This window comes from Suricata suricatta, chromosome 4 (assembly GCF_006229205.1).
Source record: "Suricata suricatta isolate VVHF042 chromosome 4, meerkat_22Aug2017_6uvM2_HiC, whole genome shotgun sequence".
In the NCBI taxonomy this organism is placed as follows: Eukaryota; Metazoa; Chordata; class Mammalia; order Carnivora; family Herpestidae; genus Suricata; species Suricata suricatta.
In genome coordinates, this window is record NC_043703.1 from 149,632,259 (window position 1) to 149,704,347 (window position 72,089).

At 44.8% G+C, this 72,089-nt stretch overlaps 1 protein-coding gene across 1 annotated transcript; it reads left to right on the forward strand.

Moving 5' to 3' along the window:
- The first annotated feature begins 1,554 nt into the window (after positions 1 to 1,554).
- Positions 1,555 to 38,018, forward strand: APOB (apolipoprotein B). Its single transcript, XM_029938566.1, has 27 exons — positions 1,555 to 1,586; positions 2,616 to 2,831; positions 4,863 to 5,016; positions 5,812 to 5,967; positions 7,460 to 7,584; positions 8,273 to 8,358; positions 9,344 to 9,563; positions 10,358 to 10,585; positions 10,800 to 10,917; positions 11,025 to 11,171; positions 11,860 to 12,071; positions 12,338 to 12,575; positions 13,148 to 13,324; positions 14,679 to 14,870; positions 15,776 to 15,943; positions 16,609 to 16,820; positions 19,316 to 19,498; positions 20,347 to 20,468; positions 22,222 to 22,432; positions 22,992 to 23,167; positions 23,265 to 23,456; positions 23,915 to 24,056; positions 26,022 to 26,395; positions 26,898 to 34,088; positions 34,473 to 34,587; positions 34,693 to 34,876; positions 36,093 to 38,018. The coding sequence occupies exons 1-27, from the start codon at positions 1,555 to 1,557 to the stop codon at positions 37,719 to 37,721; spliced, it is 13,200 nt and encodes a 4,399-aa protein (XP_029794426.1). The 3' UTR covers positions 37,722 to 38,018.
- The last annotated feature ends 34,071 nt before the right edge of the window (positions 38,019 to 72,089 follow it).

Consider the following 72,089-nt stretch of genomic DNA (forward strand, 5'->3'; position numbering starts at 1 on the left):
GCTGGAAAATGTCAGCCCCGGCTGCCCAAGTAAGGCGCTTGTTTCCCCCCCTGGGCAGGGCGCCCCCAGCCCCCAGCGCCCCCTGCTGCTCGTCAGCTCGCTAAAATGCTGGGAGGCTGGGATGGGTGTGCACTGCTCTGAGTCCCAGGGAGCCAGGTCTTTGCGCCTCTGCCCACCTCCAAGGGGCTCAACTTTCTTCTACTTGCTCTTCTATTTTGTCCTAAGAGCGTGGCCTGGGGGCGGGAGGAGGGGGGTTAAGGGACTGTCACGCCGTGGGCCTGTGCACACTTTAAAGAGACAACACGATCTGTTTATCGATGGCTAATCATTAATTAGAAGCACAGGAGGGTGAGGAAATGCTGACTTTAACCTTTGTGCAGAAATCCAGACCCCCGTTCCTTCATATTTACCTGACCCCTCGGGATCAAAGGAGCTGACCTTGAGGTGGTACCCAACGTTCTCCTGAGAGCCGAGGCTGGCCTCCGGTGGGGCAGCACTGCCATCTTGTGGCCATCTGGCATCACTGCATCCGTGCTCATGCCCCAAATGTCCTTTTTCTCAAATTGTTCAGCAAACTCTTCTCCAGCACAATGGAAACCTCCAGAAGTTCCTCCTTGAGGTTTTCTTAAGACAGATACCCCTAAAATGTAATGAACTCTGCTTCACGTATTTATTAGAACTAACCGCAGAATGGTGGTATTTTCAAGCTGAAAAGGCATTAGAGGTATTTGCTGGTCTCTCCCGTAGACTTTCTGCGCCCCATTGTTTAACACTCCCCTCCTTCCACCTCAGATGATACATCCAAAAAATACCAGCAGATTTAAACATTATCCTAAATGAAACACAGTGAGGAAGTTAAATCCGTAAAGGGAAATTAAGTATAATGCAGTCAATTAAAAATAATTTGAGTCTTGGGGCACCTGGGTGGCTCAGTTGGTTGAGCACCTGACTCTTGATTCAGCTCCGGTCATGATCTCACAGTTCCTGAGTTCCTCCTTGGGATTTTGTCTCTCCCTCTCTCTCTCCCTCTCCCCCGCTGGCTTGCGTGCTCTCTCGCTCTCTCTCAAAATGAATAAAATAATTTTAGTTTAATTACCATTTTCCATGATCTGGGCCACTGCCCCTCTCTTCCCAGAGCTGACTATCCTTGGGGGAGTTATCTGCTATGTAGTTGACCTATTTCTCCCCATTTTAGAAGGAGCCACTCGATTCAAGCACCTCCGGAAGTACGTGTACAACTATGAGGCGGAGAGTTCCAGCGGCGTTCCTGGGACCGCTGATTTAAGAAGCACCACCAGGATCAGCTGTAAGGTACGCAGGGAAGGAGGAGCAGTGGGGAGCATGGAGCCCCGGGCTGAGCACACCCAGCTCGTGCTAGGACGGCTGTGACCTCAGAGTGCAGGGACTGGCCCTCCGTTTGAAAGTCAGCCACTTTGCTGAATTGTCTACCACAGAAAATTTTGCCAACCAGATTTATTTTTCCAGTAGTTTCCAAGATGTTGTTGGAATACATGATCTAGAATACCAGCATTACAGCACGGCAGATTTAACGGGATGAGAGAAGCCCAGTGGGTGAGCCAAGGGAGGTGGGCATCTCAGGAAAGAATTCTGAAGTGCACTTTTTATGCACTAAGCCAAACAGAGCCTTTGCTAAAAAGAAAAAGAAAAAAGAAAAATTTAAACATGCAATTTGTTCTCACATAAAATTTTGCCTGTGGTTCAGCTGTCTTCATGCCCGTGTTGACTTGGAATGGATCTAAGGGCCCCTAGTGGGATTTGTGTTGGGGAAGAAAAGTCGAAAGACACTGACCTCTTTCTAGGGCCCCATAGTCTGTGCTGTCAGCTAAGGTAGCCATTAGTCACATGCGGCTGCTGTTTTTTTTTTTTTTTTAATATTTATTTTCTGAGAGAGAAAAAGAACGTGAGCAGGGGAGGGAGAGAGAGAGAGAGAGAAACACAGAATCCGAAGCAGCCCCAGGCTCTGAGCTGTCAGCACAGAGCCTGACGTGGGGCTCAAAGTCCTGCAAGATCATGACCTGAGCCGAAGTCAGACTCTCAACCGACTGAGCCACCCAGGTGCCCCCGCATGTCACTGTTTAAATTGAGTAAAACCTAAAATTCAGCTTTTCAGTTCCTTAATCACCGTGGCCACATTTCAGATAGCTCATATCAGACAGCACAGAACATTTTCATCATTGCGGGAAATTCTTAAACAGGGCTAGATAACAACTAGGGATCTCCATAAACGCCAGCTCGGTGTGAAGCTCTGACGAGGCCCTAATAGATACGGAACAGTTGGGTTTGGGGGAGGGGGGGTTGATGACATCAAGGAAACATTTGGTGCTGAAACCAATGATAGCCTGCTTCCTGCTTCCTGTCGTTCTTCCTCTTGCTCCTGGGCGTCATTCCCTCTAACCAGTCCTGCCTCTTTAGAACCCATATAAAAATGTCCTTTACATGCACAGGGGCAGACGTAAGAAACTTGGTACCTCAGAATGCAGGAAAGGCCAAAAACAGGACCAAGTCTGTTGATGCGTGGGGGACCCGGAAGGCACGTTAAGGACACATGTGGGGTGGGGAGCTACGTCACAGTCCCCCATTGGCACTGATTAAAGAGGAGGGCCGGGCGGGGGAGGGCCTCACATTCTCAAAGGAGAGTCTTCAGGTGCCGCTGCCTCTCCTCAGGTGGAGCTGGAGGTGCCCCAGCTCTGCAGCTTCATCCTCAGGACGAGCCAGTGCGCGCTGAAGGAGGGGCACGGCTTCAACGCTCGCGGGAGGCCGCAGCTGCACAAGGCCAAGGGCTCTGAGGAGTTCGGCGCTGCCATGGCCAAGTAAGGCGGTGCGCTTGCGCAAACTGCTGACTCTGGAAGTCGCTGCACGGGGGGAGGGAGGGAGGGAGGGGGGGGGAGAGAGAGAGAGAGAGAGAGAGAGAGAGAGAGAGAGAGAGAGAGAGAGAGAGAGAGAGAGAGAGAGAGAGAGAGAGAGAGAGAGATGAATGTGTTTATGAGGCATGTGGCTGAGACTAAGTATTTTATTCCATATTCATCATGGATCAGGGAATTGCTAAACTGTCACAAAAATCAAAAAGAGGGAAGCATTGTTTACCCTTCCCTAGCAAAGTTCCCCTAATTATCATTTAAATGTGTTTCTTTAAAAAATCTCATGCTTTCAAACTCCTTCAGACAATAAGGCTGAGATGGTTGATTTAAGTAAGTGAATTCCTGTTTGAACAATTAAACCAGACAGGAACCCAGTGCTCGGTTGGGGGTGGAGGGTAAGAGTCCAGCAGGACTTGCGGCTGTGGCTCCGCATGGTGGTGAGCGGCCTGTTCAGGGCGGCGACCAAGCCCAGCCTCCAGTCTAGAGTGTTGTGCTTGTGCACGCCGGCCAGCTCACTCTTGGAGTTTACAGCTGGTGTGTCCTCTGACTGATCGAGGTCTGTGTGGCGCCGGTTGTTAAATATTTTGAGCGTCAGCCCTGCCTCCAGTCCAAATCACAGTTGATGGCGTCCTGAGTGTGTGCAAATAAGCACAGGCAGGGACATGGGCTCATCACTCCGGTAGCATCAATCTCTGCCCATCTTCGAGGTGTTGCACACTAGACAAAAGCCAGTCCTTCCTCTTCAGAGTAAGACTTGATGCTTCTGTCTCTCACCAGTACTTTTTCCAAGACCTAAATGGAGAGGGATGCAGTGGCAGGAGGGACGAGTAGTTCCATTTTGGTCCTTACCTTTCTCAGAACAAAAGGGACTCCTGCTCTTGATCGCCACGAGGCTTCGTCCGAAACTTTCAGTGAGGGTGTGGAGCGGTAGGAGACATGCCTGGTCCCCTTCTCTTCCTGCTGACTTAACAAGAAAAGATGCATCCCTGAATCCCCAAAAGGGAGTCCCCAAAGGGAAGTCCCTAAGATCATAGTGACATGGGCTTCAGACATGATCTGAGACCACATAAGAGTGATTATCCAACAAACGTATGAGAAGAAGCTCAAATCCGCTAGTCGTCAGGAAGTGTAACTAAGGTGACAAGGTATTTTTCACCATCCGCCCATCAGACTACAGAAACGTAAAGCAGCCACAGCACCTGTTGCTGGCAGGCCCCCCAGGAAAAGTGTGCTCATGTATTGCTGATAGAAATGAGAGCCAATGGTCAATATCTATTATAATTAAAAATACCACCTTTGACACAGCAATTTCAAGTCTAGGATTCTAGCCCATGAAAAGAAAAGCAGTAATGTGTGAAAAAGCAGTAATATATACATAAGGATGTTTATTTCGGTGTTGTTCGTGTGGGAAAGGGAGATCCAGAAAGAAAGTGAATTCCATTAAATAGGAGAATGTCTGAATAAATTATATATAACCATAAAATGGGAATGCTGTGAGAGCTTTACCCAATGAGTCAAAGGATTTCTATGGAGTAGAATTAAGTGAGAAAAACAAGAAAGAGAAAACTGTGGAAAACACAATGTCGTTTGTATGAAACAAACAATGAAAACATGTTTATGTGCAAATGTTTCCACGGCCACACCTCTGTGTGGGGCCGCCGGCATGGAGATGGAGGTGAAATGCCCAGTGGGCTGCTCCGTGAGGAATACGTCAGCAGAGACTGAGGTGGTGGCAGAGACAGGATGCGTGAATCAAGCAAAACAGGTAAAGAAGCAAAAGAATGCCAGAAATATATACATAGTTGTGTACTTTTTGGACAAATGTGTGTATAGGTGTAGGTACATTTGTAAAGAAAAGATGCAAAATGAAAAAAATATATAAAAATAAGGAAAAAGAAAAGGAGGCTGCAAAGCAACCCAGCTTCCGTCCAACAGGCTGAGTGGATAAAGGACACTTTTGTGACCACGCTCTGTCTGGGACAGGTACGAACTCAGGCTGGCCATCCCTGAAGGGAAGCAAGTTTTACTTTACCCGGAGAAGGAAGAGCTGAAGCATATCCTGAACATCAAGAGAGGCATCATCTCTGCCCTCCTGGTTCCTCCAGAGACGGAAGAGGATGAACAAGTGCTGTTTCTGGTGAGAGTTCGGAGATTTGGTAACAGCAGCCCCTTGAACTCATCTTCGCATAGTTGAGCCGGGCCCCACTTTGTACATAGAGTGGATTGTTCACGTAGCTCCACAGCTAGCTACACAGTACCCCAGGCTCTCCTCTCCTGGGCAGGCTGAGCAAGATGGCTCCTCCATCTGTGCTTGAGGAGTCCTGACCCCCTGACTCTTCTGTTTGATTTTTTTCTATCCCCACCAGGTGTCACACGTCTAAAGCCTGTGTGTGTTTAAAACACGGAAAATAACTGAATCTGTTGCCAGCCTCTCTTAAGAATTTCAAATTTCAGTCTGAGTGAGAATTCAATTTCCTTGAGTCCCGGGAACTTTTCGGAGCCCCTGTGTTCTAAGTTCTATCCTATACTACACTTGGAGAATACAGAGACGCATCCTGCAGAGGCCTTTCCTCAGAGGGTTCTCGTGGGCTGGGGAGAGAACCAGGACACATTAAATACAAGGCAGATTGGAATACATGCCATGAATGAGCAATAGAGAGGATGCTCTGAGAGCACAGAATATAAAGTCAGAGTTAGCTGGGTCCTGGGAGGTGAGGCTGGAGTCGGAACCACCCTTAACTGGCTTTCTTCCTCCACCTCTGGCCGGCGGGTAACAGCAATGCCCACGCTCTGCCTAAGAGGAAGGAAGTCCTCTCCCCATCCATGTGGCTCCTGCCTTTTCTCCAAGGTGCCTTTCCCACCCCCTCAGAAGCACCCCAGGCTGTTTTCCCACATCCATCTGATAAACCTGTTGTATCTTCTGCTCCCATAGGATACTGTGTACGGAAACTGTTCCAGTGACTTAACTGTTAAAACAAAGAAGGCAAATGTGGCAACGGGAATCTCCATTGAAAGGAACCTGGAGAAGTGTGATCGCTTCCAGCCTGTTAGCACAGGAGTTAGCCCACTTGCTCTCATCAAAGGCATCGTAAGTTTCACATCCACATCCCTCCTTGCACTGAGCACAGTTCTCTTGGTTATTAAAGTTCTGGAATATTAGAACAAGTATGGATCTCAGAGAAGATCCAACCCAGCCTCATCTTCATAGAGACTTCAGCAGAAATCTGAGGGCCGAACCAGGGAAGGGTGGCCAGAGGCCACATGGACTGTTACTGAGTCAAGACGAGAATCAGATTCCTGACTCTCCGTCCAGAGCTCTGTCGTTCTTGCCATCATTCTGTCACTGGCACCAATCCTTCTGCCATCGATGGAGAGTAATGACTGTGCATCCCTGAGAAGGTTCTGGGACTTGATGTGGGGCAGCCAAGCCACCTGCCACTCCTTCCCGTAAGAGGACTGGATGTCCTCACCTCTAGGCATCTGACCTCTGAGGAAACCCCAAGATGTGTGTTCTGCTCTTCTCTCCCTCACTCCCATGGAGTGACATTACCAAGACCATTCCAGTGTCCTTCCCTTTCATCCCATATACAAACCTGATCAATACCTGACCCCTCTGCCTCCTGTCTAGGCCACCCCCTTAGTACTAACCTTCTCTGCTGTCACCTCAACAGGTTCATGTAGCACCATATCACTAGAGCTCGCCCAGTGCCTTGAAATATCTTGGGATGTGAATCACAGCTTATCTCAGTAAATTGGAAGGTCTTGAGCAATCACTGCCATGCTTGGCAATGCATTGTCCTGGGACCAAACATAGAGCATTTGATAACCACAAGGGCCACAATCAAAAGAGGCCAAGGCACTGGCTTATTCTGAGCATGTGCTATGTGCTCAGACCTACTCTAGGCAGCACTGAGGGTCAGAGACAGCAGCAGATGACCATGGATCTTCCCCTCAGGGTACTTACATCTAATCCAGGAACAAAGTTCCTACACATGTCAATAAAGGACAATAAATGGCGTACTTGATAAAGTTATACACTGAGCGGTACAGACAAGCAATCCTACCCCGACTAGGAAGGAGAAAGCACTACTCAAACAGCACATTGGGCAAAGCTGCTGGTAGATCCACTTAGAAGGAATGGAGGGTGAGCATCAATCATCTAGACTCTGAGATTTGTGGAGGATGTAGAGCATGAACCTGAAAGATACAAAGGATGTAAAAGTGCAAGAGAGCCTTAAGGACAGGCTTCAAGGCAAAGACAACTGAAGAAGCAGTAGGTTGTCAAGTGTTAATGTGTGGTGGGCGGGCATGCATACAACACCGGGTTACATACACTTTGTACAGGATGAGAGGTCCCTGGGAGGGGAATAAGGAGTCTAGAGCTTGATCAGCTTGGTGTGTGCTGAGTTGCTGCATCCTTTTCTCTAAATGTCAAGTACCAGTTCCCTTCTTTAACTGAGTGTATCTAGTGTTGCCGAACTCCCATCTCCTATCTTCCTTGAAGGGAAATGTCCCTTGCAGAAGAATCAGGTTCAAGCCCCAGGAACTGACCAAAGTGCTTTTCCCAATTTCGTTCACAGACCCGCCCCTTGTCAACTTTGATTAGCAGCAACCAGTCCTGCCAGTACACTCTGGACCCCAAGAAGAAGCACGTGTCAGAAGCCATCTGTAAGGAGCAACACGTGTTCCGGCCTTTTTCCTACAAGTAGGTCACCCTCTGCACCCTGATTCATCACTTATGGAGGTGGTGTGAGATGACAGCTTCTCGGGTGCCCTGTTGTAGGTGAGGGTGTGCCTGGAGGAGGCTCTGTGGAGCTACAGAGCACAGCCCACCCCTGGCGCCATTTTCAAGCAAATAGACAATTCAGCAGGAACATCTTAAGCATGCAAAACAGTTTGAGACCAACAAAAGGTATCTGAGGCCAGACATTAGGGGTTATGGATCAAGAAAAGCCAAGGATCGTTGCCAGATACCCTGGTTCAAACAGTTTTATGGAGGATTGGGGATGGGGACCAGAGACTTGTAACCCCAATCCATTTTGAAACCTGATCCATAAACTAGTATTTACTGAGTAATTGCTTTATTCTTGTCATTGTGCTAAGGCAAATACACTGGAATTTCAAGGCACAGTATTAGTCCCTACACCCTGGGCACTCCAGACTGGTGAGAGGTGTCAGGTACAGATGTCCTACTGATGGAAAGACAGCTAGCGTGTCCAGGTGGAGATGGGTGGTGTTCATTGCCAGGGGAAGAGATCAAAGAGACTAGATTTAATGGTTTGAAAAATAGGCAGGATTTGGGTAGAAGTGGAGATGAGAGAAACATTTAACATGAGAATAGTGCACTCTGAGGAGCTGACCATCGTGACATGATGTACTTCCTTTGTTACCAGGAATAAGTACGGGATGATGGCACAGGTTACACAGACTTTGAAACTTGAAGACACACCTAAGATCAACAGCCGCTTCTTTCATGAAGGTAAGATTTTATGTGCACACAGATGCCAGGGCTGGAAAGTCTGCCCAAGACACACCGTGTATCACGACTTAGCTTCTTGCTGGGTCCTAGGTAATGTCTATTGACTAAAGAGTCCAGTGGGCTGTGATGTTCTGGCTCTGGGCCGCTCTAGTGAGCAAGCACATTCCTTCCAGAATGGCTTTTTGGGACAAAAGAAAAAAGTGTCCTAACGTTACCCAGATTTTCATAAATACAAAATTGGCCTCCTAAATCTACCTTTGTAGATCTGACAACTTTATTTACCCTGTAATAAGGCCTAGAACCTGAATGAGGTGGGGGAAGTGGGAGAGGACCTTTGGGGTTAGGAATCTATCTTTAGAGCAGGAAGGAACCTTCGCAATCTGTAGTCCAACCCCAGCCCTGCATTTGTCTTGTATTTAAACGTCTTATGCATTCGCTCATTGTTCTCAGCAGCCTACAGTGTAGCTATATGGGTCTTAGTTTTCTTATCTTTAAATTGAAGAATAATAACAACCCATACAGATAGTATGATGAGTAAACACATTAAAGTAAAAGACATTGGGGGCACCTGGGTGGCTCAGTTGGTTAAGCATCCAACTTCAGCTCAGGTCGTGATCTCACGGTCCATGCATTCTAGCCCCACATCCAGCTCAGAGCCTGGAGCCTGCTTCAGATTCTGTGTCTCCCTCTCTCTCTCTGTTCCTCCCCCATTCATGCTTTGTCTGTCTCTGTCTCTCAAAAATAAATAAAAGTTAAAAATTTTTTTTAAATAAATACATAAATAAAGTAAAGACTTTTAAGTCAAACACATAGCACAGAGCCAGATACATAATAGGCATTGAATACAGGATAGTTTTCTTTTCTTCTTTGCTGATACCTCCCTACCTTCCAGTTTCTAGTAGACCCAGAGGTGGTTGAAATATAGAGATAAGTGGTTGAAATATAGAGATAAGCAGGAATCCCTTTGACACATTCCTCCTTCCAGGTGCCAAGGAGGTGGGACTTGCCTTTGAGAACACCAAATCCACATCAACTCCAAAGCAGGCCGAGGCCATTGTGAAGACTCTCCAGGAACTGCAAACATTACATGTCTCTGACCAGAATGCCCAGAGAGCTCACCTCTTCAATAAACTGGTTACTGAGCTGAGAGGCCTCAACAATGAGGCAATCACATCCATCTTGCCAATGCTGATCCAGCTGTCCAGGTATTTTTTTGGTGGTTGCCACCATATCTTTTGTATGACCTATGGCATCTGGCTGAACTTTCAAACCTTGGCCAAGCAGAAAACATCAGGGGCCATTGAAATATCAATCCAGTTAGTCAACTAATCAATTAGTTAATGTTTGCTGGATAGAGAAAGATCAGCTAGCATGCTTAGAGTTCCATGGGGCACACACCTGTGTGTATGCGTGTGTATACACAAACACACATACACTCTACATTCAAGGCAGATATACATTTGTGTGTTAATATGGGAGGGAAATACTTCATACATTTTCATAGGTATCTTCTAATCCCTCATTCTATTGTTAGCACCTTGGAAAGTTTGAGAGAAAAAGAGGTCTGTGCCATCTGGCAGCCTAGGCTAGTGGAGAGAGAACTTAGGCAAACAAAGTAATACCATGATTTCTCTATACTTCAGGGCACTGGCTCTAAGTGCTGGGAATGTCAGAGGAGGGACTGCAGACCAAAGTGAAGCCATGCCAGGGTCTTCCTGGCATGTGCTATGTTCTGAACAAAGGATGGTGATAACAGTCCTCTTTTGGTGATAAATCTGGGGTCCTTCTTCAGGCTTTCCTCCATGGTGCTTCACCAGGGGATAGTGGATGTAGGGAAGGCTTCCTGGTTCCTGGGATACAAGTTGGATTTTGGAAGATGGTCAGATTTGGAGAGTGAATACAGGAAATCAGGGCACTCCTGACAGAGGAGCATCATGAACCAAGGATACTGGAGCTGCCTGAAGGTGATCTGTAAACTTCTCTGCTCTTTTCTTCCCAGCCCCATCACCTTGCAAGCCTTGATTCAGTGTGGACAGCCCCAGTGTTACACTCGCATCCTCCAGTGGCTGAGAAGAGAGAAAGCCAACCCCCTTCTGATAGATGTTGTGACCTACCTGCTGGCCCTGATGCCAGAGCCCTCGGCTGACAGGCTGCAGGAGATCTTCAGAACAGCCAAGGAGCAGGAGAGTCGGGCCACTTTATATGCTCTGGGTCACGTGGTCAACAAGTGAGTTTCACACCGGTCCTCCTTGCAGGAGTTGACGAAGACCCCACATCCCTGTACGAGGGTTATACGCCACCTCCACTTTCGGACTCTTGTGCACAGTTTTTCCACTGGCCATTTTGAGAGTAAAGTCCCGAAATAAGAGACCTGCACACACAAGTCTGTATTTTAAGATAAACCCAGGTATGCTTACCAAGTCCTAACTCTTATTCTGCAGCTATCATCAGACAAACCCTGTGGTGACCCAGGACCTGCTGGACGTTGCTGATTACCTGTTGGAACAGATTCACAATGATTGCACTGGGAACAAAGATCACACCTACCTAATTCTGAGGGTATTTTTGGTCTTTTGTATAATATACATCATTTCAGAAGCATTTTCCTGGACACCCCCCACTTCTCTTTCTGCAACCTGATTCCCCCTCATTTCTTTTCAATGCAGGTCATTGGAAATACTGGCAGAACTATGGAGACAGTAACCCCAAGAGTCACATCTTCAATCCTGAAATGTATCAAGAGTTCAGAGCCATCGCTGCTGATTCAGAAGGCTGCCATCCAGGCCCTGCGGAAAATGGAACTTAAAGATGAGGTAAAGTCCACAGAAGACATCTGAACTTTAAAAGTTTACTCAGATTAACAAGGACTTGGAATGAGATTCTAAATATCATCATTCTGCTTACTTTATTGTACTGCTTTCTAATTGCCAATTTCAGCAAGCGTATTGACCTGACTGTGGACAGAAGAGAAATATTGGACCATGCTGCTACTCTAGCACTCAGAATACAATATTTTATCTACATACCTACCCCTATAGGATCAACCATCACTCATCTTAGGAAAACATGCTTGATTTCCTGTCTTCCCAATTTAGGATTGTCAACCTGGCCCTGCCTTGGGTGGAAATGACTCCAGAGTTTGGGAAAATGCCTTATTTATTCACCTCCCACTCTCACTATCCCTTCTGACTTTTATTCCCATGTTGAGCTAATTTGTGTTAAAACAACTTATTTTCACCTAGTAGCAGTTCTTCAAGTCACAACTTGAGTATGTTAATGCAGTTGAATGCAACATGCATTTGACAGGAATCTTCTGAGACCCTTCCTTGAGCTGGTGTTCTGAGGGGCACTGGTGAGAAGATTCCATACGAGCATTTGAAAAGTTATCAGAAAGAAAGTCAACCTGCATGTAGTAAACCACTTGCAGACCACACCAGTGTTTGCCAGGCATGATCCGTGTTCTGACCAAAGGTCAGTAATACTCTCCTTTTTTGACTACAGGTCCGGGAAGTCCTCCTCCAGGTTTTCCTCAGCGATGCCTCTCCAGGGGATAAACGACTGGCTGCCTATCTCATGCTGATGAGGGGTCCTTCCCAGTCAGATATTAACCAAATTGCCCAGCTTCTCCCACGGGAACAGAATGAACAAGTGAAGAACTTTGTGGCTTCCCACATCACCAACATCTTAAACTCAGAAGAACTGTATATCAAAGAGTAAGTAAGAGTAATGTTCCCCCATCTGAAACAAAGAGCTAGAATTCTAAATCTCATTCCTGAAAGCCACTGCCTGCCCTCTATGGACTGTTCTTTCTTCTGGACAACATTCATGCAAAAGTGCACCAGTCCTGAGCCAAGCTCTTGGGCAAATGAAATCCAAATCTTTTAGTAGCAATTGGCAATCCCTAGTTCTTTGGGGTAGGAGAGACAATGGATCAGTAGCATGACCTGTAAGCTAAAAATAACACTTTCTTTCCATCTAGCTTGAAAAGCTTAGTGAAAGATGCTTTGAAAGGATCTCAACTCCCAACCATCATGGACTTCACAAAATTTTCCCGGAACTATCACCTTTCCAAATCTGTTTCCCTTCCATCGCTTGACCCAGTCTCAGCCAAAATCGAAGGAAATCTTATATTTGACCCGAACAATTACCTTCCTAAAGAAAGCATGCTGAAAACAACCCTCACTGTCTTTGGATTTGCCCCAGTGGACCTCTTTGAGGTATGTGTGATACTAAGAAGAGGCTTACGCCCTCTCTCCAGTTGTGTCCAACACCACAGATATAAAGTCAAGGGAGCCATGAGCCAGCCTGGGGAGGTACTATAGTCAGGCAGTTCATTCATACCAACTGTTAGAGGGCTTCTTCTTTCCCTCCTCCCATGCCTTTCTGCCTTCCAGCTAGAGGTCACCAGAAGCATGACTCTATAGAATTAATGGAAATGCAGATATCTCAGAGAAGCCCTTAGAACCAAAATCCAAGAAAATGCATGGGCTGTGCAATCAGTCTGACCTGGCTCAAACCCCATATTCATTCCCAGTCCGAATCTTTTGTTTAATTATTTATTCTCTCTGAACTTTAGCTGCCACTTCTGGAAAAGAGCAAGTAATAAGTTCTCCCTTTCAAGATTCTAGTAAGATTTAAATAACAACTCCCATGGAGTGCTAAGTTCAGCTCCTACCCTGTAGTATTCATTAAAGACTTGATTAATTAAATGGACATAAAGAGAGGAATTAGAGGCTGACATACAACAAGGAACCCTGATGGCATTTTCTTGCCTGATTTTATTTCTCAGATTGGTTTGGAAGGAAAAGGCTTTGAGCCAACTTTGGAAGCTCTTTTTGGAAAGCAAGGATTTTTCCCAGACAGTGTCAACAAGGCTTTGTACTGGGTCAATGGCCAAGTTCCTGATCATGTCTCCAAGGTCTTGGTGGACCATTTTGGCTATACCAAAGATGATAAACGTGAGCAGGTATGTTTTTGTTAAGTACTCCCTCCAGGAAAGCATTGGGTCTCAATGTGAAAACATTTTATCCAAGCCTAGAAGTCATCAAGGAGATATCTAACTGAAGTGACAGTTATGACTATTATTAGCCAGTCCTGTGGAGATAAGGACTAGTGTCCTCTGTAATTATAAGCCTCCTGGAGATTCAATGTGCACAGAAGCCAGACTTACTAGAGGTACTTTCACATAAGATTAAGAGTGTAAATTCTGGGGCATGGGTTTGAATTCTGACCGCACTGTCTTCAAACTACCTAGAAAAGCTGCTTGATATCATGTCTGTCTGTTTCTACATCCCCAGAGTGCTAATAATCCAGGCCTCATCAGGGTATTTAAAGACTGAATGAAATAAAGCATGTAAAATGCTAAACAGAGTGCCTGACTGGTACTGACTGGTCAATAAGCAGATACTATCATAATTTTTGGATTTATATTTTCATGATTAAGTGCTTTCTTTGGCTTTTACTCACATCAGTTTACTAGCTAGTGGGAGCAAGCCACTTTGAAGCCAGCGTAAGCCCCCACTTCAGGAGTAGAAAACAGATTGCATAATCTGGAGTTTCTTGTACTTTAACTTTTTGCTTTCCCCAAAGTGTGGTTCAGGTATTGGCATCACATTAGAGCTTGTTAGGAATGCAGGTTCTGAGGCCCCACCAGGATCTACTGAATCTGAACCTGCATCTTAAGGACATTCCCTAGATGACATGTATACACATTTCAGTTTAAGAAGCAGGACAATAATTTATTCCTAGATGTTCACAGATGGCCCCACCTCCACCTTCTAATCTACTTACCTCCACCTGAGGCTGAGGCTCTTCGCTGTGTTTTGGGTCTATCAATCACTCTCTTCTTTCTCAATGACTAAGCATCAGTCTATGGAATTCTCCTTATCTCTTAAAGAACTTGTCTAGGATGGGGTGTTTTTCAAGCATTTGGCCAACTTATACAGCAGCTACATTTCATCCCTCATCAAAAGAGAAAGGGGTAAGCTGGGGAGGGGTGACAGACAGAGAATCTTCTACTCCTGGTTAGCCCTAGGAACCCTGCCGTTTCCCTATGCCCACATTATTCAAATTAAAAACAATGTGGAAGCATTGCTATTCCTGAAAAGACCTCAGGGTTGTTGTTGTTTTTCATCTCAATTTGCAGGAGCTGTCTATCTTTCAGTAAAAGGTGAGAGTCTGATGTCAGTGGCTTCCCTATATCCCCACCTTGAATACTTGTGTTTAGCCCATCAGGGGTGCAGCGGATGGACCCCACATCAGGATTCTAAATGTTTGACAACGTTGACATCTCATTAGACATTTTGTCATTAAAATCCCAGGACATGGTCAATGGAATTATGCTCAATGTTGAGAAGCTGATCAAAGATTTGAAATCCAGAGAATTCCCAGAAGCCAGAGCCTACCTCCGCATCCTGGGAGAGGAGCTTGGCTTTGTCAGGCTCCGTGATCTCCAGCTCCTGGGAAAGCTGCTGCTGAACGGTGCTCGCACTCTGCAGGGGATCCCCCAGATGGTAAGTGGGGTGGCCCCATGATGCGGCAATGTGATCAGCCCATGCTCCTTTTAGGTCTCCCAGACTCCTTAAGATCCTATCCCGCAAGCCAGAGAAGGTGCTGGTTCTTCCTTAAAAGAAGCAGGTTTGCCTTCAATTTCAGAGAGGAAGATTCTTAGATTGCAAAGAATTGGTAACGTTTAGAAATTAAGCCATTCATAACATTAGGTATATCTTTTAGAGCATTCATTTGTTCATCTGGAAAACAATATTAAGTGTTATCTTCCTATATCTGTTTCAAGTTCCTTTTAGTATTGAAATGATGATTATGAAGGAGTGTATTTGCCAAACTGTAGTCCACTATCTAAATATGAGCTATAGTGTCCACTATTATTAATTTATTAATATGGGAGAAAATATCCAAATATATTCCCTCGTGTTTGATAAATAATAATATTGACTTTAAGAAAACAGACCTCCAGTTATTTTCTAGAAATGTTATTTTAAAAAATGTATACTATTATGTCTATCATCTCAATAGCTCATTGGTTTTCAAAAAGAAATGGTTTTATCATAATATATACTTAAGTAAAACCTCATTTATGTTGAGACTCCAAATAACTGAAATAAGCCACGCCATTCAAGGCTACTTAAAGTGCACAAAGCTCTGAGGCACAGCAATATTCTCAAGGGTCTCCAAATCACTAGTTCAAAATGACATGGTATCTTTCCAGGGCAATTTCTTGTATCCAACCTGTCAAAACCAATAATCCTTAATTTTATCAAATACCCAGATAATCAAAATATGCTAGTCTATTCCTTCCCAGATAAAGAACAATTATTGTGGGACATGTGGGAGGTCACATTTTACAAACCCCATTTTGATGAGGCTTACTTGTAGTTACTATCCCCTGTTGGATCCACAGATTAGAGAGGCCATCAAAAAAGGTTCAGAGAGTGACTTGTTTCTTCACTACATCTTCATGGACAATGCCTTCGAACTCCCCACCGGACTTGGGTTACCATTGCAAATCTCCTTCTCTGGAGTCATCACTCCTGGAATCAGGGCTGGAATGAAGCTGGATATAGCCAATGTAAGATCCTGTTCATTGTTTTGATTCCTTGGGTCATTCTTTTCCTCCAGGGTGGGTTTCTTGGACAATTTAAAAATGTGTGTCTAGTTCAAGATGAAGTACCTCATCATCATAATTGCCTTATTCATCTTTATGAAAAACTTTAGGATTCCACTAGGAGGTGCCACCTTCCTAGCTCCTGGCAGTAAGGAGAATGCTATCCTCTCGATAAATGAGGATTCCTGTCATCTTGTCATCCTGTTATGCTTAAAGTTAACTGGGGCACTTCCTAGTCCTGGGTGTCAGTGTCTGGCTCTGGGGAACTGAAAATGTGACTTTTCTTCCTCCAAAGAAATCACAGTAGAGGTGCCTGGATGGCTCAGTTGGTTAAGAGACTGACTCTTGATTTCGGCTCTCACAGTTTGTGGGCTAGAGCCCCGCATCAGCCTCTGTACTGACAGAATGGGGCCTGCTTGGTATTCTCTCTCTCTCTGCCCCTCAGGCACGCACTCACAGGCTTTCTAAACAAACAAACAAACTTAAAAGAAAAAAAGAAATCACAATAATATTCCCTGAGGTGTGAGCTACCCAGAAATGTCTGCTCATGGGTGGGGAAGAGCAGTTGATCTGACTGCCAGGGGCTGAGGTATTTAATGAACCTGAAGAGGTCTTTTTCTTACTTATAGATGAAGACAGAGCTGCTGGCAAAGCCCTCTGTGTCCATGGAGTTTGTGACAAATATGGGCATCATCCTCCCAGACTTTTCAAGGACAGGGATCCAAATGAACACCAACTTCTTCCATGAGACAGGCCTGGATGTACAAATTATCGTGAAAGCTGGCCAGCTGAAGTTCATCGTTCCGTCTCCTACAAGGCCAATCAGGCTGTTCAGTGTCAGGTAGTTTCCTCTCCAGCTCTGACCAGCCAGTGGGAGAGAGAGAGAGCTGAGACTAGATCCATGGGGTTTGACTGCCCACGATAATGTGGGTCCCTGTGGCTCTGGGGGTGTGGGGGGCAAAAGCATAGTGAATTACCCACTGTTAACCTAGCCCAGACTCACTACACAATTACTGTTTCCTCAACTGTCCACATTTTACCAAATTGAGATTTAGGACTTACTAATCAATCACTTGTTATTAGTAATTTTTGTTATTGTTTGTTTTGAGAATGAAGAGACTCGAACCCTAGAGAAATCATCCTTGGGTAATGAGCATTTTTTCACAGGAAAAATACCAGAGGACATACTGATCTGTAGTAGCTAACTCAGTGGTCAGAACAGAAAAGTCTTAATCTTACAATTATGGGATGCAGTATATATGGAGAGCTCCATTTCCGATGATATCCTCAAATACTGATTTACCTTGGTTTCTATATCTTGGATACATTAATCCATTGATTCAAAAATAGTAAAAATGGTATTTAAGTGACAAATACATACGAAGCATGTTCAATGAGATGCACAAGGTCCCTGACCTTCTAGCGCTTACAGTGAAGCAAACCCTAGGTACAAAGAGGCCTGAGAGGAAGTCCAGGAGGACATGAAGTTCTGTATGAGATAGCCTAGGGCCCTCAGGGAAAGCTTTCTGAAGAAATCGATGTCTGAGCTGAGACCCAAAGACTGTGTCAGAGAAAAGAGAAAGGAGTAAGTGTTCCCAGGCCAAGAGAAGGGAACAGCCTGAAGGGAAAAGACTATGGTTCAGGAGCTACAAGAAACTCAAAACTCAGTGTGGTGAAGTGCACAGGGGACAGGGGGGAGGTGACGGAGGCCGGCAAGGGCCAGCCTTCTCAGCCATCAGAAGGGTGCTGGACTCTTCTGAAGGCAAGGGAGTTTAAAGTGGGAGCATAAATAAAGCAAGTTTTGTGTTTTAAGAGACATCCTCTGACTCCAGAGTGGGGCAGGTGAGAAAAGGAAGTGTGGCTGGAGACAGGGACACTGGCGGGAGTCCGTCACACGTGTGGGTGAGAGCGGGTCGCAGCCTGCACCAGAGGGCCAGGGAGGGTGTGGGGAGGAGTGAGCCCACTCCAGAAAACCTCAGGGGGTGGAAACAGGAGCACTTGGTGACTGACCAGATGTGGGGGTAAGAAAAAGAAAGAGGAAAGAGCAGCGGGGGTGTCTCTCGCTGAAATAGGGAAAGCGGCCGGTTTGAAGGAAGCTGACGAATTCAGTGCGGGCTATGCTGCATCCAGAGTCCTGTGAGACAACCACTCAGCATCTCCAGCCGCAGTGGGGCTGATGGGGCTGAGCTGGGTAAACAGGCTGGAGCTGCAGATACCAGCCTAGTATCTGCACTTAGAGGTTGTTGAGCTTAAACAGCGATTGGTGCAGGGTAGGATGTGAAGGACTAGCACAGAAATGGGGGGAATGTTAACATATGGAGGGAGAGAGGAGCAGCAAAGAGTGAGAAGGAGTGGCCAGAGAGACGGAATAAGAGCCAAAGTCGCAAAGGGTCACAGAAGCCCAGGGTGGATCTCCCTGTTGGCAGCCAAAAGCACTCAGGGCTCTGGCCCCACAGCAAAGCTAGGTTTTAAGCCACCCCTAAAATAAGGACACAATACTGGGGAAAGAACATGATATTTCAAAGAAAGCATCCTTGGATGAAATCGGGACATTGTTGAACTTTGTTGCACTTACTAACTTGTTTAAGTACGTACTTGGGAGAATAGACTCTAAAGTCTTAATCTGGCCATAAATGAAAAGCTCTAGTAAATGCTTTGGGAGATCAAGGAAGACAAGGCCTAAAAACGTCCACTGGAGTTAGAAGCAAGACAGGGATAGGAGATGCTGATGGAAGAAATTCTAGATGCAGGATAACAGTTCAGTGAGAAGCAATTTCAAAGAATGGAGACCACAGAGATGGACATATTTCTTGACTGGGAGGGAGACAAGAAGGGCTAGCAGGAAAAGAAAGGGGTGTGAGTGAGTGCGTGTGCACAGGTGTGTGTTCATGTGATGGGGGAGGTGACTTGGACATTAATGTGGGAAAGAAACGGAAAGAAGCCAGTATAGTTAGAGTTCCTCCTAGCCTCCTTTTCGAGGGAGGGAAGGGGCAGACCCGAGTTTAGGTCCCAGCAATCATTATTATTTAACTCCTCTGAGTCTCTGTTTTCTCTGTAAGAGAAGGCACCTCCTGATGCCCACTGCTGTGGGGATTACAGCTAACAAAAGCAAACAACTTAGTGCAATGTCTGATACGTAAGAGTCACTGTGTTGGTTAGCCTTGCTGATGCTCATATTGTTAGTTGTTTCTGAGTAAATTAAATAATTCACGGTGAGTGTGGATAGAGGGGAGAGAGAAAGCAGGTTAAGGGGGCAAATATTAGCCCTGGGAGAATCAGTGATGTTCACTTCAACTCATGACTTGAAAGTAACTCGGTTTTTGCTTTCTTCACCAGCAACACGTTGCATTTGGTCTCTACCACCAAAACACAAGCGGTCCTACCTCTCACTGAGAACAGGCAGTCCTGGGCAACTTGCAAGCCTCTCTTTACTGGCCTGGACTACTGCATCTCGGGCACTGACTCCAGCGCTGGTTCCTCAGAATCCGACTCCTCCTATCTGCTGACCGGGGACGCCAGGTCAGAATGCTTGATGTCTCACCCAGCTTCTGCTCACCTCCTCCACTGTGGCCACCTGGCAGGGAGAGGAAAACCTGCTGTGTGTTCTAAGAGGCCCGTGCCACCAACCTTAGGGATTTGCACCACCTTTTGATTTGTTACAATAGTGGTCCTCTGTCCCAACACACCTGAAGGGTTCTTCTATTCCTACCTAAATTTTGAATGTAGGGCGGAGTTTCTTTATAATTGAGGAGGGGTGGTGCAGGAAAGGTAAGGTAAGCAGTCATGACTCCTAAGGAGGTCTTAACTCAAAAAATAAACCACCAAAGTGATTCCATCCCACTCCTTCAAGGGAGCTATAACATTGCCGATGAGAAATATTCCTTCAAAAGCCTCTCTTGGTAGATGGTGTCCCCTTTTTCTCCCTTATGCATCAGATGATGGGATCACAGCACAGATTCCAATTTGCTCCTAATTCAGTGTCTGAGCCTGAAGACATGTTAGTCTGGCTTTTCCTGGAGCCCACTGATGTGCTCAAAGCCCTGGCCCTGCTTAAGGGCTCCTTGCCTTCAACTCTTGCCACTTCTACTACTTGTTGTCCACGTTGCTAACACAACCAGCCTGCTCCTGCTCTGTTTGTCCAAACCCCTGGGGGTGGAGGGGTGTCTCCCCTCACTCTGGGCTCTTGGAGAGACTGAAAGGGATCAAAAGGGTCTCAAAAGGGTCATCATTAGTTAGAGACATGAGCCAATGTTAAAATAAGGACATTTTTTGTTGTGGTTGCAATAGAGGCTGCGTTGTTTGGGGGTCTTTAACCTCATCGCTCAAAGCTCTGACATTATGTACCATATACACTGTGACATCTTTAGATTTGATCTGGAACTGAAGCCCACTGGAGAAGTAGAACAGTATTCCGCCAGCGCAGCCTACGAACTGCAGAAAGACGGCGGAGCCTTGGTGGACACCCTGAAGTTTGTAACTCAGACCCAAGGCAAGTATCTAGAAAGGGCTCCTGCATCTCTGCCTCAGCCTCAGGTCCAGGACTCACAAGGGGAACGTATTCAATTTTAATGTAGTTAACAAATATTTATTGATGCCTGAAAAGTGTCAGGCCTGTTCTGCGAGCTGAGGCTAGAACAATAAACAGTGGTGATAAAGTCTCTGTCCTCATGCCGTTTACAGCAAGAAGTCAAACAAGTAAATGTCCAGAATGCCATATTGGTGTGGGAGAGAAAAATAGAGCATAAAGGGGTCTAGGGAGTATTGAGGAGTGGCAGGGAGGAGGAAGGATGGGTGAAGACAGTGCCATTTGAAGTGACAAGGGAAAGTAGCACTGGTAAAAGAGAATAAAAAAGAGACTTGAAGGAAGGAAGGGGATAAGCCATATGAAAAGAGTGTTACAGGCTGGGGGTTAGCAAGTGCAAAGGCCCTGAGGCAGGTGTGTGGCTGGCATGTTTGAGGAAAAGGAAGGAAGCTGGTATGAGTGAAGCAGAGAGATCAGGGAGGAAAATGATAGAAGACAAGGTCACAGAGCAAAGGGGAGGTAGGGCAAGGAGGGTCTCGTAGGCCATAGGAAGGACATAGGCTTTTTACTCTGAGTGAAATAGGAAGAACTAGAGAGTTTTCATGAATTTATTTATGTTTATATTGAGGAAAGACTTTAGGGGAACAAGGACAGAGAAACTAGTATTTAGGTTCATGCAATAATCGAGGCCAGAAATGCTGGTGTTTTAGATTAGAGCAGTCACAGAAGAGATCTGAGAAGTAGTTGGGTTCTGGGCATATTTTGAAGATCAGGCTTCTCAGGATTTGCTGATGTGGTGGGTGTTGAGTGTAAGAGAAGAAATGGAGTGGGGAGGACTCATAGGTGTTTTGGCCTAAGAATTGAAGAATGGAGTTGTCGTTTACTGAGATAGAAAAGGCTGGTGGAGGGGCAGGTTTTAGGGGATGGGGTAAACTTAAATGTTCACTTTGGAAGATTTTGTGATGGAGGAATAGTATGCCACAAAATCAAATGAGAAAAACGAAACCCACAGGAAGGGGGTGCATGCTGAAAAAAAATGTCTCGTAACAATGTTACAGAGGTATAAAACGGGCACACATGTGAATTAAAGAAAACCTAGGGATCTCGTGACAAAGGAAGCAGTCTGGGAGAGTGGCAAGGAGCTAGAAGAAATAGGTGAAGAGTCACCCAGAGACGTCACAGCTGCTGACTCAGAAGGACCTCGAGCCTTTGTTGTTCTCTGACCACACGAAGTGTCTCCCATGTCGGGGCCTTTGCATCCCAGTGCCTGGAATGCTGTCCCCCCACAAAACATGGCAAAACTCAGCCCTTCTCTTCATTCGGGTCTCTGCCCACATACCACCTTCTCACAGAGAACTCTGACCACCACACGTGAACTAGCACCTCTCGATCCCTCTCTCTATTGTCTTATTCAGTTTTACTTTTCTCCATGAAATGTACTACCATATAACATATATAATGTGCTTATTGACCGTCTAGACACCACCCCCCCACCAGAATGTAAGCTCCGTGAGGACAAGGTCTCCCCAGTGCCAAGCACATGACAGGCAAACAATCAATATTTGCAAACTGAACAAATGCACGAACACCCGTAAAATCCTGAGCTGTGTCCTCACAGCACAGCACTGAATACTTAGGGTTTCTCTGCCTTTTCCTCTCCTTCCTTCCTAAACATAACTTCTGAATGCACGTGTCTTGATTCTTTTGTACACCCTTTCAGGTGTGAAGCAGTCCGAGGCCACTATGACGTTCAAATATAACCGGCAGAGTATGACTTTGTTTAGTGAAATGCAAATTCCAGACTTTGACATTGACCTTGGGACCGTCCTCAGAGTTAGTGATGAATCTGCTATGGAAAAAAAGTCTTACAAGCTCACTTTGGACATTCAGAACAAGAAAATCACTGAGGTCACTCTTACTGGCCACGTAAGGTATGAAGGCTCAGGGTGGCCTGACCTGAAGCGAAGGCTCTTGTGATTCTTTCCTTTCTTCCTTTTCAGCTTGAAAACTGACCAAACCTGGGGCATCCCCAGTCTGTGGTCCAAGGGGCAGATAGAGGCTTCAGCATGCTGACCCTCTGTACAATGTCCAGTTGGATCTTCCTACCATTCATTGGGCATTTACTATTCATCAGGCACTGTGCTAAAGGAATTATCTCAGTTCTCATAAAAAAACTGCAACATAGGTCTGAGTTTCCCTGTTTGATAGATAAGAAAATGGTGCTTAGAGGGGTTAAACAATATGGCCAAAGCCTTAGAGCTAGTAAATGGTAGAATGGGATTCAAACAGGTTTCAAAAATCTATTCTTTGGCCCATACCTCCCTTGAAAGTCCTGAATTTGTGCTGAAGTCGACTTCAGAAATTAATGAGCTCATTTTGGGGGGCATTCACGTACCTCCTTTTTATCTCCACAAATGGTACTTGTGTTTGATCCCACATGTCTCCTTAGAATGGGTAGTTGTTGACGTCAAATTATTTTTTTTTCAATAGCTACGACAGAAGTGAAGAAGGCAAAATCAAAGGTGTTGTTTCCATACCCCGTCTGCAAGCAGAAGCCAGAAGTGAAATCCTCACCCAGTGGTCTCCCACAAAACTACTTCTCCAAATGGACTCATCTGCTACAGCCTATGGCTCAACAATTTCTGAGAAGCTGGCATGGCGCTATGGTATGCCCCTCCTCTCCCTGTGGGTACTTCCAGAGAGCACCTGGACATGGGTTAGGGGCTGGTACCACTGACAGCTGTTTCATATGTGCATTTTCAGATGAAGAGAAGATTGAATTTGAGTGGAACACAGGCACCACCGTGGATACCAACAAAGCAGCTTCTAATTTCCCTGTGGATCTCTCTGATTATCCTAAAAGCTTGCATATGTATGCCAACAGTCTCTTGGATCACAGAGTTCCTCAAACAGACATGACTTTCCGGCACATGGGTTCCAAATTAATAGTTGTAAGTACAAATCAGTCAGTCGATAAATACATGGTTATAAAAACTAATTACATACTCAACCCTGAGTTAGGTGAAAGAGGGTATCCAAAGATGGATAAGGTTTGCTTCCTACCCCAGGGAATTCCTGAGGAGCAAAGCATGGTTAGTTACCCAGTTACAGCAGGCTGTCTGTGATAAATACCTAATGAGTAGTACTAGGCGGAAGAGTTTACTATGCCTATAATATCAAAGGGAGCTTTAGGACCCTGGCTAGGAGTTTGACTATGTTGTATATTCTTTTTGTAAAATACAGGAAGACAAAATTCACAGCTTTCTGTGATTTATTTTTAGACTTCACTGCATCATCCATTTTAACGATTTAATCTGTCAAATATGGATTATCACCTAATGTTAATTGTACTTGGAGGCCCATCCATCCATTTATATCCATTGCTCTAATGACTTCTATTATTTTATAGGAAGCAAATACATGGCTTCAAAAGGCTTCTGGGAGTCTTCCTTATGCCCAGAAGTTGCAAGATCACCTCAGTGGCCTCAGAGAATTATACCTCCCGAAAATGGGATTGCCAAACTTCCACATTCCAGAAAACCTCTTCTTGAAAAGGTAAGGTAAAAAAAAGAACCAAAAACTTTCTTGAACCATGAAAAGTAAACACAAGATTTTACTTAGTATCATGTAGACTATTCTTAAATTTACATTTTTATGGTAAATAACTTAAGCATCTTAAGGAGATTCATAACTATAGCATAAGCACTGTGGCATTTTTGCATTATTGAACATGGGATCTGAACATGAACACCAATCCAACCAGAAAGAACCAAGGAAGTAATTGGGGGATTCTGGTACATTCCCCCAAACAGGTTTTATTCACTGCAATATGAATTTGAAAGCCATCTAACTTTCCTCCATTAGAAGTGAACTCCCTTTGTTCCGGATCAGGATATGCTCATAATAGGTTGTGAGGATTTGCGAGTGGCTAGAAAAATTGTTGACTTCAAGTAGGCTGTGGAACTCTTGAGGGCATGAAGGCAGCATCCTGAGGGGATATTCACTTTCTCAATATAGCCCCATCCTTGTGGGGAAGTCATATTCCAAACTGCTCAGTCCACTTCTCTATTTCCAAAAACACATGGGATGCTTTGCTTTATTTCATGACAGTAAAAAAATGAGAGCATGAGCTGAAAAAACTATAGTCTTTTCTAGATTGACTATTCTCTGTATGATCTTAAGGGTTAAGAAAATAAGTAATCCAGTGGCGCCTGAGTGGCTCAGTTGGTTAAGTGTCCAACTCTTGGTTTTAATTCAGGTCATAATCTTATGATTCATGATTTCAAGCCCTGCTTCGAGCTCCATGCTGTCAGTATGGAACCTGCTTGAGAGTCTCTCTCTCTCTCCCTCTCTCTCTAGCCCTTGTTCTCTCTCTCTCTCTTTCCTCCCCTCCCCTCTCTCTCTGTCTCTATCTCTCAAAATAAATAAACTTTAAAAATGAAAAAGAAAGGAAAACAAGTGATCTGTATGTTACATGGGCCTTTCCATAGTCTATGGCTGAGCAGCAAAATCTAATAGATGAAGTAAGTGTAAAACAGCTGAAGTCCACCAAAGTCTACTGAAGATGAGGGGGAAAATGTCAGCTTCAGATGACCCAGGACCCTCTTCCTTCACTGCTAGTATTTCTGAACAACAGTCTTCTTTGTGCTGTATGGGAGATAGGCCCTTGTGACCTTAGAAATGGATAAGGCTTATTAAGCATCCACCCATAGAGGACTGAGGTCCTGTATAGGCAGTAGCTAGTCCCTGTTGGAGTCATGCAATCAACAGTTCATTGCTTACACCATTTAAATTCTGCTGTTGTCCTTTAGGATAACTTATCATAATAGTTCAGGAGTATATTCATATGCATATGTAGAAGCATAGTATTGAGAAGATTACAAAGTGCTTTTAGGTATCTCGTGCCAGCTCTGTGAGGTCAGCAGAAAGGGTACCATTATTCCCAGGACACAGATAACATCCCTGAGACTCAGAGAGGTAAATACACAGATGTGTCATCACCACTTAGTGGAAGCTAAAACTGCAACCCCCATCACTGCCTTTCACACCTGCACTTTCCACACATCCAGTTGCCTCATTTCAGTTTGGCATATATGGAGTATCAAGTGCCACATGTGTGTAAGATACTAGAAGTGCGATGAGAAGATAAAAACCAGTTAAGGTATCATCCTTCCTCCCAGAAGACACCATGTGGACACCGACAAATGAACAAATACGTGCTAATTATGTAAGCAGAATTGTGGCATGTTCTTTGAGATAGATGTAAAGGACTGACTCTTGGAAAGGTTTTGAATGGATATGAATGTTTGATGAACAGAGGTCAAAGGCATGATTCTGGGTATAGGGAGTAGAAGGAAGAAAAGTGAGGTATGGGATTGGTATATGTGCTGCCAAAGCGAGCACCGAGGTATGGGATTGGGAACTGGGGACATGAACCATTGTTTAGAAGGTCAGATGCCAGAGAATTTCGAATTCTTGATGTCTGACTGTTGCATACATTGTTCTTGTTGTTCATTTCAGTGATGGTCGGGTCAAATACACATTAAACAAGAACAATGTGGAAATTGAGATTCCTTTGCCTTTCGGTGGCAAATCCTCCAAAGACCTAAAGATGTTAGAGACTATTCGGACACCAGCCCTCAATTTCAAGTCCATGGAATTCTACCTGCCATCTCGAGAATTCCAAGTCCCCACTTTTACCATTCCCAAGTCATACCAACTGCAAGTGCCTCTCTTGGGTGTTCTAGACCTCTCTACGAATATCTACAGCAATTTGTACAACTGGTCTGCCTCCTACACTGGTGGCAACACCAGCACCAACCATTTGAGGCTTCAGGCTCAGTACAACATGAAGGCTGACTCTGTGGTTGACTTGCTCTCCTACAGTGTGCAAGGTGAGCCGTGGTTGGGCTAATTCATTGCAGGCTGTGGTGGGATAGCCTCCTCTGGGAAGGAAAATAATTGGGCTTTCTTGCAGATATTTTTCTTGCTCCTTGAGAGACTATTCATTTATTCAACTAATAGAAGTATTTATTTAGGTGTATACTATGCACCAAGTATTCTACTAAGACAGTAACATAGAAAGAAGACAACTAAACTGGCAATGAAAATTCAACATAGGAGGTGCTATGATAGGGGATAATGGATAAGTATAAGACACAGAGAAGCACTTGATAAGGGAATTCAACAAGATCTGCAGTGGTCAGGGAAATCTTTTGCTGTCATATTTTATGCTTGTGTTCTTGATGGTAGAGACTTTCACAACTAACCCAGATCAGTGGGAGTTTATTTATTTTGGTTGAGGGAAGACTTGATTATTTAAAGACTCTGAACATAGAAATTGCTCTGGAAATTTTATTACTTCATTTAACTAATGTCTTTTCATTTTTATGTCAGGATCTGGAGAAACAACCTATGACCAGAGGAATACATTCACATTATTATATGATGGGTCTCTACACCACAAATTTCTGGATTCAAAGATGGTATTCAGTCACACAGAGAAAATCAGAAATAATCCCGTCTCAAAAAGCGTGCTAACATTTGATGCTTCTAGTGCCTGGGGGCCTCAGATGTCTGCTTCAGTACATGTGGACTCAAAAAAGAAACATCATTTGTATGTCAAGGAAGTCAAGATTGACGGACAGTTCAGAGCCTCTTCGTTCCATTCCAAAGGCACATATGGTCTTTCTTATCAGAGGGATTCTATTACTGGCCAGTTAAGTGGAGAGTCCAACCTGAGGTTTAACTCCTCCTACTTCCAGGGCACCAACCAGATAACAGGAAAATATGAGGATGGAATTGTCTCCTTAACCTCCACCTCAGATCTGCAAGGTGGCATTGTTAAAAATACTGCTTCCCTAAAATATGAGAACTATGAGCTGTCTGTGAAATCTGACACGGATGGGAAGTATGAAGACTTTGCCACTTCTAACAAAGTGGATCTCACCTTCTCTAAGCAAAATGCATTGCTACGTTCGGAGTATCAGGCTCATTACAAGTCATTGAGATTCTTCACCCTACTTTCTGGAACGCTCAATTCCCATGGCCTTGAATTAAATGCTGATATTTTGGGCACTGACAAAACTAATAGTGGTGTTCACAAAGCAACACTAAGGATTGCCCGAGATGGAATGTCTACCAGTGCAACAAGCAACTTGAGGTATAGTCCACTGGTGCTGGAGAATGAGGTGAACGCAGCAGTTGGCCCTTCTGTGGCATCTGTGAGACTAACAACGAATGGTCGCTTCAAGGAACACAATGCAAAATTCAGTCTAGATGGAAAAGCTACCCTCACAGAGGTATCCTTGGGAAGTGCTTATCAGGCCATGATTTTGGGAATTGACAGCAAAAATATCTTCAACTTCAAGATCAGCCAGGAGGGACTTAAGCTTTCAAATGACATGATGGGCTCTTATGCTGAAATGAAGCTTGACTACACAAACAACCTGAATATTGCAGGGTTATCACTGGACTTCTCTTCTAAACTTGACAACATTTACAGCTCTGACAAGTTTTATAAGCAAAATTTTAACTTACAGCTACAGCCCTATTCTCTTGTAACTAGTTTAAACAATGACCTGAAGTTCAGTGCTCTGGATCTTACCAACAGTGGGAAATTACGGCTAGAGCCCCTGAAGCTGAATGTAGGTGGGAACATAAAAGGAGTCTACCAAAATAATGAAATAAAACACATCTACACCATTTCTTATGCTGACTTATCTGCAAGTTATAAGACAGACACTGTAGCTAAGATGCTAGGTACAGAGTTCAGCCATCGACTCAACACAAACATTGCTGGGCTGGCTTCAGCCATTGACATCAGTACAAGCTACAATTCAGACTCACTCCATTTCAGCAACATTTTTCACTCTGCAATGGCGCCATTTACAATGACCATCGATGCACATACCAATGGCAATGGGAAACTGAGTTTCTGGGGAGAGCATACCGGGCAGCTGTATAGCAAATTCCTGTTGAAGGCAGAGCCTTTGGCCCTTACTCTCTCTCATGATTACAAAGGATCCACAAGTCACCATCTCCCGTTGAAGAGCAGCATCAGTACTGCTCTTGATCACAAAGTCAATGCCCTGCTCACTCTGGCTGAGCAGACCGCCAACTGCAAACTCAAGACCCAGGTGAACAAAAATGAATACAACCAGGACTTCAATTCCTACAATACTAAAGACAAAGTTGGTGTGGAGCTTAGAGGACAAGCCCTGGCTGACATTGCCATGCTAGACTTCTCGATTCAAGTGCCATTTTTCCTCAGTGAACCCACCAACATAGTCGATGCTTTAGGGATGAGAGAAGCTATTGATCAGCCCCAAGAATTCACTATTGTTACTTTTGTAAAATATGATAAGAATCAAGATGTTCACACCATCAACCTCCCATTCTTTAAAAACCTGCCAGAATATTTTGAGAAGAAACGAACAGTCATTATAACAGCACTGGAAACCATACAGAAAGAATTGAAAGTCATCAATATTGATCAATTTATGACCAAATACAGAGAAGCCTTGGACAAATTCCCACAGCAAGTTAATGATTATCTGAATGCATTCAATTGGGAGAGTCAAGTTGCAAGTGCCAAGGAAAAACTAACTGCTTTCACAGAAAATTATAGAATGTCAGAAAACGATCTACAAATTGCATTGAACAATACTATAATCAACCTTAATGAAAAACTATCTCAACTACAAACATATGTGATACAATTTGATCAGTATATTGAAGATAATTATGATTTACATGATTTCAAAACAGCAATTGCTGAGATTATTGATCGAATCATTGAAATATTGAAAATTCATGATGAACATTACCATATCCATGTAAATTTAGTAAAAACAATCCATGACTTATATTTGTTTATTGAAAAGATTGATTTTAACAAAATTTGGAGTAGTACTGCATCTTGGATTCAAAATGTGAATACTAAGTATCAAATCGGAATCCAGATGCAAGAAAAATTGCAACAGCTCAAGACACAGATTCAGAATATAGACATGCAGCACCTTGCTGAACAGCTAAAACAACAGGTTGAGGCTACAGATGTCAGAGTTCTTTTACATAAGTTGAGAACTACAATTCCATTTCAAAGAATAAAAGAAATTATTGAGCACGTCAAATACTATGTTATCCGTCTCATGGAAGATTTTGTAGTTGCTGAGAAAATCAATGCTTTTGGAGCCAAGATCCATAATTTAATTAAGATGTATTATATAGACCAACACATCCAGGTTTTAATGGATACAACAGTACAGTTGGCCCATGAATATAATTTGGTAGAGACTGTTCAGCAGCTAAGTAATGTCCTACAACAAGTTAAGGTAAAAGATTACTTTGAGAAATTGGTTGGGCTTATTGATGATGCTATCCAGCAATTTAAAGAACTGTCTTTTAAAAAAATCATTGAAGAAGTAAACAGATTCCTTGACATGTTGATAAAGAAATTAAAGTCATTTGATTATTACCAGTTTGTAGATGAAACCAATAACAAAATCCATGAAATGACCCAGAAAATCAATGGTGAAATTCAGGCCCTGGAACTTTCAGCAAAAGCTAAAGCACTTGTGGAGGACATCAAGGCCATGGTCTTAGTCCAACTGGAAAACATAAAGGACATCAAAATAACCTTATTCTTTGATTGGTTACAGGAGGCTTTAAGTTCAGTGTCTTTAATTTCCATGGAAACCAAATTCCAAGAGACTCTGGAAGATCTTCGAGACAGAGTGTATCAAATGGACATTCAGCAGGAAATCCAGCGATACCTGTCCTTGGTCGGCCAGGTTTACAGCACACTTGTCACTTATATTTCTGATTGGTGGACTCTCGCTGCTAAGAACCTTACTGACTTTGCAGAACAGTATTCTCTCCAAGACTGGGCTGAAAACCTGAAAGCATTGGTAGAACAAGGGTTCACTATTCCTGAAATCCAGACCATCTTTGGGACCATCCCTGCCTTTGAAGTCAGTCTCCATGCTCTTCAGGAGGCTACATATCAGACTCCTGACTTCATAGTCCCCCTGACAGATTTGAAGATTCCATCAGTTCAGATCAACTTTAAAAGTTTGAAAGATATAAAAATCCCATCCAGGTTTGCCACACCAGAGTTTACCATCTTTAATACCTTCCATGTTCCTTCCTTTACAATTGACTTGATAGAAATAAAAGCAAAGATCATCAGAACCATTGACCAAATGCTGTCCAGTGAGCTGCAGTGGCCAGTTCCAGAAATGTACTTGGGGAACCTGAAGGAGCTGGAAACCATTGTTGCTGGAATCACTGTGCCAGACTTCCATTTTCCAGAAATTACAATTCCAGAATTCATAATTCCAAATCTTGATTTAAAAAATTATCAAATTCCTGACCTTCACATACCAGAATTCCAGCTTCCCCACCTGGCACACACAGTTGAAGTCCCTTCTTTTGGTAAGCTGCATGGCATTTTGAAAATCCAATCTCCCTTTCTTGTATTAGATGCAAATGCCAACATTCAGAATGTTACTACTTCAGGGAACAAGGCAGAGATTGCAGCTTCTATCACTGCCAAAGGAGAGTCCAAATTGGAAGTTCTCAATTTTGATTTTCAAGCCAATGCACAGCTTTCAGACCCTAATATTAAGCCGCCAGTTATGAAGCAATCCATGAGGTTTTCCAGCAACTACTTGAAAACAGAGCATGAGAGTGAAGTGCTATTTTTTGAAAATGCTATTGAGGGAAAATCAAATACAGTGGCAGGTTTACACACAGAAAAAAATACACTGGAATTTAGTAATGGTATGCTTGTCAGGCTAAACAATCAGCTTACTCTGGACAGCAACACAAAGTACTTCCACAAATTGAACATCCCCAAATTGGACTTCTCCAGCCAGGCTGAGCTGCGTAACGAAATAAAAACCCTGTTGGAAGCTGGACACATAGCATGGACTTCTTCTGGAATAGGGTCATGGAAATGGGCATGCCAGACATTCTCAGATGAAGGAGCACATGAATCACAAGTTAGCTTTACTCTGGAAGGACCTGTTGCTTCCTTTGGATTGTCTAATAAGATCAATAGCAAACACTTAAGATTAAACCAAAATTTGGTTTATGAATCTGGCTTCCTCGACTTTTCTAAATTTGAAATCCAGTCACAGGTTGAATCCCAGTATGTGGGCCGCAGTGTTCTAGCTGCTAAAGGCACAGCATTGCTTGGAGAATGGAAGGCAGAGATAACTGGCAACCATGACGCTCACTTAAATGGAAAAGTTATTGGAACTTTGAAAAATTCTCTCTTCTTTACAGCACAGCCATTTGAGATTACTGCATCTACAAACAATGAAGGGAATTTGAAAGTTAGTTTTCCATTAAAATTGATAGGGAAGGTGGACTTCCTGAATAATTATGCACTGTTTTTGAGTCCTAGTGCCCAGCAAGCAAGCTGGCAAGCAAGTGCCAGGTTCAATCAGTATAAGTACCATCAAAATTTCTCGGCTGTAAACAATGAAAACAGCATTGAGGCCCATGTAGGAATAAATGGAGAAGCCAATCTGGATTTCCTGAACATTCCTTTAACAATTCCTGAAATGACTCTACCTTACACAGTGCTCACAACTCCTCAGGTGAAAGATTTCTCCTTATGGGAAAAAACCGGCTTGAAGGAATTCTTAAAGACAACAAAGCAGTCATTTGATTTAAGTGTTAAGACTCAGTATAAGAAAAACAAAGACAAGCATTCCATCCCAATTCATTTTTATGTGAAAGATTTCCAGGCATTGAGTATCCCAAAAAATATTTTAGTTCCAGCCATGGGCAATATTACCTATGATTTTTCCTTTAAGTCAAGTGTCATCACACTGAATACCAATGCTGGACTTTATAATCAGTCAGATATTGTTGCTCATTTCCTTACTTCCTCTTCTTCTGTCATTGATGCACTGCAGTACAAACTAGAGGGCACCTCAAGTTTGACAAGGAAAAGAGGTGTGAAGCTAGCCACAGCTTTGTCTCTGAGTAATAAATTCATTGAAGGCAATCATGACAGTACTGTTAGTTTGACCAAGAAAAACATGGAAGCGTCAGTGACAACATCTGCAAAAGTCCAAATTCCCATTTTGAGAATGAATTTCAAACAAGAACTTAATGGAAATACCAAGTCAAAGCCTACCATCTCTTCATCCATTGAATTAACATATGATTTCAATTCCCCCAAACTGTACTCCACTGCTATGGGGGCAGTTGACCACAAGCTCACCTTAGAAAGTCTTACCACTTACTTTTCCATTGAATCATCTGCCAAAGGAGATATCAAGGGTTCAGTCCTTTCACAGGAATATTCTGGAACTATTGCCAGTGCGGCCAGCACTTATTTGAATTCCAAGAGTACTAGGTCTTCAGTGAAGCTGCAAGGGACTTCCAAAGTTGATGGTATCTGGAACCTTGAAGTAAAAGAAAATTTTGCTGGAGAAGCCACTATCCAGCGTATCTATGCCATCTGGGAACACAATACAAAAAACCATTTACAGCTAGAGGGCTTCTTTTTAACATCTGGAGAGCATACAAGCAAAGCCACCCTGGAACTCTCCCCATGGAAAATGTCAGCCCTTGTTCAAGTCCGTGCAAGTCAGCCCAATTCCCTCCTTGATATCAATTACCTTGGCCAGGATATGTCCCTGAATGCTAACTCTGAGAATCAGAAGGTCAGCTGGAAAAGTGAGGTCCAGGTTCATTCCGGGTTTTTCCAGAACAACGTACACCTTTCCAATGACCAAGAAGAGGCACGCTTTGACATTGCAAGTTCCTTAAAAGTGTCCCTATGGTTCCTCAAAGACATTGTCCTACCAGTTTATGACAAGAGCATATGGGACCTCCTAAAGCTAGATGTAACCACCAGCATTGATAGAAAACAGTATCTTCATGCTTCGACTTCCCTCGTGTACACCAAAAACCCCAATGGCTATTATTTCTCTGTCCCTGTGCAAGAATTGGCTGATAAATTTATTATTATTCCAAGACTGAAACTAAATGGCCTAAATTCAGGTCTTGTCATACCTACATTCCAAGTCCCATTTACCGATCTTCAGGTTCCATCCTACACACTTGATTTCAGTGAAATAAAAATCTACAAGAAGCTAAGCACTTTGCCATTTGCCCTCAATATACCAACACTACCCAAAGTGAAATTCCCCCAAGTTGATGTGTTAACAAAATATTCTGAACCAGAAGATGCCTCTGTTCCCTTTTTTGAAATAACTGTACCTGCATCTCAGTTAACTGTGTCCCAATTCACCCTTCCAAAAAGTATTTTAGTTGGCAGTGCTGTTGGATATCTAAATGAGGTGGCCAGCGAGACTGCAGACTTTGAATTGCCAGCCATTACCATGCCTGAGAAGACTATTGAGATTCCTTCCATTAAGTTCTCTGTACCTGCTGGGATTTTCATTCCTTCCTTTGGAGCGCTGACTGCACATTTTGGAGTGGCCTCTCCCCTGTATAATGCTACGTGGAGCACTGGTTTGAAAAACAAAGTAGAATACATCGAAACATTCCTGAATTCCACGTGCAGTTCAACCATTCAGTTCCTGGAATATGATCTAAATGGTAAGAAAATGTCCTGGCTCCTCTCCTAGATGCTATATATTTGCAATGAGAGTTGTGAATAAATAAGTATATATTGTATATGATGGGAAACACAATTACTCTTCATAGCAAAATTTAAAAAAGAAAGATATATATACCCCACATGTAAAAACCACCCCGAAAACTTATTGACATTCAAGGGGAATAGATTCAAATAAAATATCTTTTTTCCTGTGATGATTTTTTTAGGACCAATAATATCCCTTCTATTTTTTCTTAAATGTGGACTGCATGTTTCAAATACATAAAGTATATAGTTAAGGTAGAATTCTCCTGGCTTTCACAATGAAAATACTATGTCCTGAAGTTACTAATCTAATGAAATATAACCTCTCTCCTCTACAGTTGTGGGAACATACAAAATTGAAGATGGTGTGTTATTCTATAGGACAAAGGGAACATTTGCACACCGTGACATCAGTGCGGAATATAAAGAAGATAACAAATATCAAGGACTTCAGTATGGAACTTTTTTGGAAATCTCATGCCCTTTTGAGTCATTCTGATTTTTTTCTCCCATCTCCATACCCCTTTCATGATGGCTCATCTGCTTTTCTCCTTTCAGGGATTGGAAAGAAGAAATTCGCCTTGACATCACCAGCCCAACATTCACCGATCTCCATCTGCACTACCAACTAAATAAAAATAGCCTCTCCTCCTCGGTGGCCTCCCCAGCCATAGGCACTGTGGCGTTGGACTTGGAAGGCAATAATAATACTTTGAAATGGAACATGTACTACCGCCCTCAGGTGAGTCCTATCTAATGGGTTACACACACCAAGAGTGAGTAGAGAATTCGACTGTTCAATTCAACTCAGTGCAAAGTATTCTCTCAGGGCTTTCCCAAAGTAGACAAAACCAAGCAATCAGCAGGTTGACTTTTTCTCTGAGAAACTCTTCTCCAGAATGTATTACAATGATTTTTTTCATTGTAATTATTAGATGCACACATGATATTTTATTTCCACTACTATTTAATTACTTTTTGGAAAATTTATAAAGATGAGGTTATGGAGCACCTAGATGGTTCAGTCAGTTAAGCATCTGACTTTGGCTCAGGTCACAATCTTGTGGTTTGAGTTTGAGCCCCACATCAGGCTCTGTGCTGACAGCGGGCCTGGAGCCTACTTCAGATTCTGTGTCTCTCTCTCTACCCCTCCCTTGCTCGTATTTGTTTTCTTCCCCCCTCTCTCTTTCTCTCTCTCAAATAAACATTTTAAAAGTTTAAGCAAAAAGAAAGATGAGATTATGTCACATCACCTAAATCATGAGCAAATTCTGCCATGTGCTGAATACAGTTTTCAAATAGTGGTGTCCAAAATATTTGAGGCTTCAGAATTTTTTCCCACAATAGAAGTGTTAGCTGAGATATGCCAAATTTATATATTCTACAAGCTCTGCTGGGCCAAATCAAAGATGCTATTAGTAGAGAAGAAGAAGCAATCAGGTTCTATTGCTAAAGTTTATCATAGGTTTGGAGAATGAATGGCTCCTGATACTGGCACTCTGCTAAATGAGCTCTGGACTTTTTCCTTTTTGCTACTTCCCCTTTCTCTGAATTAGTCTTCTCCTGTCTCTTTCTCCACTTTTTCCTCCTCTTCTTCCTTCCCCTCCTCCTTCTCCTCCTCCTCCCCATCTCCTTCCTCCTCTTCCTCCTCCCTTCTCCTTTTTTTATAATCTTCAGTTCTAAAAAGGCCTTAATGTTAAGTGTTACTGTATAAATGCCATGCATAATTTTATTCTTTCTGGGGCATATGATAGAGAGGAATTAACAACAGTGAACTTGTTTAACCATAAGACAAACACATGAACTGACATATGAAAGATAAACCCCCTTCAGAATATGAAAGATCCTCTGATCTTTACTTTTAACTGCTAATGAAGTCTCACTGTAGTATATTATGTAATCAGGATAATTGAAAACATGTTCTTTTCATAACCCCCCCCTTTTTTTGTTGGTTTTAGTCCTCTTTAGATAAAAAACTCAACATATTCAAAACTGAGTGGAGGTACCAGGAATCCAATGATAAAAATCAGATCAAAGTCAGCTGGGAAGCAGAGGCAGCATCTGAACTACTAAGCTCTCTTAAAGACAATGTGCCTAAGGCCACAGGGGTCCTTTATGACTATGCCAACAAGTACCACCAGGAGCACACAGGACTCAATCTGAGAGATGCTTCTTTAAAACTGAGAAGAAGTCTGCAGAACAGTGCTGAGTGGGCCTATCAAGGCACCATGAAACAGATTGATGAGGTGGACATTAGGCTCCAGAGGGTAGCCAGAGGCACCACTAGAACCTACCAGCAGTGGAAGGACAAGGCCCAAGATCTGTACCATGAACTGTTGGCTCAGGAGGGCCAAGCTGATTTCCAGGGACTCCAGAATAAGGTATTGGACAGATTAATGGGAGCTACTCAGGAATACAAAGACATAGTCAGTCATCGGATTGACTCATTGATGGACTTCCTGAAGATCACCACATTCCAGCTCCCAGGAAAAGCGGGGACATACTCTAGAGATGAACTCCTCACTATGGTCCTGAAGGAAGTAGGGCAGGTGCTATCACAGGTATATTCAAAAGTCTATAGTGGGTTAGAAATAATGTTTTCCTATTTCCAAGACCTGATGGAGAAATCTGAGTTAATCAAGGACCTAGAGATTAAATTTCCTTTTAATTCAGAGAGCTCTAAACTAAGAGATGTAATCTTGGAGTTTCAGAGACTGTTGAAATCTTTATCAGAAAAGCTCCAGAATGCATTTAATAACCTTCAGTCTATGAAGACTACAGAGATGCTAAGTCATCTTCAGAGATATTTAGAAAGAATTTTCCAAGAGATAGAAGAAGAAATTCAACGCTTAAAGGAAAAGAAATTTACTTATCTCATTAATGACATTCAATACAAGATCAACATAATCTTCAAAAAATATATTCCATCTGTTTTGGAATTCCTGAAAATTAACTTTGACAAGTTTAATGAACTTGTTCAAAACCAACTTCAGGAAGCTTCTCAACAGTTACAACAGCTCCATCAGCTCATAAGGGATCATCTTGAAGGATATGTTGATCCAAGTGTCGCCAGCTGGACAGTGAGGTATTATGAACTTGAAGAAAAGATCATCAGCTTGATCAAGAACCTAGTGGATGTCCTTACAGACTTCTACTCTAAATACACTATCAGTGCTGCTGGTTTGGTTTCCCAACTCTCAAATCAAATTGAGCAGTTTGTGCAAAAAGATATCCAGGAATACCTTAGCATCCTTACTGATGCAGATGGAAAAGGAAAAGAGAAGATTGCAGAGCTTTCTACCAGTGCTCAGGAAATAATTAAAAGCCAGGCTACTGCAATGAAGGAAATCATTTTTGATTACCACCAGCAGTTCAGATATAAACTACAGGATTTTTCAGACCAACTCTCTGATTACTATGAAAAATTCATTACTGAGTCCAAAAGATTGATTGACCTGTCCATTCAAAAATACCACATGTTTCTGAGATACATCACTGAATTACTGAACGAGCTACAATCGACCACAGTCAATAACATGATGCATTACATAAAAGTCTCTCCAGGAGAATTTACTATCACCTTCTAATTTTAATGCAATTCTCATTTATTCTTCTGTTCCTATTAAACTTTCATATAGTAGGGAAAAAACTCAAACTGTATGTATTAATTATACAGTGAGCCAGCCTCGTGGCAAGCAGCTGACTATAAGCAGAAGCACATATGAACTGGGTCTGCACTGAAGCTGGCGTCAGATTGCTAAAGGTCTCTGAACTCTGGAAAATAACATTTTTTTGCAAGTTAAAGAAAATCAGGATCTGAGTTGTTTTACTAAACTTGGGGAAGGGAAAACAAATAAATGAATTCTTTATTGTGTATTATAGCACTCACTTTGGCTCCATCATATTGAAAGATAGCAAATGTCTGGCATTTCAAAACCTAAATACACACTGAGTTTAGAGTAATAGAATAAAAGGGTAAAGGGAGACTTTGAGGAAGGAAATATTTTGCCACCTAAAAAAATTAAAAGGTAACTGACATCAGGGATTGTATTTGCCAACTGAAATGGAAAAACTATTTGCAAGAGCTTTCACATCATTTGATCCCAAGAAGCATCTCATTTACCTTCATGTGCCACACATTTCCCCACCCACCAGTCTGTTCTTGCCAGGTAAGTCTCTCTGCTGGACTGAGATCCACCAACAGGCTCCTCAGTTCACTCAGCCTGTCAGAAATGGAGAAAGGAAAGCTAGGAAGTCCTGGCCCTCAGGGCTTCGTGATAATAGGGACCTCAGAAGTCTCCCGGCAGCTTAGCCAGGATCCATTCAAGGCACAGAAAGTAAGGGTGGAGAAGGGGACGAGGGGATATGTATTCCTAACATTTCTGGGACCAAATATACATTTATGTTCTTGAATTTTCTCATTTCTCCAAATTTAATATCTACCAATCCCAAGTAAAATCAAAACTCCTGCCATGTCCACTTATCTCAAACTCTGTTTTTAAACACTGGCAACCCCCCAGTCAGAGCATCCAAGCTAAGCTCTAGTAAGGGAAGGCTACAAAGAACCTATGTAGGACAACCATCACTAATATCTTTGGAAAGGTTAGCTCTTCCTTTCCTTTCAATGGTATTGAATAACAAAAGAAAGGTGTGATCTTTGGGGAGTAGAAAATTGGAGATTACTACCCCCTCCAAGTCCTGTATGAGGTTTGTTTGGAAAAGACCCTTTATGTCCCCAAATGCCTTCAACCTCCACCATATTTCATAAAGCTTTCACATTCCCTTGGTGAAGCTCACTGTCAAAATACACAAGCATTACCCATAAAAGAAAAACACATTAGTTTATTTCTATATTAGCCATATTCTTTGGAACTGAGGAGCCAGAAAGAGTCCCTAAGGAGGGAGAATATATGGTAGTGATGAATCTTGTACTCAAGGAAATACTATTGGATAATCAATCAATGGATGGCATTAATTCTATAGATGTCCATCTGATGGATGGACAGATGGATGGATACATGGTTGGATGAATGGACAGATAGTTGAGTAAATTAATGAATGGGTAAATGAAGGCTCACTTCCAAATGTGATAGCAAAAGGAAAATTAGGACCAGGTCCCAGGGCATCACATGAGTGGTCCTAGGCATAGTCCTACAAGGGTTTCCCTGATGAGCTCTGAGTAACAAGAATGTACTAAATGTTCAAATTGAAAGGTCATGAATTGTGGCTTAAATTTGAGGGGAAGAAAGAGTCCAAGGTTTCTGGTACTGATGTGACAATATCTGTATCTAGGGCATGAGAGAAGGAATAAACACAAATTCAAAATGACCAAATAATCACACAATGTGACCTATTCAGTTCCCTGACTGGTATCCCTTTATGAGATACTCCTGGATAGCTTAGAATACCTTCATTATGCTCCATAAAGTTGGAATAAGGGATACTTGGGAAATCTTGGACTTTGTTTGATTTCTTTGATCTTCTACTATAAATCAGGATACACCTCTGGGTTCAATTGCTGGCTACATTCCTTTTTGCTCATAGCTTTGGACAACATATTTCCCCTCTGTGAGTCTATTTTTTTAACTACAAATAAAGGCTAATGCTTATCCTACCTCTATTTGTCTTTAAAGGCTGTTCATAAAAACAAGTTGAAATAATAGATGTGAAAGAGCTTCACAACCTTTAATATTGTGCAGAAAAGAAGTGCCATGATTATTAGATGATAATGTAAATGAGATTATGGCAAGGAGATAGAATAGAGGCAAGAAGACCTGATATCCAGTTCAATAAACATTCATTAAATGCCTCTATACACTAAGCACGAACTATCTAGAGAGGAGATAAAGGTCATTATCAATCATAGGTGGAAAGATGTTGTCTCGTGATGGGTATAAACAAAACAACTATGAGGGTTTATAATAGGAAAGAATGAGAATCAAGACTTTTCATGGAGAATGTTGGAATGAATCTTGAAGATACACTGACAAGTGATAAGGGACAAAGGGTATTCTAGATGAAGAAAAACATGAGGAAAGAAAGGATAGCTGGATGTGTTTGGGAGACACTGGATCATCCAGTGGCCCAGGGTTGAAAAGGCAGGATTGGCAGTAGTGCAGAGCTCAAAACCCAGAGTGAAAACTGGGAACTTCTTTGCTGGAAAAGGGCATCCAATGAGAGTGTGGGAGCAGGAAGGGTGTTATGAGTTGTGATTTAAGAAAACTGATAGGACAATTCATGCAGGATAAACTGTAATGGGATGAATAAGGATAGGAAGCTGTGCCAGGATCCAAATGAAAGATGCTGAGTGCCTTAGCCAAGTCATAGTTGCTGGGAATGATAAGAAGCAATAGAATATAAGAAGCATCATGATGGCCTAATTGATAGAACCAAGCATCTCATTGTTTAGAACAGAAGGGATGGGTTTAAAAGCTATAAGAAAGGGAGCTGCCTTGGTAAATCACTGAAACCAAGAGGGTACAAGAGAGTACAGTCGACACCAGAAGAGTAAGGAAGAAGAAAGAGTGAAGCAGTCTTGAGAGTTGTGAGATTTTGAACATGCATCCTATGTGAAAGCTATGGGGCATCAACAGAAACAAGAGAGATGTGTGGGATACAGATTATTGGTATAAGGCATGGACTCAGACTATCCCAGCTGGAAAGGAACCATGGTAACTTTCAAGCTGCAATGGTGTGCCCAAGCAGAAATAACTAGCCAGCTATTAAGCTGCAAATGGGGGCAAGAAAGACAATATTCAAAGGAATGGGGACAAAGGTGAATTTTAACTGAATATTGTATCAATTTTATGACCTTTTAAGTGTCTTTAGAAACTTGAGAAAACAAAGAGTTTGTTTTTCTCATGCAATTAATTAGGTATTATCTTGAGACTGAGCCAACATATGTCTTTTTTTTTTCTGAAGAAGTAATTTAAATGTATTGTGAGAAGAAAAACAAGAATGAAATATTTTATTGCAATTTTTAATTGTGGTGAAATATATGTAACACGAAAGTTGCCATTTTAATCATTTTTTAAGTGTACCATTTCAGGAGCATTAATTACATTCACAATGTTGTATAGCTATCACTATTTCCAAAACTTTCATCATCCCAAATAGAAACTCTGTACCTATGGACTAATAGTCCATACTGTGAGGACTGAGTGGCTCAGTCAGTAAAGCATCCAACTCTCGATTTCAGTTCAGGTCATGATCTCACACTCTTGAAATTGATTCTTGTGCCAGGCTCTGCACTGGGCATGGAGCCTGCTTAAGATTCTCTCTCCCTCTGCCTCTGCCTCTGCCCCACCCTCTTTGAGCACATGCATGCACACTCTTTCTCTTTCTCTCAATAAACAAACAAAAGTGCTATAAGATGATGTGGAAAATCCTACTATAAATTCAGATATTCTTTCTGTAAAACCAATAGCCAACCTCTCAAACCAATGGCGAAATGAAATAATGGAGCCCAGCCCAAGTCCCTGGAACTTTGGAAGTATGATCAAGCTGTGTGCTTTAGTTTGACTCCCAGTACCTGCCTAGAGCAGTCATGGTGACCCCCCAATATTGTAATTAATGAATTCTCTGGGAGTGGGCCCCACTAGATGAATTTAGAGCTAATTCCATTTTCTTTGCTTTTCACTTGAAGACTGGTTAGTTATTGGTGAGCTGAGCAAAGCCCCATTAACTTCTTATTCTAGGTCCCCTTTCTGGCTCTAATTTATGACTCAGTCCCCATTTAGAGAAGGGACCAAGCTGGCCCTCAAATGGAGCCTGCAATATGGGAGCCAGAGTGGACAGATGTTCCCTCTAAAAATGTCTAATAACCAGAGATAAATGTGCAGAAACAGATCCTACCTCTTAGCTCATCTCCTTGTCTTGCTGTTTCACATTAAGAGGTCAGTTTCAACTCCCTTTACAGCACTCTATTGGTTGGTGGGATGGTTGGGTCGACAACAAAAATCATTCCAATTTCTCATAAAAGTTGGTGGTAGGTACACATGTTTCTGTGAGGAGAGGGCCTTTCCCTTCTCCTCCCATACAAACTGGCTCATACTTTCTTCAGGTCTGAGCAGTGCTTCAGATCAGTGATACCAGGGACAGTAGGCACTTATCTCCGACCTTTGTGTCAATTTTATACCTTCAACTGGCACCACCAAGGCTCAGTTTCGGTGAGAGAAACAACTCAGGCGTTGGAGTAGCCTGGTCCGTGAGCTGTAGATTCGGGTCCTCACCCTTGTTTCTAAGCGGTGGCTAGGGTCGTGGCTATGCAGCATGAGCACTAAGCTGCACTGAGAAGAGGTTTTCAGGGTTTAGACTCTAAACTAGAGAGTAGGCTAAGGGAAGGGTAATGGGCAAACCACCCAGCTCCACCAACTCCCCCTGACTACCCAAGCGGATTCCACCCCTTCTCTGCTCTTCCATCAGGTGAGACCCACTCAGGCTGACATGTAAGTCTCCAGAGCAGCGGAAAGGCCAGAACAGCTCCAGCAGCCATTTATAGTGGGACTGGGCTGGCTGGGCCCTGTAGTCATTGGAACATTTCTGGAATTACACGATGTACTAGATGATCATAGAAAGAACAGTAAGAACTGGGTAAAGTGTTGCCTGTAGCTCTACTCAGCTGAAGTAGGGACTCCTGGGGCAGTCTGTATTTCCCTCTTTTCCCATGAATGTCTAAGCACTAGGACCAAATCTGGGCTTCACCATTCATGAGTTCTGTAACCTCAGGAAAGTTACTTGGTTTTTCTAGTTTCATCTTTAAAATGGAAATCATGAAAGAAGAACAGGTTGCTCTACCCAGAGAAGCAGCAGAAAGAGGTTTCCTCTCATTCATAGGATTGTAATGGAGATTAAATGAGATAATGTTTATCAAGTGCCTGGCACACAGAGAGTGGACAAATAAATGGTGTCATATTGACAGAAATAAAAAATGAACAATGTATAGTTACAATTACACACAACGATTTTAAGGGATTTCACAGATATAATATGGAATGAAAAGGTAAGTCTCAGGAGATTAAACACAGCACTTTTAATAAAGTTAAAATAAACTAAAACCAAACAATTTGTTTCCTAGGATTATAGTTTTAATTTTTTTAATGTTTTTATTTATTATTGAGACAGAGAGAAACACAGCATGAGTGGGGGAGGAGCAGAGAGAGAGGGAGACACTGAATCTGAAGCAGGCTCCAGGCTCTGAGCTGTCAGCACAGAGCCCGATGTAGGGCCCAAACTCACGAACCATGAGATCATGACCTGAGCCAAAGTCTGCTGCTTAACCGACTGAGCCACCCAGACGCCCCCCCTAGGATTATAGTTTTAAAGAAAGTGAATGATATGGGGCACCTGGATGGCTCAGTCAGTTAAGCATCCAACTCTTGATTTCAGCTCAGGATCAAGCCCCCCACGGGCCTCTACTGACAGCACGAAGCCTGCTTGGGATCCTCTCTCTCCCTCTCTCACTGACCCTATCCTTCTCATGCATGCACTCTCTTTCTCTCTCTCTCAAAATAAGTAAATAAACATTTTTTAAAAAGGAAAGTGAATGATAAACTCAAATTCAGAATAGTTTATACCTGATGGAGAGAGGCAAGGGAAAGGAAACTTATATTAGTCAGAGTCCTCCAGGAAAATGGGACCAGTAGGATGAGAAATTTATCATAGGAATTGGCTAAGAAATAGAAGACAAGCAGTCCCAGGATCTGTCATCCGCAAGCTGGAAAACCTGGGACGCTGGTGATGATGTCCAAGCCTGAAGGCCTCAGAACCCAGAGACTGGATTCTCATCTCCTTGTCTTGCTGTTTCTTTTATCCTTACTAGGAAAATCCTTCAGGGCCCAGCAAACAACGTCTCTCAGTCTTCAAAGACTGTTCCAATCATCTCCAAAGCACACCCAGGCCATGTGCTTGCATTGGTTTTATTATTTCTTGCTGCCTCATGCTGTCACCCCAGACCAAACCCTGGAATCATCCAGACCATTTGCAATGGGCTTCTGTTAAGGCCTTGTCAGCTTTTTGTTAAATTTTACCTTATGGCTGGGGAGATGAAGGGCCCAGCCATTCTTGGGGGGTTCCACGGACTGTGCTGGAACAATCATTCCCTTGCATAAAGCCCTGGGAAACAGCTCACTCAGCACTGCTGTGTACTGTTTGTACACTGACTAACCATCTTACTGAAGTGACACTTTGAAGGCTTTCCTCTGAGAAGGGAGATGATTCATTTTTCAGAAATACCAAATAAAAGCTGTGCTAATTAACATGGGTTTACAACCTATTAGAAATATGTACGAACCCTTCTCATCCCCCAAAATGAGCTCCCAAGCCCTTAGACATTTCACTTCCTGGTTCTTCCCCTCTTCCTTTCACAGGCTTATTTTCATGAGCTTTGCAATGAGCATGCACCAAAGTACAAAGGAGGAACTGAAAGTCTCCGTGTCACCTCTGGGAACATACATTTGTTCCAGTCAGACTACTTTTTGCCAAACAAGGGCATAGGCGACATCCAGGTAAGGCTGTAACCTCTGTAGTGCTCAGCCAATGAGGAGCCAGGGGAGGGGCTTGCCTGCTGGGAGATAAACGGCCTGCTGTAACTGCCCAGATGTGCCTGTCTGACTCCCACTCTTGCCAAGAATGTTGATTAAAGCCTCCCTCAGGTCACTGTGCTGCGAGTCTCTGGGTCCCTCCTTTGACTGGGTTCATGGGCTTATTTCTAACTTTTTCCTCTCACAAAAGCATTTGGATGGTGGGAGGGAGCTGAGGATCCATGAAACTGACTTTGGTCCTTCAAAGAGAGACTATCTAAGTCCTCCAAGGAGCCTGAGCTGCCGGTGGCTTCTCAGGGTGGTGGTGTGAAATTGCCCTGTTGTTTCCTCTACAACTTCTCCCAACCCTGGAACTGGCTCTGTCCCCTCAAGAGTTTGCCCCCTTTCTCCTGACACCCCATGTCCTGGAAAACCCCAGTAGAAATATGACCTCCCACTTCTCCATCCAGCCAGTAGGGCAGTTGGCAGTTTCTGAGGAGACCTCTACTCAGAAGTTCCCCCATGGCTGTTAGGAGGCCTGGCTCCTGCTCCATCTCTGTTGCTGACCTGACCACCTCTGTGAACCCTAAGGCACTACCCTTAGGGTCCTTCCAGTACTGACAGCCTGTGACCTGAATATGACCACAGTATGCTGTACTTTAAGCGAATCCTATATACACAGAATGCAAGCCTAAAACCTACTCTGGAACCAAGTGTTGGCAGCCTAGATGTGCCTACCTTATCCAGCCTTCAAGATCTTCCTCTTGTTTAACATCTGAATAAACCAGTTGGGCTCCATTCCACATGCTTTCCTGAGGTTTCTTAACACACGGCTGTCCTGTGAGCCCTCTGCTTCTGTCAGTCTAGGTCTCTCACTCTCTGTGTCTATCCCTTTAACTTTCACCAAGTCCTCAAACCCTATCTGTCCTACCCAACAAGTGTCCTTGTCACTGTGGAGAGAGGAATAATTCAACTCTTCTGTGGTTATATCTAGAAAGGGGGTGGGGTGTCATGTTTTATAACCAACAGGCCCATTGACCTATTTTCACTTAAGAAAAAACAAGCAGTTTTTTTACTAGGAAACATTTTGCCTTTCTTTTAGGCCAGCAGGCTCCAAGTGCATGCAGCCAGCTTTAAAATAAATTTTTTCCACTCTTCACAAATAAAACAGGGCAATGACTCATCCTACTATGTTTTTAAAAGAATCTTATCAAAAACTCTGCACACAATTTTCCCGGGACAAGGTAGATTGGTACAGAGAGGCTGTGTGTACTTGCTTCCTCCTAAGAGGTCAAGATGAGAGCCTGCTCAAGGGAAATCAGTAAAGTCTTTGGTTTTGCTGTAAGAGTTGGGTCCTGTGGATTCAAGTTCTTAGTAGAACATTCTCTGTCTAGTCCCTTTCTGTGCCTAAAGGAAGAAAACAGGTGGGGGATGGTAGAGGATAGAATTTGCAGGCAATTTTCTGCTGCAAAAAAAAAGAGTCACTTAGATTGGAAGCTGACTTTTGAACCAGTCACAGCCCTGCCTCAGTTTACATACACATTTACTAAGTTAAATAAGATTTGTGTATTCACTTTGATAAATCAAGGAGTATTTGAAATTTACAATATATGGGAACCTGGTGGGGAATGTTCTTGTAAAGCAGTTTCCTCTTCTCCTGTTAAGCATTGTACCTAAAATGAATCTTTGCTGATTTCAGGTTTTCTATGGAGTCATGTTGGTACCAAGTCATGTTGGTACCAGGCCAAGTCCTACTGAGGCCACTGGAAGTCTGTGTGTAGTAAACCCACCTTGTAGCTAGAAGGACTTGGTTCTATTGTTACAGAAATACTTCCAGTCCAGGAAATAACCAATCAAGAGAAATCAAGCGAGTTACCTGGTGTGCGTGCATTGAGCATTTTCCTCACAGAGGCCCTAGAATGACATAGGAGCTTCCTATCACCTCATCATTATGGACACATACATGAGAGCAAGTTTTCCTTGGAGAGTCAGTCACTGATTCAGGCTCCACTCTCACCTCCAATGAAGGCTTCTCCCACCCCCTTGGCTATGCATCATCCTTTGCCACCTTCCTACAGCTTTACTTAGTCCCTTCCCTGTGCCTGAACCCCCCTCCCTGACCCTCTGTGGAAATAGTCAAGGTCTTCTCAAGGAAGACTTCTAAGACCAGACAGCTCTTGCCTTGATCATCAGTCTGCCCACAATAAATTCCCACTGTACCTGACACAGGCTGGCCATGCCATGGCACCTCAGCAGCACCAGCCCGGGTCACTCTGGTCCGCAGGCCCTCTCCCCAGAGTGAGGGGGAGGTTCCCTACATTCCCGCATCCCAATTTGAGAACAGAATTTGATTGTGCTCCCCCAACGGAAGCCATGATGGCATCCCCCAGCCCTGGGTGTGGCCCTGCTTCCAGCCAGGCAGCAATTCCATTGTGGCGGAAAGGACAAGTCATGTCACAAAGAGCCTGGACCTGGAGAATCGTGAGGACCAGGTTTTAGTTCCAGCTCTGACCCAAGGCTAGGAAGTCACAAAACCTCCCCAAGACTCCCGTTCTTCATCTTATAAAATATCCCTCTCACAGGAGCACAGAAACGTCTGGTGAATGCTGACAGCATTGCACACTCAGGCTTGTACACTGCCTGGCACGCGATGCTCAGTGAAGGTGCGCCAAATGGATACAGGACGTCAGAAGTCCATGCTTTCCCAGAGCAGTGACCTTTCCCCTTGTGGACTCTGACTTCAGGAACCGGCCTGGCTCATTTGCTGGCTCAGCTCAGGCCAACTCCCTGCACTATCTTGATACTTGCAAAAATTTTCTCTTGTCGGACAGAACACACGCTTCCTGTCAGCTTTTATTTCTGTGAGGGCTTGCTTACGAGCAGGGCATTCTGTTCTTGGAATTTCTTGTTAAAATATTTCATTTAATTAAGTTTTTACAACCAGCTCTGCTTTGTGTCTGTCAGAAGGTAGGGGCCAGGGCAGCCCTCTCCTCAGCTCTCTGGGAGGCCAGGTCACAGAGACTCTGGGGAGAGCTGAGCCCAGGCCTGGGGGCTGTGTCCTTGGGTCCCCAGGCATTCCTATGCAGCTACAGGAGCTGGGATCATCAAAGGGTGCATCTCCATAGTAGGCCCCACTGGAGACCTAAGTGGAAATCTCTCTCCGCCCAAGAACTGCACTATATCTGAGCCATAAACACAATCCAGAGCAAATATGCTATGGATAATCCTAGCCACCTCTTAGAACTCTCAACTCCTCAAGACCCACATCTTGTCCCCTTCCTTCTTGGCCCAATCTTCTGGTCTGTTGAAACCTCCCTCAGGCCCTTCTCCCCTGGGGGTCCTACCCAAGTCCCTTGGTCATAACTGATTTTCCCCTCCAGCCATACACTGCACGGAGATGGTGTCTCCCAGGCCAACGTGGTGATTCATCCACCCTCGGTTCCCCGCCATTGCATACGCCCAGGCCACAGTCAGAGGATGTCTCCCTCCTCCCCAAACTCCAGCCGAGGACATTGCTGGGGAGGCCTCAGGAGGTGCTGAACTCAGCTGAGCATGTCCTCCCTTCTCCTGGCAGAGCCCAGCTGCCACAAGACAGGAATTTGTGGTCAGGGATGTGGCAGAAGATGCTGTTCTCCTCCCGTGATTTGGAAGGTGACAGACCATGTGCACCTAACAGGCAGAACATGAGGTCACTTAGAAAAGAGGAAGAGCAGGGGACCCAGGGGGCTGGTGGGGTGTACGGAATATTCTCAGCAGGGATGTGGCTGCACCCAACGTTCATCATGGGGTCTTGGTAAACAACAAACAACCAGTGCTTCCTCATTAGTCTCCAGTATTCCATGGCAGAACTCCCCCAGCCCACTCTCGGCCCCCCCAACCACTCCCATCCCCGCCAGTGCTACTGGAAAGCCTAGAACTGACCCATGACCCATGCCGTGGGGACATGGGAGGTGAGCCGCTTCTGGGCCCTTCCCAGCCCAGGCTAAGGCTGTGCCCTGGTCTGTCACACGGTGGCACTGGAGGCCGAGGCTCTGCCTCCGTGGGTTCCTTCCCCGCAATCGGCCATCTCCTGACCTGGCCCATACCTGGCCTAAAGGAACCACTGTGGCCCCTCGATAATTCCAGGCTCCTTGAGGGTTGCTAAGAGCCTGGCTGCCACCTGTCAGGAATCTGCGGTCAGGGATGTGGCAGAATGCGCTGTTTTCCCACACTCGTATTTTAAAAGGTTACAGACCATGTGTGTGTAACAGGCAGAACATTAGGTCACTTGTCTCACTTAGAACAATAATCCGTTTTGCTAGGGGTCAGGTTGACACAAAGAATCTGTCCAGACCAGGTCTCTGGATGGGACTTAGCCCTCCCCTCAAACTAATGAAATTTTCAACTCGTGGGTACTTGAGTTAATAAAGTGTGCCACACATCTGCTCCGGCCGCTGGCAGAAGAAAGCCCTGGGGCTCAATTTTGAGATCACTGACATAATGTTTGAGTGGCCTCCCGCCGGTGCCCGGTGGGACACCAAATTAAGGAAAGCCGCACAATGAATGTGTGAGAAAAAACATTAGTGTATAAACACAGAGGCCAAGGCTCCCCAAGGGGAGAGTGAGCGAGGGGAGGCCTTGGAATTACAGAGAGAAGGTCTGTGGGGGCTACCGCTGGGATTTCACGCCAATGGTCCACAGGTAATGAGTTATTTTAAAGGAAATTGGCCCCAACATGATCTTAGGTCAAAAAGATGAAAAAAGTAAAAAGAGCATATTTTCTATGGCTGTTGAATTAAGTGCTGAAGTATAATGTGAGTGGTTCTAAAGAAAATAAAAACCTGGAGGTGAGAATATAAAGTAGCCCCAGGAGAGGTTACAACTTGGGCCTGGACCCCTGGGAATCTAGCAGCTCCCGCCCCCTGTCACCGCCCTGGCTGGGGCAAACACCAGGTTGGGTTCAGGTCTGCACAGGGCCAGAGAGGAAGGAGACTATCGCCCACTGGGACAGGAACGCCTCACTGGCTTTTCCAGCTGCCTACAGATAGAAAATCACACTGAAAACTCCTTAGGATATGCACTTCCTGATGGTGCCCCTCCCCCAGAGACTCGAAAACTCTGAAGAGGAAGGGGACAGAGGGCACCTCAAATTTTCTGTGGTCTTTCCTTGGGGAGAAGGGAGAGGCCTTCTTACTTTCATGGCCTGGCCCTCAGGAAATGCCATGTGCTTGCTTAGAGGTCAATGAAGGTCAGGGCTGAGACCTCCTGCTGACCGTCCCTGCATTTCCCCCATCCCACGTGGTGGGAGGGGGTGGGCAGGAAGGGGGCTGAGGGCTCCCCAGGGCCTAGGCTGCAAGTGAGGTCCTTGAGGACAATGCAGCATCACCAGGGCGGGCCGATGCCCACCTAAACACCAATCCAGAGACTGTGGGCTAGGAGGTCCTTGCCCAGGTCAAGGTGAAGGCCACACTGAACCCTGTTAGGCTTGGCCAACCTGCTGCTCCAGGTGCTCTGCTGGGCACTAAGGTCAGCTGGAGAGCCAGCTGGCTACTCGTATTTTGTTTGCCTACCATGTGCTTTGGGGCTCACCGGTGAGGCCAGGGTGAACTGAGCACAGGAGATGAAGAAGTAAGCCTGCCCTGGGGAGTGGGGTTCACCCCTCCTGACACATGAGGAGAAGGATTCAGCAAATGTGGCCCCCAGGGCATTGCCAGCAGCACCTGTGCCCCTCTCCTTTCCCAGCAACATGCCACATCTTGTCTTTCCTCTTCCTTTAGGAAGTCTTCCTCAACCCCAGGCTCCCAACCTACAGGGCCCTTCAAGTCCTCTGAGCCATCAGCCTTTTCTTCTGACTATGTGGCCAGGCCTGGCTTTCACACATCTGGTCCCCGCTGTAGCCCCTGACTGGGTCCCAGGCCCTCGGCACAGGCAGAGGGTGGGGCAGCAAAGCCTTGTAGATCAACTTCGGGGCAGAATTCGTCCCAACTACAAACCAACAAGAATGCCAGGAGCCTAACCACCAAAGGAAAGTCACGGTCCCTTTCTCAGTGAGAATTTAGCAAGTGAGAAGGGAGAGGCTGGGCAAGGTACAGCAGGTCCCCATGAGGGACCACATCATGAATAATGATGCTCCCCAGAGGCTCTCCAAGCAACTGCACATGACCTCCATGGAATGCGGAGCAACTGCCTCTCCGAGCAGCCCAGCCACGCCGCGGAGCTCCAGGGCTTCCCTCTCTGCTGGGAGAAATGTCCATGCTTACAGTTTCCCAGCATTCAGCCCAGTTCTCCCCCAGGGAAAAGAAGAGGGTTTGTCCTTTAGTCCCATCTTCCAGCAGAAGACACAGAATAAACAGACTCCAGGACCTGGTCACCCAGAACTCATTCCAGCTCCCTCCTGAGCCAGGGCTATGGCCTTTTGAGGTCACTGTATCTCCATTCTTCGCATGTAACATGGGGACAATAATAGTCCCTACCTCAGAGAGTCTGTGTGAACATGACAGACATCACAGTGTGCCAGTTGCTCAGTGTCTAACACAATGAAACGCTGTATAAGTACTTGCTGTTTCTACTAGCCAATGATCTGATTTCAGACACTTACTATTCATTGAGAACCACCCGAACATCTCATGGGCCAGCAGCCTCTGCCTACCTCGTCAATCCCCAAAAGGAGCAATAAGTTTCTGTAACATTGGTACCCAAGGTGTGGGGAGGCCTGGCCTTGCCTTAGTTTCTTCCTCTGCCACTAACTTAAAGGCAGCATCTACACAGGCATCATGATGAGAGGAGGGTTTGCAGGTGATGTGGGGGGCAATATAGCCCACAGACCTGCACAAGCCAGCCAGGCCACTGCTGCGTCCGGCAGGGGAGGAGCCCCGTGACTCCCACCTCCTTTCCCCCCTCTCCTCCAAGTCCCTAGGAGCCTGGGTTCTGGGGAGGATGCATGAAGAAGGGAGCAACAACCCACCCGTTTATTTTAAAGTAATGAAAGGTATGCACGCACCACTGTCTCCCAAGGTCCAAACGGCAGCGTCAGAGCCCAGGGCTCAGCAAAGTGAAGACCTTGTCAGCTAGAGGCCCACTAGCCTGATGCCTCAGCTGGTTCCTCATGCTGCTACCCACAGGGCAGGCTGAGGCCGTCACGTGTCACACTTCCGCAGGCCACAGCAATCCCATCTATACAACGAGACGGTTGAACCAGGTGATTTCTAAAGGCCTCTGGGTTCTGACCAACTGCAGAAGGGTCCCTCTTGTTACCATCAACATCATCATCATCATCATCATCATCAGGAATAATAACAGGACTCATCTACAATGACTTACTTTGCACAAGGCATTATTAATAGTATTAGTACAAACCCATAGTAACATATTGTGGTTTGTATGCAGACCACAGATGGAGAAACTGAGACTCAGAAAGGCTGAATACTTTCACTTTCACAAGCTATAAACAGCAAAACGGGCTTAAAATCCAGGTCTTCTTGGTCTCCCAAACCATATCTGGTAACATATGTCATTTTTGTAATGACAGTGATGACACCAGGGCTATTAACAACTTCCACCTGCCAGGCACACTGTATCTCGTTTTGTCTTTACACCATCCTCATGTAAAGGTAGGTATGGTCATCCCAGTTTTCCAGGGGCATTAAGTAATTTGTCTAGAGCCAACAGTGTCCTTCCTAACATTGAAATCTGATTCTGTCACTCCCTTGATCAGCCAGAACATATTTCCTTAATTACTCAACCAACTTTTTTTTGTGACAGCAGAACTGATGCTCTTCCCATTAGCACAAGCAAAGCTATTTCGGTTATTGAAATATTGAAATACACCCCAACCAGTTGGTACATGACCAGTGGCCCAAGCTCCCCACTTGCCCTCCGCTCTGCCCCAGTCCTCACAGCCCCCTCCGAAGGATCTGTGGGCCTCCCCTGAACTCCAGTTATGCTGTTACTGACAGTGTCCCTTCTGATTGGCCAGTGCCCACATCAGGCTGGGTATCACCCCTTGGTGACAGTAACCTATGCACATACACAGGCGGGTGGGCAACCTTCCTTACACTTACACTGACACCTGGCCCGATGCACTGTGCACAGGGGACACGGGAACTCAGAAATGCCTGTGTTAAGTTAATTAAACACAGAAGTCATCAGACAGAGGAGGTTGTGATGCTTTAGTGGCTGACATAAGCAAACCACAACCAGCCCCGAATGCTTCAAGGTTAAGAAATCAAAACCAAAGGAAAACTAATCACAAACCATGAGGTGTTCCCAAACAAGGCAACCACTTCAGCTATAGCCAATCAAATAATTTCCTTATTTCGCTTCCAGGTCATCTCCATAAAAATATCACCCCTAGCTCTCTCAGTGATCTGTTCACAAACACTTCTGGTTTGGCACTGCCCAATTTGAATTGATTTTGCTCATATAAACCCTTAAATATTTTAATATGCCTCAATTTATCTTTTAACAGCAGACCTCTGCCAAGGGTTTATGTACAGACACCAGACACATGTGCATGCATGCAGATACACACACACACATATTGCAAGAATGCACACACACACACACAAATGAACAGATGCACCTCCTCTATACATACCCCAATTCATCCTTCTTGGTGCCTACCTGTAGCTGCCAGAGATACCCTTTCCAGGCTTACTGCTGACCTCTGCTTTTGGAATTCTCTTTCCTACTCCATGTTGCCTTGCTTGAAATCCAGAGTGGTGCCACTTGATCTGTGGAGGCAGAGAGGGCCTCAGTGACAATGGTCAGATGACTGCTCCAACCCTTTGAGAAGGGGGGCCAAGAGCAAGTGTTTTGTCAGCCTGGCCTAGAATGCTTAGCACACGCTGGTGCTCCACGTGATAGACATGACCTCATCTAGGAGAGAAGTAGCCCAGCCACAGGCAGGCAGGGGCTATTGCCAGCAGTCTTCAAGGTTCCGGTAAGTTTACATGTTCAGCTTCTTGCAACAAAGAGAATGAGGAGGCTTTGGTTCCACTGGCTCCAAGCCCCAGCTTGGCACCAGCTTTAGTAAGAGGCCAGGGCGTTCCTCACCTGGCCTGATGCTCTCCATAGGGTGCTCAGAGACATCCAGGGAGGGTGGCCTTCCTGTAATAGTGATAGAAATCCCCACGAAGGCATCACAGCACTTTCCTCTCAAATGAATTCCTGCGTGGGTCAGCCCGTACCTCTTGACCTGAGCACAAATTGGAGGTTCCCTCAGCTCCCTGCCCCTCACTCCAGCTAGACCCAACATGGTGCTGAGAAAGGCCCAGGAGTAGAGATGTGTGCACTCATTCATCCAACAAACATTTAATGAGCATCTTTTAGGAAAGACCAGAACACGCAAGTCTCTTGATTCTGTTTTGAGTAGCTCTGCCTACAAAGCTTTCCCTTATTCCCAAGTAACATAGTGACATTTTGCTTGTTGGCCTCTGTGATTTCTCCTACTGGGGCCACAAACTTCTCTTCTGCTCTATGAGGTACTTGGGTCTTAGAACCTTTCAAATCCCTTCTGACTTAAATTTGTTTACCAGGATGCCTTCCAGAGACATCTAACGTCTCATGGCCAGGCGAACAACTGAGCCTCCAAGGAAAGGCCTGCAGTGTCTAAGCATGGTGGGCACAGCGGCAACTTTGGTCTTTGCTGGACAAAGCGCTCCCTCCCAGCAAAGTGTCTCACTTCAGTAAGATGCCTTGACACAAAAGCCACCCAACATGAAGAACTTCATTCAAAGTTTGGCTTAGGGCCCTCACTCATGGGGAAGTGCACTTCTAGCGGACCATGTGCTATCCCTGTTTCACTCCATGTGAGTGGCCCCTGGGAACCTCAGAGGTGACCCTGATGAAGGCACAGGGCCTGACTGCCAAGACCAACAGGGCTGTTTGGGGAGCCTTGCAGCCGAATTTGTGTTCTCCAGTTGTTCACTAGAGGTGCCACCCCTGGACCAACGCACTCCCCGTGGGGACCACCGAACTGCCTGTAGCCTGAAAGGGCCCTCTACTCTCCCTGTGTGCAACTGTCATGTCCCACGGCATCTTCACACCCAGTGCAGGAGCAGGCACAGAGTAATGGCCCCATAAACCTACTGATCGTATTTGCCTCCAGCAGAATCAGCTCAACAAAGGCAGGTCTCTCTTTCAGACTCTTTCCTTTCCTGAACCCTCATGTGTCCTTCCCCTCACCAACCATCACCTCTGTACCTGAGCCCGTTTCCTCCAGGTGGGCATCAGCTGAAGGAGTCAAGGCAGGGAGCCAGTTTTCTGGATAGCTCTGCCCCCGAGGAGCTGGCTTGAGTCATCCCTACCACTCACCTCCACTTCCCCATGCATCTGCAAGCCACTCTGAGCAGAGGAGGGACATCTGCACACTGGCTGTCCCTTGCCCAAGGAGACAGACATTCTATATGCAGGCCTGAGGTCCAGGCTAAGGCCCACTGTTGGCTCCAAACCAAATTTCCAAATTGAGTTAAAGCTCAAAATGGGCCAAAAATGCTCAGCCCAAGAGAGGGATTTACAGAGCATTGCCCAAGCCATGGGTGTTAAGCTGGCAGTCCCCTCCTCACTGGATGGAGGACCAGTGCGGAGCAGACCTCAGAACTATTCATACCCCCAAGTCCTCTCTAGGATGGGGAGAGTCTTCCTAGCTTCGCCACTCAACACTGCAGTACTCAGGGGCTCTCCATGTGCTGGGCCACAGTCACTGTCCCTGACAGCCAGCTGGACACCAGGGAGCCTCAGGCACCCCCAGTGGGAGAAAGCCCTAATGCAAAGCCTGTTAAGCAGAATTGCTCTTTTGCTCTCTCCCCCTTTCCTGCACAAGGAGCAGCACAAAGAGGAAAAAACAAGAACAGTATGTTGGTTTGACTCCCCTTGATAATATTTGCCACTTCCCCAACTACCTTGCATCCCTGGAAAACACACTTAGAAAAATTCAGCACCACCCCCCTTAGTAACATTAAGAATTTGCACAACATAGAACATTGACATGACTGCACTGAGGCCTGAAGTATATACACCGTGACCTCAATGCCCAGAACAAGGTGGTCATTTGGCTTGTATTATCTAATGAGTGACAAGAGCCATGTTGTTTCCTTTTAGTTTGTTTGGGGGGGTTTGTCTGTTTATCTTAAGTCTCCTTTCCATGTTTTATTCATGCCACACCAAGAAAAGCTATAGATGTGCAGACCAGCCAAGCAGACAGGAATCCTGGGCCAGTGAGAGAAGTCGGAGGTTCACAAGAAATCTGAAGAACTAAAAGTAAACTTGGGCTGAGGGTCCCATGCTGTGCAAAATGTTAAGATGAGTGAGCATTGCTTCCTTTCTCCTCCCAAGGCTATTGGTGCTAGTTGTTACTGTGGTCTTAGCGTTCTCTCTCTCACAGATTCTGCCTGCTTCTAGCTCTCTATTCAGTTGTCTTCCAATGCCTGGGCAGTAACTTTTGGGAGAATGAAAAAGACAAGGCACCACCTAATTTATCAAATGTCCAGGGGGGGCTTAAGAAAAATACGCATGCCCCATCTGGCAGATAGAAGGGTATCAGGAGATGTGGGACTGGGGTATAAGCAGGAGTCCTATTTCAGGTCTTAGTTCTGCCCCAAGCATCCCATGAGATCTTGGGAAAGTCTCCTTTACCTTTCAGTCCTCAGTGTCCTTAGTCTCTTTAGAGGGAGGCCAAAGGGCAGAAAAATGCTGAAGGACCCAGAGTTCTGCCCTTTTGGAAGAAGATGCTAAAGTAAGTGGAGCCCACCCAAGGGCAATTTGGTGAGGCTGTTGTCCTGGATAAGGGGTGAGGCTAGACCCCTTCTCCTCAGCCCTTGGAATCACGCAAGTAGCCAGGGTCATGGAGGTTACAGGGAAATACAAGGTAGGAGATCCTAGGCAGGAGCCCTTTTTTCCAACTCTAGGGCTCATGGCAGACTTCCTAAGTTACTGCATGTAGCAAACTGCCCAGGTCAGCAAGCCAAGCTACACATAGGCCTCTCTCTCACCCTGCAATTTGCACTCCTCTGTGAGGAAAGTTGGTTAGCATGGCCTAGCCCCACCTACTCAGTGCAGGCTTCTACAAGACAGAGGTCCAGCCAACCAGCCCTGAGGCAGCTGGCATGTTCTATGACTTTCCATGAGTCATATGAAATTTTAGGTTCAAAAAGACTAAATCATCATAACTCACGGAGAGTGAAAATGGGAGATAATCTCCACATGTTGGGATTCTCGCCGTATTCCTGTGAGATGCCAGCACTGTGACAACTACATTCTCCTCCCTGCCTTCATTCCACCTTGGGAAACAAGGCTGGAGATGTGTTTGAGAATCAAGCAATGGGAAATTGGGCCCCAGAAAGACAGGTGGAAGGCATATGGGGAGGAGGGGATTGCTCACCCACATGAGGCTAAGAAATAAACTAAACCAACACCTTCAAAATCCTCCCTTTGGTCCCTTTGCCTCAACTGAAGTCCCAACCATAAGGATTCCAGAATGTGCCTCACAGGCATCCCAAGATCCAGCTTCTTATTAAACATTACCATACTCATTTGGGCATAATCAAAAATTTTAATCATCTTCCTTATGGGCAATATCCCCTTATGGGGATAGATCATTTCCAGATGTGATTCAACATACCAAAAAAAAAAAAAAGCACACTCATTGATTAACAATTTCTAGATGGTGAATACATCCCCCATTGCAAGTTCCACCTTGGTTTGAGTGGTAGAGAAGCCAGGTGTACCCTAGAGAAGTCTATCTCTTTTCAGCTGAGGATGCTGCCCCAGGCTGGCTCCAGGTGCGTCTGTTTCTGTCCAGATCAAAGAGGAGCCGGAGAAAGAGCTCTGGCCTTTGCCAGAGAAGGGAGGCTCCCCTCCCTTTCCCACAGCCACCATGCTTTGAGGCAAGGGTAAGAGCAAATGATACATAGAAGAAGAGTTCAGAGCTGCCAATCAAAAGAAAGCTGTTTAGTCAATGCTATATAACAAGCTGCCTATGTGGGGTTCAGGAAGACACTTCAACTTGTCTGTTGTATTTATTCTTGTCAGCTACTTGATTTAAAGCACTTTTTAATCACTTACTGTTCACTATGCCCTGATTACACAGACTATGCTGTGTATGCATTTGCCTACAGCAGACATTGCTAATCAATGGTTGCATACTTTCCCAAAGATCCTTCACTTGGTGCACCAGGCACCCCCTAAAAATCTACTTCTGCCTCAGGTAAGGACTGGGTACAAGTCTGGTAGGACTTGGTGTCCTCAGTAGAGCTGGCAATTCAACAAAAGAGGCAGATCCAGGCACAGCTGCCCTAGAAGGCAGCCTAACAGCAAAGCCACAAGGCAGTGGGAACTTAAGATTCCAGAAAGGGAGGAATTTGGGCTTAGTGTTGGACCCTGACATAGGAGCTTATGAGTCCAAAGAGGGGTGTGCCCATTCTAAAAAGAAAATAAGAACCCTGAGAATTTGGAAGGACAACCCAGAGTCAGTCAAAAAGCCACTGGGCTGGCTTCAGTTCTAAGCAAACTTAGCACCAGCAGCTGACTCCTGTGCACATGGGGACCCACTCTGCTGCTTCCCATGGCCTCCCAGAGCCCCTACAGCTCCCCTAGATGCTCCACATTCCATCAGTTAATTGGTTTGTTCCTTCCATTCTGTGGCGGCAGTTATCACGTGACATCTGCATTATTCTCAACTCTCTTTCAAGGGGTATCAATTCCTCCAGTGACCGTAAGTGATTCTCTGTTCCTGCATGTTTCACGGGGCCACTGGAAGGGCGGATGTGCCTATCAGAAAGGAAAATGTCTGCATCTTGGGCTGCAACCAAGCCACAACTTAATTTCCTCTTCTGGCTATACTCCTTGAGAAGGAGATATGAAAAACGGGGCTGGGGTGACTTTGTCTCAGATAAATAGGCCACACTCTGTAGCTGGACAAACAAGGAGTTTGGCTAGAAATGAGATGTTCTTTGGCTGGCATCTCCAAAACGTGACAGATTCTTCCCAGATGCTATTTAAAGCATGCAGTGAGCCTCCCCTGCCTCAATGCATTCATTGCCTACGCCAGACTTTAAAAATCAGGCAACGTGCAAACGTAGCACCAGCAATGTTGACACTGAAAAAACTAATGTTTTCCAAGCACATGCTAGAGAGTGGTCATTGGAAGAAGCATTTTGCTAGTGTTTTCTCACTCAATGCTCACTGCAACCATCTGAAGTTGGTATTATTATCCTCATTTTACAATAAGGAAACTGAGGCTCAATGAGGTCAAGCAAATTGCCCAGAAACATAGTTAGTAATGGATGCAGTAGAGGTTTGAACTCAAGCCTAGCTTCAAGAGGCATGGTTTTAATCACTAGAGGCCATGCCCATGGGCCGTCGATCCACTTCACCCCTCTTCTGGCCACCCCATACCCAGAGGGTCCTGGCTGAAGCTTGTCGCCATGACAACAAGCACTGATCTGGGCCAGAGTGATTCAAAGATGCTCAATGAATCAGAACTTTCTGTACTTCTCCCAGGAAGTCCGGGGACCCATTCCCCACAGGAGGAGACCTATGGCTGACAGAGGGGCTTGAAAGTCAGATCTTAGCCTCAGCAGAGTTGTCATTGCTCTGAGAGAGAGAGAGGCATGTTTCTGATGAGCAAAGAGCAGGCTGAGAGGAGGTAGTGGCTGGTTACCCCCTCACAGCAGGGAAAGAAATGCAGTGTGAAGGCCAAAATACAGACAATTGACAATGTGTTACTTTTATAGCCAAAAGCCAATGTTTCAGGCAAAGCAGATATTCTATATTGAACACACCCATCTGTCAAAGCCCAGGATGATGACTTTCAAGTGCAAATATAAAATAATGCACAGAAATTTGTCATGGATCTCAATTAATGACTCTCTTTTACCCTCCAGATATATCCATTACCACTGGCAGGCATTTCCAGCCATAATTTCTTCTACATCTCTATGTTAGGCCAGTTCTTCATTTCCTGCAGAACAGTGGTCCTTATCCTATGGGCCTAGGTCTGTATCTTATATGAGCTATAACAAGAGGTCGCTGGGGCTGTTTGTACATTAATGCCTGAAGCATTAGTATGTCTTGTTTTACATAAATGTTAACTACCTTTTTAATGCATATTGATGTTGCTATCACTGAAAGATACACATTTATTTCAAAACTTTCTCAAATTTATGGTAACTTAGTTATTAAGTAACTTTTCAAACATTAGATTGTGAAAGTCCATCAACTATTCTGTGGGGTTCTTGAAACATATTGACATTAAAAGGGAATCCTTATAATCTCCCAAACCCTGAAGTTCTTCTCAGATATTCTTTTCACAAATTATTTGATGGACTTCAAAGGGCTGGAAGGAAATCCTTAAAGCTACCAAAAGCACAGAGGACATCTATAGTTGATTGCAAGAATTGCCATAATTCTTGGTGGCTTCTCCCATCAAAAGGTGGAATCTATGTCTTGACCTGGTGATTTGGTTTGGATAATAGGACTCAAAGAGCACAACATTACAGAAGGTCCAAGCTTGGGCCTCAAGAGTTTTGTATACTTCCATAGGCTTGCCATTTCTGTAATATAAGAAAGTCTAACTATACCTGAAGGAGGATGGGAAAGTAGCTTATAGGGCCCTGCCACCTCTGGGAACACTATATTCTTGAACTTGGCTACCAGTGACCCCTGTTTTAGTCAGCTTGGGCTACTGAAACAAGGTACCATATGCTGGATGGATTAAAGGACAAACATTTATTCCTCACAGTTCTGGAGGCTGAGAATTCCAGGCCCAAGTTACTAGCAGATATGGTATTTAATGAAAACCTGCTTCCTGGCTTGTGGGTGATGACTTCTCATTATATCCTCACATGGCACAGAGCAGAGAGGAAGGAATCAAGCTGTGTCTCTTCTAACAAGGCCACTAATCCCATTCATGAGGGTTCCACCCTGATCACCTCCCAAAGCTCCAGTTCCTAATCCATCACACTGGGGGTTAGAATAACAAGATATGAATTTGGAGGGAGACACAAACATTCAGTCCCTAATACCTCCTAATGGAAGAGACATCACAAATGCCAGAGGAAGGGGTCTGAAGTTGCCGAATCAAGTCAGCAGAGTTAACTGCACTTAATTTTTGGCATCTCCTCCCTGTTTGCTGCCCTCAAGCTGGCAAGACTGGAGATACTGCTTCAGTGTCTGTCCTTCTTCCCCAGGTCTTGTGTATCTCACCCTGTGCTCCCTGTGAACGTGAGTCTGTTTCATTCTCTCATTCCTATTACTGGGATTTCCAATTTGACTCGTTCTACCTAAGGCTGAGATTATATCCAACCATTTTCAGAAACATGCCTCAGATCTTTTTTTCCATAATAAAGTCCCTAATGCAATGGTGAGCAAAGTGCCTCGGCCATCTGACCACTGCAGTGGTCTGGGGTCCCTGGAGAGCCAGTCAACACAATACACTTAAATCTTCTTATTAAATCAGGTCAGAATTAGAAATAAAGACACGTGTTAAGAAAATCCATGTTCCCATATTTGTGGTGCTAAATCATCTCCACAGTCAACTGTTGTGCGGGGTAAGAACCAGAAGACAGTCTTCCTGGGGAAAGGCTCATCTGCAGATTACAATGCTCAGTCTCTGGCCCAGATCTTAATCTAGGGCCTTTTCTTTTGACCATTCCAAAAGCTCCTTTTCCTCATATGAGGTCACTCTATCCATCAGTAAATACTTGAATCAAGGAACCACAATATTTGGAAACAGGCTTCTGAGAGAGAAAATCAGAATTTAGATGAAGTTTGTTTTAGTCGAGAACCCAAGTAGTTGGGTGGGCCAGCCTCCCTCTGTGGGACTACTGCCAGTCCAACCTAGTAGGGTCTGGCCTCTAGGATACAGAAAATGGAGCTTTTCTTTAAAAAATAAAATAAAAATTTCCCCCATAGCAAAGCTGGTATACTGGTTCTAACTACTATTCTCAGGATACAGAGGCTGGGAGTGGAAAGTGACCCTTTTTTTGCCCATCTCACTGACTGCCCTGGTAACAACTTCCAAAAATTTGGATTGAAAGATATTTTGGGGATTCAAGAGCAGCTCAATCAGTTAAGCATCCAACTTAAGCTCAGGTCTTGCAGTTGGTGAGTTTGAGCCCCATGTCAGGCTCTGTGCTGACAGCTCAGATCCTGGAGCCTGCTTTGGATTCTGTGTCTACATATCTCTCTGCCCCTCCCCTGCTTGTGTGAACTAACACACTCTCTCTCTCTCTCTCTCTCTCTCTCTCTCTCTCTCTCTCAAAAATAAATAAACATAAAAGAAAAGAAGGTATTTTTGTTATTTTCACAATAATATGGGTAGCTACTCCTAGGAAGGAGTGAGAGCTCATGGCCAAAGGAAGGAGTGTCTGTGTCATAGTAATTGTCAACATATGAGTCATTTCAGCATTATGTGGGGCCCTGGGTGTCCCCACAGCCCCATCAGGTTCTGCTCACTGAAGCATTAGCAAAAACTCTTCATCTGCCATTACTTCCTAGGGTTGACCCATGACTGTTCACAGGAAAGTATCAGCTCAGACACTGCTACCACCTCTCACACAGGCCTCAGAGCTAGCTCAGTTTCAGGCTATGACAAGCCATAGATATTTTGAGACCAACAAACTCTGTGCACAGACCTGTCCTGGGTGCTGCTGAGCTAAAGAGAAAAATCATTATCATCACCATCATCATCACCACCATCACTACCACCACCACCACCATCATCATCATCATCACCATCATCACCCCTGCAAAACTTACATAGTGATCACTACATGCCATAAAGAGTTCATTTTTAAATCATTTAAGTCATAGCAACTCTATAAGACAACTATTAGCAACAGCCCCCTTTCACAGGTGAGGAAGTTGAGGCATGAAAAGTTGAAGTAACTGGCTCAGGATCACCAGGTGCTAATGGTCAAGCTGGAATTCCATCCCAGGTGACCAGTACCTATGTCTGTGCTTGTTGCCCTTCTGGGAAATGACTTCTCATTAAAAGAAATGGACTCCCTGCCCTTGGGATGGATGGAAGGTTGAGACCAGCACACAAGAAATAAAGTGAGAACAAGACAGCAGATGCCTGAAGGACTAAGTAGAAGGAGGGATGCAGATAGTAAGGGCTGCAGTGGGCAGAAAAGTGGCCAACTGCTGGAAGCCTCTCCACCTTCCAGCCACAACACAGTACTTCTGTGGGTCAGGCACTGTGAAAATCCCGGTAATTTCTCCTTAGAAGTCACGTACATCTGGTTCACACTTTGTGCTGAGACATCACACAGGATATAATGACTGAGTTGATCCTAAGCTTATCATATTGAGAACTAAATCTTCCTCCCAGAGCACAGAGCAAGCTTGCTGCTTTTTGGAGTTTATTACAAGGAAGGAACAAGGAGGGTGGGCAGAGAGAAGGGGTTTAGGCTGGCATTCTTGGGACCCCTCCCTCACCAGGCTACACAGTGTCACCTTGACTGAGAACCCAGCTGACCCATCTGCTTCCTATCAGAATTGTCAATGACCCAGGCCTAAACATAAGGGAAGGTATTCATAGCCTTAAAGCTAAGCCCCATTTATCTGGATCTAAAAACAAAGTTGAGAACTTAGTCTTAGACTCACGAGCAGCTCTGAGGTTATAGGACTTGGGGTGTAAGTTGCCAAAGGACAATCCGGACCAGGCAAAACAGTGGCAAATGGTTAGTGCCAAATAAAATAGTGTGAACTCTTGAAAATCAAATCAGTCCTTTGAGAGATAAGACAGTAATTAGCAAGTTAATTGTAGCTACATGTTAATTAGTGCTTAATGCTTACCAGACTCTGTATTAAAACTGACACACAAAAATCTTATTTAATGCACATTTAATACAGCCACAGTGCAGTTTCACTCTAACTTGAATAAAGTCTGGCTTTCTGGCTCTGATTTTAAGAGGACTGTCACAGTCAAAGGAACCTCTGTGGAGTCATTAAGACGATGGAAGAACAGACTCCATCAATACCACAGTCCCTCAAGGAATCGCCAAAGTGGCATCACTATCCTTACACACAGGGAAGCTTCTTAGGTATTGTCTTTCCCCAGTTCGCTCTCTTACCACGGCTCATATGCTTGACAGGTACCCTGGAATCCTCTCAGCCCAGAGGGAAAGAGAGTCACTCCCAGCTAAGTCTGAGCGACTCCGTGTCCTTCTCTGCTTCCCTGCCTGGGCTCCAGCCTTGTCCTTCAGCCAGTAGCATCTGTCGTTTGCAATGGAAATCCTATAAGGCTCCATGTTTTACCCTTACTGGCACCCCCAAATCTGGGTAATAAAGACCCCAACACTATCAGGCAAGGATAGCAGATCCTTCTTAGCCAGCAAGGAGAAGGCAGGGGGAAGGTAGAGATAGAGGTTTGGATAGTTTGGAGACCATCATAAATGAATTGTGAGCCATAATTTACAGATAAGAAAAACAAGGCTCAGAAATAAGTACTTTTTAAAAACACAGTAATAAGTGGCTTTGAACTCAGGTCATTTGCAAATAAATAATAAGAAGCTACCAACAGCTGCCACCATCCATCCAAATGCTATTAGTTCATGTGAAGGAAATGTGCTGTTCCTACCACTCTTTCCTGGGTTGATACACAAAATATCCTTTCCTGCTTTTCATTTTTGACTTCCAGGATATTATAAACACAGAAGACACACCTGCTGCACACACACACAGAGGCCTGTGCAAAGATACTCACCTTGATCCACACTCATGCACGAGAAACACTCCCACGACCTCACCGACAGTGTGGGTGAAATCTCAAGCTGCCTGGACGCTGGCCATCGGTAGCCTGCTATTTGAAATGGCTCCTGAGAATCCAGCACTTCCGCAATTAGCCTTCTCTGCTAATTTGCAAGGAAACAAATTCTTTTCACCAGTGTAGAAATAGCGCTAAATATGTTTTTGCTGCAGGAAGGGGGGGCAGCTGAGCAACATTCAATTACTGGGGCCAGGGCACGGGCCATCCAGCTGGGGCACATTTTGCTGCCTACTGGGAAAAGAGAAGGGAGGGTGGGGGTTGCTGCCTCGGAGAAGTAGCGTTTCTAAACATAATAAACGCTGTGTTTATATTTGTAACAGAAATATTTTGAAAAATAATGGCTTTCCCCCATGTTTTGCATTTTCTCGTGCATGATCTGTGCTTTAGCCAGCTAAGGTAGACACTGCTTGGAGGAGGTAAATTGTTGGGGGGTTGCGTTGCTGGTATGGTTATAGTGGGAATGCATAAGAGAAAGAGTTCATATTCAGCTCATTTTATCGAAATACGATTTCATAGTAACATGATAGCCTGAAAGCTAGCCATTGACAAGAAAGGATGTTCTAATCACATTAGCTTCTATTCAACATATTGACAATATCAAGCAGGCAGGCAGCAGTATTTATTGAGCCCTTCTCTGTACTATTCCAGGAGATTCGTTTTGTCTTTAGAAACTTAGGGGAAAGAGGCACAACACAACCAAACAAAGAGAGGTAAGATAATACTAGGTATCGATAAGTGCTATGAACAAGATAAAAAAGATAATGGGATGGGGGGGTCTGTGTGTCTTTGTGTCTATGTGTCTGTGTGTTAGAAGGCGGGCAGAGGGACTGTTTTATTTAGGGAGATCAGAAAAGACTTGTTGTGGAGGTGACATTTAACCTGCAACCGGAAAGATGAGATAACAATCAAGCAAAGACCTAAAGAACACTGTTCCAAGGAGCCGTAATAGCAAGTGCAAAGATCCTGAGACAGAAACACGTTTAGAAAATTGGAGAGAAGGACAAAAGGTCATTGCTGCTGGAGTATCACACATGAGCAGAATGGAGAAATAGGGAAAAGAAGACATTTATAGAGGGTAGATTCTACAGGGCCTTGAGACTAAAGCAAATAATTTAATTTAAATTTTATTCTCATTGCACTAGAAATCCATATTGTTTTAAGCATGGAAGTGACATGACCTAATTTATACTTTAAAAAGCTCACTCTTGTCACTGTGTCGGGAAAATACGGCAGGTTTTCTCAACCTCAGCACTACCGATCTTCCAGCCCAGGTGATTCTTTGCTGGGGGATGGGAAGACTGTCCTGTGCTCTGTGAGGTATCGAGCAGCATCCTGGCTTCTGTCCACTAGATGCTAGTGACACCTTCATCACAGGAGCGATGACCAAAGATGTGTTTCAACAGTGCCAAATGTCCCTTTGGTGGGGAGGGACTGACACCAGATGGGAACCTCTGTTCCATGGGGATGCAAAAAGAAGTCCAAATCCCAGTTGGGAGCCTGTCTAGATGCTGATGGTCCCTTCCTCCCCTTCTAAGGGCAGTGATCCCATTCATGAGGGCTGCACATTTATGACTAATTACCTCCAGATACCAACATAGTGGTGATTAAGATTTCAACATATGAAATTGAAGGCTCAAAAGCATCCAATCCCTAGTCACTGGCCTGGAAAGACGTGATTAGAGAAGCTGGGCACCCCACCGCCATCAAGGGGCTTGGTGCCCTCCCATAGACATGATGTTACTTCATGTAAGAAGCACCTTCAATGTCTGTAGCAACTGGGCTGTCACCAAGCCAGCAGGCAGAGACAGGCCACAGGGACTTGCCCCTCCACAGCTCCTTCCCCAGCAGCACTGACCCAACTGGGCTAGTAGGATTGGGGGGTGGTAATATAAACAGACCTAATTCTAATACTTTAAATATTAGCTTTCTTAAGCTGTACTCTACAAAATAGAGACCACTAATTTGGTTCATTTTTGCCTGTATATTTGCATTTTACTGAAACACATCCTCTGTGCATAACATGGGACCTACTTGCAATTCCATGCCTACATTTCAATCCAGCAGTGGATCATAAACCCAGGGGCCAGTTTCTTCCCTTGGCTCTGACCCTTGCACTAGAGCCTGGATGGGGTTCTTCCCCTCTCTGGGTCTTCCCTTCCTAGAGCAAAGAAGGGATTAAACCTCAGCCTGTCTAAGTCTTCCAGGTCCACCCACCTGGGCTTTGAGGAAAGAACAAGGTGAGAGCAAGCTTCCTACCCACCCTCCTTAATGGCACACAGTGCAGGTAACAAAAAAATCCAGCCCCCCGCTCCCTAATCCTTCAGTCCTTAATTCTTTGACCTTCAGAAAACTTGGGTCTCACGTCTCCTCTCTCTGTCATTCCTAGCCCTGCAGAGCTGGCCTTGGGAACTGGGAATGGTAAGGAGCAGTAACCCAGGAAGCCTTAGAACTCTTCCCCTGGTGGCTGGGACAGCGCATCAAAAAGAAAGACCCTGTTTCCTTCTTCCATTCTCTCAGTGCTTTGTTGAAGCTGAAAGGAATGACATCACAACAAAACAAAGTTGCCAAGACATACTGTACAATAATGTCCTCACATGGTTACATTTTCTGCAAATTATAGCGTTTGGAGTATAAATCAGAGTAATTGTTTAAATCAGAGTGACTGTTGAAACAGATTTCCAGTGATCAAATCAAAAACGCAATCATTCTTGCGGTTCCTCTGGTGCTTGGAGCCCCACATACTTCTGAAACTGTCGGTTGTCAGTTACACGGACTGTTTACATTAACATGCTGCCCTACAGAGAAAATATATATTTTAAGAAGAAAATGTGAATCCAGGGTTACAAGAATGTTTCTGAAACAGCTAAGTCATCTTGTTTCAAGTAAAACCAGATGTTTGCATCAAGAGAAAGCCAATCATTTCTTTTAATTATGCTCAATGGTCAGGCCACCAAGAATACCCACATGTGTACACATGAGCCGGTGGAAATCAAAGGCTTTGTGACAGAGAAAGCAATCAGCAACTCCCAGACCACCAAATGGCATCCCCAGCACCAGCTCTGGGCACTTTTTGAGTTCCGTCTCTGAGAGTCTTGAGCCAACATACCAAGCAAGGGCAGACTTAGGGGTGGATTCTCTAATCAAGGCTGAAGTTCACAGAAAATGCACCTCAACAGTTAAACTGCCCGCTAAGCATCCTCCCAGGTCACCTCTCCATCACCAAAGACTCAGCAAAGCACATAAAGGCAGAGCCCATTCCTCTCGTCTTATCCTGAAGGAGATGCAATTGGGGCGGTGTGGGGAGTGGGGAAGAGGCCCCATGCCAGCTTGGCCCCACAAACAGTGGAGAAGTCAGAGTTCACAAAAGACATACCTGTTATCTTGGCCTCTGCACTAATGCACCATGAGGTGTGATGACCTTGGGGAAAGTTATCCAAGTGTCTGGCAATGACATCCCTGACAGGTGAGCAGAGGGGAAGGCTTTGGACTGTAGGCTTCCCCCTAAGGTCCAGGCACAATCCAAGAGAAGGTCCACTCTCCTGAGCAGACATCACTGTCTGCAGCGTGTCTTTCTTGGTAGACTCACAGAGTCTTAGTCTAGGAATATCCTTTAGTCAAAATGTCCCCCATGGCCAAGGAGAGTGGCCGTACCCCTTGAGACATCCTCCAAATACAACCACAGCACCTGACCCTTCCCCCAAGTAGATCGTGGGTCTTGAATATTTGTTCTGAATTAACCACAGAATCTGAGTATTGTTCCTAACAGTTCTATAAAATACACTCCTTTTAAATCTGTTTCCCACAGGGCACCTGGATGGCTCAGTCGGTTAAGCGGCCGACTTCAGCTCAGGTCATCATCTCATGGCTCATGAGTTCGAGCCCCACATCAGGCTCTGTCTGACAGCTCAGAGCCTGGAGCCTTCTTCAGATTCTGTGTCTCCTCTATCTACCCTTCCCCTGCTCACACTCTGTCTCTCTGTCTCTCAAAAATAAATAAACATTAAAAAAATTTTTTTAATCTGTTTCCCAAACTTCATTGTGTAGGTACCAGCCTCACACTATCACTACACATTATTATTAATTTTCTTTAAATTAACATGCCCTCTCTTTGTTTTTACTAAAATAGCTTCTTTAGTCTTTTCCTAAAATATTCATGAAATCACAAGATATGTTAGCTGTATATCCTTTTAATGTGTTAAATTAAATATGTCATTAAAATAAATTGCCACAAAATATATACCATTAAATAAATTTGTTAAAATAAATACATGCCATTAAAATAAAAATACTTATCCACGTATTGGCTAAAATCATGTCACACACTACCATTGCCATGGAAAATACAGCTCTAAGTTACTGTGCAGAATTCTAGTGTTTCTTCCAAAACCTGAACCAATTTCTTTTGCTACAGTATCAAGGCCATACCTGTATCCTTCATGATTCTGTGAGCCCCAAAACCTGCTTCCAGCCTGGTGCTTCCCGACTGCAGAATTAAGGCCCCTGGGTCATCTGTTCCAAAAAACAACCACCATTTCCCATCAAGAGAATGAGGAAGGGACATTTCTCCGTGATTCCTCATGACAGGCTGTGGACACGAACTCAAATACATACTTCTAATGTTTTCTTAAAGTCTTCACTTGTAGAAATAAGGATATTTCTGGGGTTTTTTCTAAAGGGACCAGGATGGGATGTTGTAAAGGAAAGCAAATCTTCTCTAATATCTTATTAAGCAAATATTACTATCAAACTTATTAATATTAAAGTAATATTATTTAACAATGATTATTAAGGATTCTGCGTTGAACTCCGCCTAGAAGTCAGAACCTTGTACAGGAAGCAGGCCATTTGGTAATCACTTGTTGGGGGTAGTAGACAGGCGATGTCCTCAAAACCAAGCCATCGTGGGGATTCGTGAAGTCAGAAGACAAGTGAATAGTTTAAAAACAAAATACTCCTACTTTAGACCCTCAGATCCCCAGAAGATATGGGGTTCAATGACGTAGATGATTGTTTTGAAAAGCGCTTTGGCTCTATTTTGCCACATGTTTACTTGGGACTTTCCATCTCATCAATTAAGTACCTGACGGTGGTTCCTGGCCCCCGGCCCGTCGTGTAATAGTGGGGTTCACACATCCTGTTGCTTCGTACAACCCTGTGTGACCTCACAGCCCAGAACCTACAGCCGAAGTACCACTGCTGAAATCCCACCCACCCCCGGGCCCTTCGACCTTCTAACGAACAACTGTTCAGTACCTATTAGATGCAATGATCCAAGATACTCGCTTTGGGGGATTTGAAGATGCTTTACTCCCGTGGACAACTGACCTTTGTCAACGCAGAGACAATGTCAGGAGCATTTAGTCTTCTTAATTTACTAGAAATAAAGCATACTGTTTAAGTAAGAAATTTTTCAGAAAATCACTTCTCTTGCAGGAGGTTGAGTGAAAGACTGAAGGGAATTTAATTAGAGCTTTAAATGGCGATGCAAATCGTTCTGATACCATGAGAAAAGGAAGAGGTTGAGGGAAGCAGCAAGAGAGAGAAGCCCCATGCCACAAACCTCCAGTCTCACCCTGAGCAGCTCCAGAAAACACTGTTCGGTCCCAGCGGACACATCCAGAGGACCTGGCATACAGCCAAGCCCTGAGGCAGGTGGACCTCATCAACCTTTGACCACAAGGTAGGTCCCCGGGGAGGAAGCCTCAGCCCTTGATGCCACTCAGTTTCTGGCGTCTAGTAAAGACACTGCAGGGAAAGAGACTGGCTGTGGGCCGTCAAGAAGAGACAACACCATCTTAGAACCCTGAGGCCTATGGCTGCCCACCCCAAAAACACTGACCTTCAACCTGGCCACGCCAGGCAGGGCCCCTAGAGTGAACTCCCGCTGCTGATGAGGCTGGTAAAGGCTGCTACCCTAATCCCATGGCCTAAAGCCTTCCAGAGCCCAACCTCCCACGCTTTGAAAGAGTTACTCAATATTCAAAAGCCTGTCCTGTCCACGGCCACACAGGAACATTTTTTGAGGTAGGGGCCTTTAAGGTGACCTCACAACACACACATATACTCTGTGAGTGAAGCTCGTCCTGCCCCTCCTCACAGGCAAACAGAATCTGGAGAGCCGCAGGCCAATCAACAAACCAAGTTGGACGTCAAGGGCTGCAGCAAGTTACAGATCTCACCACCAGAGGGCAGCCCTGCGCACAAGCACAGCGTGTCTCTCCCCATTTGCAAGAGGAGAAAACTAAGGTTGGAGGAGGGTTTAGCAATCCGCACACGGAGCGCAGGATAGATCCGGGCTCAGAACCCCAGCCTCCCGCCTCCCAGCCAGCACTTCCCCACTTGCCCCCAGGGTGTCAGGAAAGGGATGTTTGGGATGGTTTATGTATCTTTATTTACGGTCAGTGTCTCCCCACACTTGCACGGGATCCCCCACAACCCCTGGGACGACCCAACCTTTTTTACCTTGAACCGCAGTGAGAAATACATTGCACAATGCAACCTTCATTTAGTATTCTATAGATCAGACACGAAACTGAAACACATTTTTTACAAAGTAATACCTATATTCCTAAGATACAGTCTGGTATTTTCAACTGCACTTCTTCTATGTCTTTTTTTTTTTTTAATGCTTGCCCACCTTAACTTCACTGCCCACTAATTGGTTGTCAGTCTTACTTGAAGGCTGGCCTGGAGAATGACCTTCCAAGGAAAGTAGGATACTCAAGTCAAATGCATGGTCATCCCCTGTATGACTTGGGTGCCACAAGAACTTAGGAGGGGTCTAAGGAGTTTCTCCAGTTGAAGAAGGAGAACAATAGCCCAGGGAAAGTGTCAAAGGCAAACCTTGACTCAACACTCAGCTTCACTTTGCCCACGGCATTCTGCCATTCCTTCCCTCAGCAAACAGAGTCACCACCAAGAATTCAGCCAGGCCATTCTTAGCCAGCCCTGCAGGCAGCGAGTCCTACCTTCAGCCGTCCCTGGGGGTCAGCCTTGCTCTGCAGGCTGCAGGTCCCAGAAGCCATGTAGGGTTCCCATTCAGAGGCTGTGTGTGAAATAGAAGACAGGAATGAAGAGCAACAATCTGAAGCTGCAGGGCCAGAAGATGCTCGCGACCTGGGGCCTCACCAGACTAAAGCTGCAACAGGAAGCTTTTGACTGGAGGACAGAACCCGAGAGCAGGAGCCCAGAGACGGAGCCCCCAGGATGCTCCCTCCTGTAGCCAGAACATGCTTCCCCCAGACTCAGGAAGCAGCCCCCTCCCCCCGGGGAGGGCACAGCTGATGGATCTGCCCAGAAAGTGCTCCCTGACCCTCTGCCAAGTATCTCGCTTGCTCAATTTCATCCCCTTGCTCCCAGCATGTTATTTTATGAGGAAAGTCAAAGGAGGAGACCTCTATCACCGATCAACCCTCAAGTGATCCTCCCGTCCTTCTTGAACCCAAGGGCAGTTCTCAAATCCAGTTCCCTGATGTCTGGGAAGATTCCTGGTGAGGCCCCACCACAGGACTAAAGCTCCCAGCTTCAGTCCTGGTATTCATCTCTGATGGGGCAAAATGCATGACAATAAAGAAAATTCTCCAGACCCTAGGGCTAGAGCTCTGCCCTGAGGATGCCGGCTGCTTCCCCAGCACAGGCCAGAGTCCCTGGCTTCCGGGTCACATCGTGGTTCTGCAGCTGCCGCC

Bases quoted from the DNA above. Each gene is read 5' to 3' on its own strand.
- APOB (XM_029938566.1), top strand. From the start codon at position 1,555: ATGAGAGAAGCCCAGTGGGTGAGCCAAGGGAG. The intron at 10,918-11,024 runs GTATTTTTGGTC...TTTTCAATGCAG, and splicing joins ACACCTACCTAATTCTGAGG to GTCATTGGAAATACTGGCAG. The intron at 23,457-23,914 runs GTACAAATCAGT...TTTTATAGGAAG, and splicing joins TTCCAAATTAATAGTTGTAA to CAAATACATGGCTTCAAAAG.